We start from the raw sequence: 72,089 nt of genomic DNA, 5'->3' as shown, positions 1-72,089 counted from the left end.
CAGATCGAACTACATCCAGAATGTAGAAAATACACAGCTTTCCTTTGTTTCGGCGTTTGTTATCAGTTTCGGAAACTTCCTTTTGGTTTGAACATTTCTTCAGCAGCATTCATTCGCGGGTTAAATTCCATATTACCTGAGTTCTTAAAACGTCACATCACCTTATATGTGGACGATATTCTAATAGCAGAAGCCTCATGGGAACAACATAACCGCATCCTCAACAGTTTGTTACGTACTTTTGCAGAATCTGGAATTACAGTTAACTTGGAAAAGTCTGAATTCGGTAGGTCAAAGGTGAAGTTTTTAGGACATATTATTTCTTCTGAAGGCATTCAGCCGGATCCTGAAAAGTTAGAAGCAATCAGAGCCATTCCAGTTCCATCCACAAAAAGACAAGTCCGCAGTTTTCTAGGTCTCGTAAATTTTTACCGTCGTTTTCTGAATATGCAAATTCTAGTTACACCAAAACTTTGTTCTCTCACTGGAAAAAATACTATTTGGAACTGGGACGAACAAGCACAGTTGGAATTCAATTCTTTGAAAGAAGCGTTACTTCACGCGCCAATACTAGCTCATCCAGATCTGTCACAAGATTTCTGCCTTAGCACTGATTCTTCCAAAGTTGGTCTTGGTGCCCATTTATTTCAAGAAGCCATAGAAGATGACATTACTGTTCAGAAAACCATTGCTTTTGCTAGCCGAGTGCTAACAAAATCTGAAAAAAATTATTCCGTTACTGAATTAGAAGCTTTAGCTATCGTTTGGGCATTTAACAAATTCCGTTTCTTTCTTTCTGGTAAGCACGTAAAAGTATACAGTGATCACCGTGCATTACAATTTCTTATGTCTTCAAAATTAAATCATGGTAGGTTAAAACGTTGGGCATTGTTTCTGCAAGAATTCCGCTTCACAATAGTCTACATTCCCGGCAAGGAGAACATTGTTGCGGACGCACTGTCACGCGCACCGGCTGGGCTTGAGAAAAGTAACACAGAAGGCAACCTCGAGAAAAATTTCAGTATTCTTTACATTCAGAAAGTCGCCTTTGAAAACTTCATCACCACATCTTTAAAGGACATTGCTCATGAACAAGATAAAGATCCGATTTGGAAAGACATCAAAGGTAAATGGCATGAAAAGACACACACTCAGATTCGGCATTATTACCTGGTTAGAAACAACATACTCTTCAAACGCTGCACTGTTGATGACAAGCTATGGGTACTTTGCATTCCAGACGATTTTGTTAATAAGCTCATTTGGTACATTCATTTCAGCTATGCACATTTTGGCCCACGAAAATGTTTTCATATTCTTCGAACGACTTGTTATTTTAACAATATGGAAAAGCGAATTCGAAGAGTCTTGTCTATTTGTAAACTTTGTCAAAAGGCGAAACCGTCTACTATCTCACATCGTGCTCCGCTGTTTCCTATCATTCCTTCTAAATTAAAAGAATTTGCTGCTGTTGATCTCTTGGGACCGCTTGTCAGAACATCTAATGGATTTGCATACGTTCTAGTCGCTGTTGAACTTACTTCAAAATTTGTTTCTTTCACTCCGTTACGTAAAGCCACTGGACGGTCTGTATCCAACGCCTTTGTTAAAAATTTCTTACGTGAAGTTGGACACGTTAGTAAAGTCATTTCAGATAATGGACCGCAATTCAGATCTGCTGTTTGGTCACGCATGCTTCGGAATCATAAAATCAAACCTGTTTTTATTTCATTGTATTCACCACATTGTAACCCGTCTGAACGGATTATGAAAGAAATCAATAAGCTTTGCAGACTTTATTGTCACAGAAAGCATCAGCATTGGGACAGATATTTACACTTATTTCAAAATGTGCTGAATGAAATGCCTCATGATTCCACTGCTTTACCACCTACTCTTGTACTGAAGAATGTAGAACCACCGAACAGAATCAGAGAGCTTGTACCTTTCCCGAATACACGTAAACTGCGACACAAAGACATAATTGATTTGGCTCTTAAAAATATAAAATCTGCAGCAGAGAAAAGGAGAAAACTACACGGTAAAGCAAATGCAAAGAAATTATATATTGGTCAGAAAGTTCTCATTAAAGCTCATTCATTGTCACATAAGAAGAAACACTTGAGTCACAAATTCTTTCTAGTTTACAATGGACCTTACAGAATCCGACGTATACCACATGATAATTGCGTTGAAGTTGAAACTCTGCGTACTAGGAAGAGTAAAGGTTTACACCACATTTCTCATGTCAAACCATTTATTGACAGATAATCTGCTTTTTAACTTAGTCTTTGCAATTTTCACTTCACGCTACTTGTACAATTTGTCAGACTTAAGAAACTGTTAACATGCAACATTTTGGTTTGCTTACGAGTGGATTCTGGATTTGAGGTGCTTTCTGTGAAATGCCAGATGACACAGTGGTTGGTTTGTGTGACAGCTACACGATTATATCACGACGTTACTAATGAGTGACAATTTACAATGTTGCTTTTGCGGTGTATCTGTTTGATATCTGCACAGTTTTTCTGAATTCTTCTGTAAAGTAAAACATGTTTTAGTGGTGACTTTTGTGCTATTGCTACAAGGAGACAGCCTTTTCCGTAGGACAACAATACGTTACAGCACAGTACTTTCCTCATCACGGCAATAAGCGTAATAAGTATGATATCTATACGCAAAGCATTTCACGTTTGTGTATCATGAGGTAAGTACATTGACTTCTGCAGAACTTAGCTTTCGGAGGACAATAACTACGACACTCCCCAGAGATTATCTTAGAGCAAGACGCACATTTAGCGCTACTGGACACGTATTTGAGTGATTAATTTTGTACTTAAGACATTTATTTTTAGAGATTTTTGAATTACAAAGAAAGTTTTTCGTGACACATTTCATTTCATTGCTGTAAGCTGTAATACCTGAGGATACAATTACAATAAACCTCAGGGGGGTACACGCCTACTTTGTGTACCATGTGTTTGGCAAGCACAAGGAGCCCTAGCTAATATGGTATTTGCTTATACAACTTTACACATCGGTACCATATTTCTCTAACACATAAATTACACAGCTATCTGATCAGTTAACTGAGAGAGACAAACCTTTTTACTACGTCAGTGACAGATGTTTACGCAATTGCACAGTTGGGTAACTTCACACTTACGAAATTGTATTTTGTCTGTACTGTGTGAACTGTTCATATTTTTTGGTACCATTGTGATACTATGAAAGCTTTGAATGATGTATTTGGTGTGAGATCATGATTTTTAAAGTACGTTTGAGGTAGATGACACTACTGAAATGAGCAGAGAATTTTCTTTAGATTTTGAAACAATTGCAGAAAGCTACGACGTTTTTGAGATTTGACTGAGGTGTTATGGTGTTATTTTTACGATGACTATGTGTATTATGCTGTTGCGGTATGTTTATGATCAATAAGCTGATGCTATATGAGTTATTTGAGTATGCTATGTATCTGTTATGATGAAATATTGAAGAAGTGTCGACGAATAAGGTAAGGAATAATGAGTAGTGGTTAGGGACTCTGGTTTGTGAAAAAGGTTGTTGGAAACCAAGAATCGTACTTTAAGAGTTATGAAATGTATGTAAATGCGTGAATGTATTACAATGCCGACGAAAATTTTTTGGACTCTGTTATGTCAATTGGATTTTGTCTCTACAGATTTGTAACGCAAATTCTTGACCTGTGAAATATTTTTATATGAGACTGTCACTGTAGCGGAAACTGCTGTCGTAAATATTTCCGTAAGAAAGTTAAGTGACCACCTGCACATAATGCGACGTGGGCACCCAGGTGTGTCAGACACCTGGAGAACAAGCCTTTTCAGACGCTCAGGTAGAAAAGAAAGCCATTAGGGTGTGCCAGAGGCACAGGTGGTAGAGAAGGACAAAGAGAGGCCTAGACACCTGTTAATGACATTCCTTTGTAGAGGGCATCGCTAATGCGACACGCTCGTTACTTGAAAACATATGATTTTTGTAATGCGTTGTGGGCACACAGCTGTGTCAAACACCTGGAGAATAAGCCATTAGGATGTGCCTTTCATCGCTAATGCGACACCCTCGTTACTTAAAAATTTATGATATTTACTGAAATGCCTAACAAAATGACAAGAAATATTTTTACATCTGCACACCTGATTATGACAAGAGTCTTTGTACGAGAGTTGAGAGCAATTAACTTATGAAATGAAATGTCACATGACTACTGAATGACATTTTTATGCTTTGGTTTGCGTAATTGCTTATTTCATTTGATATCTGGTTTCCAGCTGTGTTGCAGCATTGCTTTTATAAAATGAGATGCATTTGCTAATGTGAACTCTTTCTGTCAACAGATCTATTAAATGATAATTTTGTAATCCACATTCTTTAAAAAAAGGAGCACTTGGAAAGGAAAGAACAATAAGAAGTAACTAGTAACAGTAACACTTAATTTTCTTTTCAGGTACATGGTAATATTTTTTTTACAATAAGTTGTTATGGTGCACCACTTTAATTACATAGACATTAAGATGACCACTTTAATTACATAGACATTAAGATGTGAATATGCATTTCCCTTGTCTGCATTGTTGTTTTTACTGTAATATTTTTTCTGCTTGCGCTATGTCATGTTTAGGTATAAGTTGCTGCTGTTTGCAAGGCATAGTGTTATTGAATTTGACTTTTGCTAATTTATGCTGCTAGCTTTGCCAATTTGCATTTCTTTGTCATTTCTGCTTGTGTTGATTTGTTGTGATGCTGCATTGCCTTGTCCTTTGGTATATATATCTGAGCTCAGTAGATTTAAGTTAGCTTAAGAGGGGGTAGACTATATAAGAAACTGACTATGGAGAATAGGTAAAGAATGCATTGCGAAGAAAGATTTGGGCCCCAATGAGTATTGTACAATCAGAAATAATTATTTTGAAAGAAATATGGATAGAATACAGGAACGAGGTATAGGTAGGATTTTCTTGGAAATAAATGATGAGGTAAGCAATGTGTGAACATATAAATACAGAAAGCATGCTTGGATAGGATTTTTTTGGTGGAAACAAATGTTGAAATAAGACGAAAGATCTATCGAATGAAGTTGTGGGGGTGGACTGCAGTACCAAATGTTTCACTGAAAACAAACCCTGTCCTTTCCTTTTGTGTTATCCCACTATGTGTTTGGGTACCCTTGTGTATTTGTGTTTTTCCTGTCTTTATGTGTTTAGCTGATGAGAGCTCTGTTGTAGACTTTTTCTAATAATATGTTATTTACTTTGTAAAGATGCTTAGACATTATTTATTCTGTGTTGTTTTAATGCTCATGTGTGAAGTTGAATTTTTAAAAGTGATTCTGATCTTTTATGTATGTACTCATGTCATCATTCCTGTAACACTGATGTATATGTTTATTTCTATTGTTTTGTAAAGCCTGCACTACAAATATTATCTGTATTGTTATGTTTTTAATGATGTATTTTGTATCTTTGTAATTGTATTCTTATGTTATATAATTGTAATTGACACCAGTTACTCAAATTAAGTAACTTGTAAGCATTCATTTCACTGCACACATTTCTGTTGGTCATAGTATATGGACAATATGTGAGAAGTAGGGACTGTTAGTGTTTGCACGTGTGTTAATAATTCAGCAAGGGACTGGATAACAGCATTGCTGGTTCTAAGGACAATTCCAAAAACTTTGTGAGTGCACAAGTGGTGGTTATGGACTTGCTCTATTATCCGCAAGACTCTTCAATGGTGATTGTGCACCTGCACAGTCGCAACAGATGGCTGCTGGCCATCTCTACAAGGACAACAGTGGGTCTGCTCCTCTGGTGGCCCACCAATACCATACTCTCTACCAGGACTACAGTGGGTCTGCTCTGTGATGACCTACCTACCAATCTTCTTCAAAACGTCGAATGACTCTGCTGTGGGTTTGCTCTGTTGTGGCCCATTACCTGTCAGCATGTCAAGAGTCAGCACTGTCTTTCCGTTGTAAGGACAACACTACTTCTTCAAGACTGCATGGAAATCCACTACTTCTGTGTGCAATTTTTTTTTACTAATGAGACTTTGTGAACAAACACCTGTAATTACTATTATGATGAACAATCTGGACTGTCTTTATGGACTGTGAGAAAATTTTAGCTTTTGACCAACATTGTATCAATAAGTGTGTGCATTGGATATCTTTGTTAGTGTAATTATGAAAAATTTTATCAAATCATTATTGGCCACCGGCCAAAAACATTTTGTAAAATTTTTTGTGGGGAGCATGGGGGCTATGTAAGTAGGCTGTTTAGGCTTTCTTTATGTAAGTTTGCTGTTTATGTTTTTTATTGGCAACGTTACATAGCACTCTGTATGAAAATCACTGGCTGTGCTGTGTGCAGTAGGTGGCTGGTTTGCATTGTTGCCTGCCATTGTTGTCATGAACTGCTATAGCTGGATGTGAACAGCAGATTGCGTTGGGCAGTTGGAGGTGAGCCGCCAGCAGTGGTGGACGTGGGGAGAGAGATGGCGGAGTTTTGATAATCTGTTAGACTGAATGTCATTTATGAATATTAAGGTAAATACATTGTTTGTTCTCTATTAATATCTTTCATTTGCTAACTATCCCTATCAGTAGTTAGTACCTTCAGTGGTTTGAATCTTTTATTTAGCTGGCAGTAGTGGCGCTCGCTGTTTTGCAGTAGCTTGAGTAGCGAAGATTTTTGTGAGGTAAGTGATTTGTAAAAGGTATAGGTTAAAGTTAGTCAGGGCCATTGTTTTGTAGGGGTTATTGAAAGTCAGATTGCGTTGCGCTAAATAATATTGTGTGTCAGGTTAAGCACAGGCTTGTATAATTGTTCTAAGTGGACGTTTCACATGTAAAATTGTTCAAAGGGGACGTTTCATATGTCGACCCTTAGCCTAGGATACCTCACTGGAATCTTCTGATTTTTTTCTTGTAGTTTGTGTATTTAGTGTAGCTTTTGTTTATTGCTAGCGCGTAATTGTAGAGAGAATCTCCTTTGTAGTTGCAGTCTTTCATTGTTGTACAGTAAAACAGTTGTGGCATGCATGTAGCTTTGCGCCAAGTATTTCGCTGCTGCAATTAACTAGATATTATTTTCAGTGCTATGTTAATGTGTTCTCTTGTTTTTGCTATTCAAGTTGTGCTTTTCTGTGTTGTCGTGTGAAATATTGTGACAATAATGGCGTGTGAAAAACGTAACACTAGGCTCCAAACTAAATTGAGAAATAATAGTGACGACGAGCGTAGCTTATCAGCACCACTGGGTAGTGAATTAACTAATATTCAAAGTAGTAATTTGGTAACTGTGCATAGGGAAATGGAGCGGGCGTCAGACAATGGCGTAGGCAGTGAAACAGGTAGTGAACAGGGAAGCATTGTCGATCGATCGGTCGGCAACAGCTCGCCTCAGGAATCCGAAATGATAGGACACAATTTTGCAAATACTGTAGATTCAGGTTTTGCGTCCTCACCGTTTTCTCAAATGAGTCAAGACACATTTTCCGCTTGTCAAAATGTGAATGTTGCCGGTGCAAATTCACTGCCGAAAAGCACTGAGGAACATGTTTCAGACACCAGTGCATTGTTATTACAGTTAATGCAACAAATGGGACAAAGGCTACAAAAGTTAGACACAACGCTTGAACAAAATCAGAAACAAATGGGACAGAATCTTCAAAAGTTAGACACAATGGAACAAAATCAGAGACAAACACAGCAAAAGCTTCAAAAGTTAGACACAATGGAACAAAATCAGAGACAAACACAGCAAAAGCTTCAAAAGTTAGACACAATGGAACAAAAGCTTCAAAAGTTAGACTCAGTGGAACATATGCTTGAACAAACACGTGAAGATTTAACTACTGAGTTACATAAAATAGAATCGAAATGTCAGAAAGTCTGTAATGACGTAAAAACACAAATTTGTGAGCATTTCCAACCTATTTTTTCGCGTCATGAGAATGTATTACAGAATCACGAAGCAACCATAAAAGAACTGCAAACCATTGTTCATGAAAATCATGAGACCTTGTGGGCTAAAATTGACTCAGTTGCATCTACCGATTCGGTTACGCAACTGGCAAAAACTCAGGAAAACTTAAAGAACACAGTAGATTCGATTTCAACACAAATGGACACTCTGAAACTTGGTTCAGAAAAACACACTGAGGAAATGTGTTCACTATCGGAGAAAGTAGCTGAACTTTCGGATCAGGTCACTAACTTATCTACAAAGGTAGATGATGATCTGAATGACACAAGACCCGTAGCCTTCACTGACACAGAAGACTATGAACAAATAAGAAAATTCAAACAAAATCAAAATCAAATTAATACACAGTATAAAAGAGAAATCCGGGAAGTACAAGATCAGTTGACACAGGTGATACAAGAATTACGTATCTCAGAGGACACTCGCGCCCCAATACTGGAAGAGGGACATAGAAATACGGAAAAGCCACAATATAATAACACAGAGCATTTCGGTAATTATGAAAGAAATTGGCAAGGTGCACCGAATTTTGAGATGGAACCGCCGACACGACGTAACAATGACCGATATGTGACTCGCCGACATGATGATTTTGACTATAAGCTGTTCATTACTACACGTAAATTCAAAACATTTAAGAATTCTGGCAACGACATTCATCCACAAGCGTGGCTCCATCAATTCTCTCATTGTTTTCCTCCCAACTGGTCATTAGAACACAGATTAGAATTTATGTGTGGCTACTTGGAGAATGAACCAGCTGTAAGAATGCGATCGGTCATTCACGATTGCCACAGTGAAGGAGAATTTTACCATGCCTTCCTCTCAGCATATTGGTCTCAAGCTACACAAGACCGCGTAAAACATAGCATCATGATGATGAAACACTTTGAACAATCTGAATTTTCCAGTCTTGTCAAATATTTTGAAGACATGTTGCACAAGAATCAGTACCTATCAAACCCATACAGCCCCTCAGAACTCATCCGCATTTGCTTAATCAAACTGCCTGAACATTTACGACACATTATTTTGGCAGGACGTTGCAAAGACGACATTGAAGCTTTTCAGGGACTGTTACAAGAACTGGAAATTGACACAGACAGTCGTGGGATGCGAAAACAGGAAATCAATCACTACAGGTCACATCCGTCACAATTCCGTGACGACAGAAATAATAACTGGACACGACAAGTCTATTCTTACAACGCAAATCGTGACCAAAACAGACACCACCCGTATGACAACCGTTGGCAGAGTAGTAATAATTACAGGGAAAGATCACCTCTCCGCAGTAATGACTATCACAGAGACAATCAGAGAAACAGACAATATGGGAACCAAAATAACTATTATCAAGGGAGACAGAATAACTTTAGACGCAACGGTCCAGCGCGTAGTTACGATTCAAGGAGAAATTCTCCACCACGTGACCGACAAGAAAGAAACTATGGAATCTACCGACATGACGACAGACGATATGATCGTAACGACAGACCTGAATTGCATCAGAACTGGCGAGATTTAAACAGAGCAGAGCACTCTCGTCACGATGAATTTGTAGAAGTTAGGTCTCCAAATCCCAATAACGACGCGCGCCAACAAAGAGACAATAGGCGATGACTCACACCACTGGCAGCCACAAGACGTACTTATGAAACTGACGACGCAGCTGCCGTAGCTAGTAATTACGTAAAAATGGAAGACATTAGGGACATCTTACTCCAGGAACACGACGTAAAACATAACAACATTGCATATCCTGTGATTCATATTACTGTAAATGACGTAAAATTTACGGCAGTACTTGACTCTGGCAGTCCCATTTCAGTAATTAGCGAAACAGCTTTTAGCAAATGCAACAAAGCGAACGATTGCCCCACACTTCCGTTACGTAAGATTAAATTACAAGGTGCAATCTTTGGAAAAAGTGTAGATGTACGCCAACAAACCAACTTAGAATTCTTTTGTCAAAGCCACAGCTTCTCTATGAACTTCCTTATTGTTCCATTATTGTCGACGGAAATTATACTGGGAGTAGACTTTTTGAATGAATATAAAGCAATCTTAAGCTTTCACGATGCTGAAATAAGTTTAGAGAAAGAAGGTAAGTCAATAGCTTTGAAATTTGAAGACTGGCTCTCAAACCATGATGAGGAAATTAATCGGCTTTACCTTCTGTTAGATAACAGTTCGGAATTTTCTACGGAACTAGACACTAACAATCACTCTGCAAGTACTGACAGGGATGACATCGACGGCATATTTGAAATTAATGAGTTAATTCAGAATAAAATTCAAACAATTGAGAATTGTAATGACACTGATAGGCAGGACCTTTTTGAGATTTTACAAGCACATTCCACAGTTTTTACTCACAAAACAGGAACAATCAAGGGATTTCAATACCAATTTCGTGTTCGTGAGCATACTAAATTTTGTGTAAGACCATACGTAATTCCAGCACATTATAGGGACCGTGTTAGAACAGAAATACAATCTATGCTTGACGAGGGCATTATTGAGCCTGCAGTAAGCTCATACAACAATCCGTTACATGTTGTTGAGAAGAAAAATGGATCGATCAGACTTGTCTTAGATTCGAGACAAATCAATACTATCATTATTCCTGAAACAGACAGGCCGCAGACGATGGAAGAACTTCTTCAAAATTTTAATGGTGTAAAAGTGTTGTCTTCCATTGATCTCAGATCCAGCTTTTATCAGATCGAACTACATCCAGAATGTAGAAAATACACAGCTTTCCTTTGTTTCGGCGTTTGTTATCAGTTTCGGAAACTTCCTTTTGGTTTGAACATTTCTTCAGCAGCATTCATTCGCGGGTTAAATTCCATATTACCTGAGTTCTTAAAACGTCACATCACCTTATATGTGGACGATATTCTAATAGCAGAAGCCTCATGGGAACAACATAACCACATCCTCAACAGTTTGTTACGTACTTTTGCAGAATCTGGAATTACAGTTAACTTGGAAAAGTCTGAATTCGGTAGGTCAAAGGTGAAGTTTTTAGGACATATTATTTCTTCTGAAGGCATTCAGCCGGATCCTGAAAAGTTGGAAGCAATCAGAGCCATTCCAGTTCCATCCACAAAAAGACAAGTCCGCAGTTTTCTAGGTCTCGTAAATTTTTACCGTCGTTTTCTGAATATGCAAATTCTAGTTACACCAAAACTTTGTTCTCTCACTGGAAAAAATACTATTTGGAACTGGGACGAACAAGCACAGTTGGAATTCAATTCTTTGAAAGAAGCGTTACTTCACGCGCCAATACTAGCTCATCCAGATCTGTCACAAGATTTCTGCCTTAGCACTGATTCTTCCAAAGTTGGTCTTGGTGCCCATTTATTTCAAGAAGCCATAGAAGATGACATTACTGTTCAGAAAACCATTGCTTTTGCTAGCCGAGTGCTAACAAAATCTGAAAAAAATTATTCCGTTACTGAATTAGAAGCTTTAGCTATCGTTTGGGCATTTAACAAATTCCGTTTCTTTCTTTCTGGTAAGCACGTAAAAGTATACAGTGATCACCGTGCATTACAATTTCTTATGTCTTCAAAATTAAATCATGGTAGGTTAAAACGTTGGGCATTGTTTCTGCAAGAATTCCGCTTCACAATAGTCTACATTCCCGGCAAGGAGAACATTGTTGCGGACGCACTGTCACGCGCACCGGCTGGGCTTGAGAAAAGTAACACAGAAGGCAACCTCGAGAAAAATTTCAGTATTCTTTACATTCAGAAAGTCGCCTTTGAAAACTTCATCACCACATCTTTAAAGGACATTGCTCATGAACAAGATAAAGATCCGATTTGGAAAGACATCAAAGGTAAATGGCATGAAAAGACACACACTCAGATTCGGCATTATTACCTGGTTAGAAACAACATACTCTTCAAACGCTGCACTGTTGATGACAAGCTATGGGTACTTTGCATTCCAGACGATTTTGTTAATAAGCTCATTTGGTACATTCATTTCAGCTATGCACATTTTGGCCCACGAAAATGTTTTCATATTCTTCGAACGACTTGTTATTTTAACAATATGGAAAAGCGAATTCGAAGAGTCTTGTCTATTTGTAAACTTTGTCAAAAGGCGAAACCGTCTACTATCTCACATCGTGCTCCGCTGTTTCCTATCATTCCTTCTAAATTAAAAGAATTTGCTGCTGTTGATCTCTTGGGACCGCTTGTCAGAACATCTAATGGATTTGCATACGTTCTAGTCGCTGTTGAACTTACTTCAAAATTTGTTTCTTTCACTCCGTTACGTAAAGCCACTGGACGGTCTGTATCCAACGCCTTTGTTAAAAATTTCTTACGTGAAGTTGGACACGTTAGTAAAGTCATTTCAGATAATGGACCGCAATTCAGATCTGCTGTTTGGTCACGCATGCTTCGGAATCATAAAATCAAACCTGTTTTTATTTCATTGTATTCACCACATTGTAACCCGTCTGAACGGATTATGAAAGAAATCAATAAGCTTTGCAGACTTTATTGTCACAGAAAGCATCAGCATTGGGACAGATATTTACACTTATTTCAAAATGTGCTGAATGAAATGCCTCATGATTCCACTGCTTTACCACCTACTCTTGTACTGAAGAATGTAGAACCACCGAACAGAATCAGAGAGCTTGTACCTTTCCCGAATACACGTAAACTGCGACACAAAGACATAATTGATTTGGCTCTTAAAAATATAAAATCTGCAGCAGAGAAAAGGAGAAAACTACACGGTAAAGCAAATGCAAAGAAATTATATATTGGTCAGAAAGTTCTCATTAAAGCTCATTCATTGTCACATAAGAAGAAACACTTGAGTCACAAATTCTTTCTAGTTTACAATGGACCTTACAGAATCCGACGTATACCACATGATAATTGCGTTGAAGTTGAAACTCTGCGTACTAGGAAGAGTAAAGGTTTACACCACATTTCTCATGTCAAACCATTTATTGACAGATAATTTGCTTTTTAACTTAGTCTTTGCAATTTTCACTTCACGCTACTTGTACAATTTGTCAGAGTTAAGAAACTGTTAACATGCAACATTTTGGTTTGCTTACGAGTGGATTCTGGATTTGAGGTGCTTTCTGTGAAATGCCAGATGACAGTGGTTGGTTTGTGTGACAGCTACACGATTATATCACGACGTTACTAATGAGTGACAATTTACAATGTTGCTTTTGCGGTGTATCTGTTTGATATCTGCACAGTTTTTCTGAATTCTTCTGTAAAGTAAAACATGTTTTAGTGGTGACTTTTGTGCTATTGCTACAAGGAGACAGCCTTTTCCGTAGGACAACAATACGTTACAGCACAGTACTTTCCTCATCATGGCAATAAGCGTAATAAGTATGATATCTATACGCAAAGCATTTCACTTTTGTGTATCATGAGGTAAGTACATTGACTTCTGCAGAACTTAGCTTTCGGAGGACAATAACTACGACACTCCCCAGAGATTATCTTAGAGCAAGACGCACATTTAGCGCTACTGGACACGTATTTGAGTGATTAATTTTGTACTTAAGACATTTATTTTTAGAGATTTTTGAATTACAAAGAAAGTTTTTCGTGACACATTTCATTTCATTGCTGTAAGCTGTAATACCTGAGGATACAATTACAATAAACCTCAGGGGGGTACACGCCTACTTTGTGTACCATGTGTTTGGCAAGCACAAGGAGCCCTAGCTAATATGGTATTTGCTTATACAACTTTACACATCGGTACCATATTTCTCTAACACATAAATTACACAGCTATCTGATCAGTTAACTGAGAGAGACAAACCTTTTTACTACGTCAGTGACAGATGTTTACGCAATTGCACAGTTGGGTAACTTCACACTTACGAAATTGTATTTTGTCTGTACTGTGTGAACTGTTCATATTTTTTGGTACCATTGTGATACTATGAAAGCTTTGAATGATGTATTTGGTGTGAGATCATGATTTTTAAAGTACGTTTGAGGTAGATGACACTACTGAAATGAGCAGAGAATTTTCTTTAGATTTTGAAACAATTGCAGAAAGCTACGACGTTTTTGAGATTTGACTGAGGTGTTATGGTGTTATTTTTACGATGACTATGTGTATTATGCTGTTGCGGTATGTTTATGATCAATAAGCTGATGCTATATGAGTTATTTGAGTATGCTATGTATCTGTTATGATGAAATATTGAAGAAGTGTCGACGAATAAGGTAAGGAATAATGAGTAGTGGTTAGGGACTCTGGTTTGTGAAAAAGGTTGTTGGAAACCAAGAATCGTACTTTAAGAGTTATGAAATGTATGTAAATGCGTGAATGTATTACAATGCCGACGAAAATTTTTTGGACTCTGTTATGTCAATTGGATTTTGTCTCTACAGATTTGTAACGCAAATTCTTGACCTGTGAAATATTTTTATATGAGACTGTCACTGTAGCGGAAACTGCTGTCGTAAATATTTCCGTAAGAAAGTTAAGTGACCACCTGCACATAATGCGACGTGGGCACCCAGGTGTGTCAGACACCTGGAGAACAAGCCTTTTCAGACGCTCAGGTAGAAAAGAAAGCCATTAGGGTGTGCCAGAGGCACAGGTGGTAGAGAAGGACAAAGAGAGGCCTAGACACCTGTTAATGACATTCCTTTGTAGAGGGCATCGCTAATGCGACACGCTCGTTACTTGAAAACATATGATTTTTGTAATGCGTTGTGGGCACACAGCTGTGTCAAACACCTGGAGAATAAGCCATTAGGATGTGCCTTTCATCGCTAATGCGACACCCTCGTTACTTAAAAATTTATGATATTTACTGAAATGCCTAACAAAATGACAAGAAATATTTTTACATCTGCACACCTGATTATGACAAGAGTCTTTGTACGAGAGTTGAGAGCAATTAACTTATGAAATGAAATGTCACATGACTACTGAATGACATTTTTATGCTTTGGTTTGCGTAATTGCTTATTTCATTTGATATCTGGTTTCCAGCTGTGTTGCAGCATTGCTTTTATAAAATGAGATGCATTTGCTAATGTGAACTCTTTCTGTCAACAGATCTATTAAATGATAATTTTGTAATCCACATTCTTTAAAAAAAGGAGCACTTGGAAAGGAAAGAACAATAAGAAGTAACTAGTAACAGTAACACTTAATTTTCTTTTCAGGTACATGGTAATATTTTTTTTACAATAAGTTGTTATGGTGCACCACTTTAATTACATAGACATTAAGATGACCACTTTAATTACATAGACATTAAGATGTGAATATGCATTTCCCTTGTCTGCATTGTTGTTTTTACTGTAATATTTTTTCTGCTTGCGCTATGTCATGTTTAGGTATAAGTTGCTGCTGTTTGCAAGGCATAGTGTTATTGAATTTGACTTTTGCTAATTTATGCTGCTAGCTTTGCCAATTTGCATTTCTTTGTCATTTCTGCTTGTGTTGATTTGTTGTGATGCTGCATTGCCTCGTCCTTTGGTATATATATCTGAGCTCAGTAGATTTAAGTTAGCTTAAGAGGGGGTAGACTATATAAGAAACTGACTATGGAGAATAGGTAAAGAATGCATTGCGAAGAAAGATTTGGGCCCCAATGAGTATTGTACAATCAGAAATAATTATTTTGAAAGAAATATGGATAGAATACAGGAACGAGGTATAGGTAGGATTTTCTTGGAAATAAATGATGAGGTAAGCAATGTGTGAACATATAAATACAGAAAGCATGCTTGGATAGGATTTTTTTTGGTGGAAACAAATGTTGAAATAAGACGAAAGATCTATCAAATGAAGTTGTGGGGTGGACTGCAGTACCAAATGTTACACTGAAAACAAACCCTGTCCTTTCCTTTTGTGTTATCCCACTATGTGTTTGGGTACCCTTGTGTATTTGTGTTTTTCCTGTCTTTATGTGTTTAGCTGATGAGAGCTCTGTTGTAGACTTTTTCTAATAATATGTTATTTACTTTGTAAAGATGCTTAGACATTATTTATTCTGTGTTGTTTTAATGCTCATGTGTGAAGTTGAATTTTTAAAAGTGATTCTGATCTTTTATGTATGTACTCATGTCATCATTCCTGTAACACTGATGTATATGTTTATTTCTATTGTTTTGTAAAGCCTGCACTACAAATATTATCTGTATTGTTATGTTTTTAATGATGTATTTTGTATCTTTGTAATTGTATTCTTATGTTATATAATTGTAATTGACACCAGTTACTCAAATTAAGTAACTTGTAAGCATTCATTTCACTGCACACATTTCTGTTGGTCATAGTATATGGACAATATGTGAGAAGTAGGGACTGTTAGTGTTTGCACGTGTGTTAATAATTCAGCAAGGGACTGGATAACAGCATTGCTGGTTCTAAGGACAATTCCAAAAACTTTGTGAGTGCACAAGTGGTGGTTATGGACTTGCTCTATTATCCGCAAGACTCTTCAATGGTGATTGTGCACCTGCACAGTCGCAACAGATGGCTGCTGGCCATCTCTACAAGGACAACAGTGGGTCTGCTCCTCTGGTGGCCCACCAATACCATACTCTCTACCAGGACTACAGTGGGTCTGCTCTGTGATGACCTACCTACCAATCTTCTTCAAAACGTCGAATGACTCTGCTGTGGGTTTGCTCTGTTGTGGCCCATTACCTGTCAGCATGTCAAGAGTCAGCACTGTCTTTCCGTTGTAAGGACAACACTACTTCTTCAAGACTGCATGGAAATCCACTACTTCTGTGTGCAATTTTTTTTACTAATGAGACTTTGTGAACAAACACCTGTAATTACTATTATGATGAACAATCTGGACTGTCTTTATGGACTGTGAGAAAATTTTAGCTTTTGACCAACATTGTATCAATAAGTGTGTGCATTGGATATCTTTGTTAGTGTAATTATGAAAAATTTTATCAAATCATTATTGGCCACCGGCCAAAAACATTTTGTAAAATTTTTTGTGGGGAGCATGGGGGCTATGTAAGTAGGCTGTTTAGGCTTTCTTTATGTAAGTTTGCTGTTTATGTTTTTTATTGGCAACGTTACATAGCACTCTGTATGAAAATCACTGGCTGTGCTGTGTGCAGTAGGTGGCTGGTTTGCATTGTTGCCTGCCATTGTTGTCATGAACTGCTATAGCTGGATGTGAACAGCAGATTGCGTTGGGCAGTTGGAGGTGAGCCGCCAGCAGTGGTGGACGTGGGGAGAGAGATGGCGGAGTTTTGATAATCTGTAAGACTGAATGTCAATTATGAATATTAAGGTAAATACATTGTTTGTTCTCTATTAATATCTTTCATTTGCTAACTATCCCTATCAGTAGTTAGTACCTTCAGTGGTTTGAATCTTTTATTTAGCTGGCAGTAGTGGCGCTCGCTGTTTTGCAGTAGCTTGAGTAGCGAAGATTTTTGTGAGGTAAGTGATTTGTAAAAGGTATAGGTTAAAGTTAGTCAGGGCCATTGTTTTGTAGGGGTTATTGAAAGTCAGATTGCGTTGCGCTAAATAATATTGTGTGTCAGGTTAAGCACAGGCTTGTATAATTGTTCTAAGTGGACGTTTCACATGTAAAATTGTTCAAAGGGGACGTTTCACCCTGAACGTTACAATTAACTATCAGTTTTGCGTCCGATTCGATAATCTAGACTCACAGGAGAACGACCATAAGGTGCCCGAGGCAGCAATATACCCATGGAGACAAGTCGGCTGGTGGACGATGTATTGAATCGGGACGCTATTTGAGCGTTCCATCGTCATTAGGAGGCCCTGAACATTACAATTAACTATCAATTTTGCGTCCGATTCGATAATCTAGACTCACAGGAGAACGACCATAAGGTGCCCGAGGCAGCAATATACCCATGGAGACAAGTCGGCTGGAGGACGATGCATTGAATCGGGACGCAATTTGAGTGTTCCATTGTCATTAGGAGGCCCTGAACGTTACAATTAACTATCAGTTTTGCATCCGATTCGATAATCTAGACTCACAGGAGAACGAACATAAGGTGCCCGAGGCAGCAATATACCCATGGAGACAAGTCGGCTGGTGGACGATGTATTGAATCGGGACGCTATTTGAGCGTTCCATCGTCATTAGGAGGCCCTGAACATTACAATTAACTATCAGTTTTGCGTCCGATTCGATAATCCAGACTCACAGGAGAACGACCATATGGTGCCCGAGGCAGCGATATACCCATGGAGACAAGTCGGCTGGTGGACGATGTATTGAATCGGGACGCAATTTGAGTGTTCCATCGTCATTAGGAGGCCCTGAACATTACAATTAACTATCAGTTTTGCGTCCGATTCGATAATCTAGACTCACAGGAGAACGACCATAAGGTGCCCGAGGCAGCAATATACCCATGGAGACAAGTCGGCTGGTGGACGATGTATTCAATCGGGACGCTATTTGAGCGTTCCATCGTCATTAGGAGGCCCTGAACATTACAATTAACTATCAGTTTTGCGTCCGATTCGATTATCTAGACTCACAGGAGAACGACCATAAGGTGCCCGAGGCAGCAATATACCCATGGAGACAAGTCGGCTGGAGGACGATGCATTGAATCGGGACGCAATTTGAGTGTTCCATTGTCATTAGGAGGCCCTGAACGTTACAATTAACTATCAGTTTTGCGTCCGATTCGATAATCTAGACTCACAGGAGAACGACCATAAGGTGCCCGAGGCAGCAATATACCCATGGAGAAAAGTCGGCTGGTGGACGATGTATTGAATCGGGACGCTATTTGAGCGGTCCGTCGTCATTAGGAGGCCCTGAAAATTATAATTAACTATCAGTTTTGCGTCCGATTCGATAATCTAGACTCACAGGAGAACGACCATAAGGTGCCCGAGGCAGCAATATACCCATGGAGACAAGTCGGCTGGTGGACGATGTGTTGAATCGGGACGCAATTTGAGTGTTCCTTCGTCATTAGGAGGCCCTGAACATTACAATTAGCTATCAGTTTTGCGTCCGATTCGATAATCTAGACTCACAGGAGAACGACCAAAAGGTGCCCGAGGCAGCAATATACCCATGGAGACAAGTCGGCTGGAGGACGATGCAATGAATCGGGACGCAATTTGAGTGTTCCATCGTAATTAGGAGGCCCTGAACATTACAATTAACTATCAGTTTTGCGTCCGATTCGATAATCTAGACTCACAGGATAAGCTGCCCGAGGCAGCAATATACCCATGGAGACAAGTCGGCTGGAGGACGATGCATTGAATCGGGACGCATTTTGAGTGTTCCATTGTCATTAGGAGGCCCTGAACATTACAATTAACTATCAGTTTTGCGTCCGATTCGATAATCTAGACTCACGGGAGAACGACCATAAGGTGCCCGAGGCAGCAATATACCCATGGAGACAAGTCGGCTGGTGGACGATGTATTGAATCGGGACGCTATTTGAACGTTCCATCGTCATTAGGAGGCCCTGAACATTACAATTAACTATCAGTTTTGCGTCCGATTCGATAATCCAGACTCACAGGAGAACGACCATAAGGTGCCCGACGCAGCAATATACCCATGGAGACAGTTCGGCTGGAGGACGATGCATTGAATCGGGACGCAATTTGAGTGTTCCATCGTCATTAGGAGGCCCTGAACATTACAATTAACTATCAGTTTTGCGTCCGATTCGATAATCTAGACTCAAAGGAGAACGACCATAAGGTGCCCGAGGCAGCAATATACCCATGGAGACAAGTCGGCTGGAGGACGATGCATTGAATCGGGACGCAATTTGAGTGTTCCATTGTCATTAGGAGGCCCTGAACGTTACAATTATCTATCAGTTTTGCGTCCGATTCGATAATCTAGACTCACAGGGGAACGACCATAAGGTACCCGAGGCAGCAATATACCCATGGAGACAAGTCGGCTGGTGGACGATGTATTGAATCGGAACGCTATTTCAGCGGTCCGTCGTCATTAGGAGGCCCTGAGAATTACAATTAACTATAAGTTTTGCGTCCGATTCGTTAATCTAGACTCACAGGAGAACGACCATAAGGTGCCCGAGGCAGCAATATAACCATGGAGACAAGTCGGCTGGTGGACGATGTGTTGAATCGGGACGCAATTTGAGTGTTCCATCGTCATTAGGAGGCCCTGAACATTACAATTAACTATCAGTTTTGCGTCCGATTCGATAATCTAGACTCACAGGAGAACGACCATAAGGTGCCCGAGGCAGCAATATACCCATGGAGACAAGTCGGCTGGAGGACGATGCATTGAATCGGGACACTATTTGAGTGTTCCATCGTAATTAGGAGGCCCTGAACATTACAATTAACTATCAGTTTTGCGTCCGATTCGATAATCTAGACTCACAGGTGAACGACCATAAGGTGCCCGAGGCAGCAATATACCCATGGAGACAAGTCGGCTGGAGGACGATGCATTGAATCCGGACGCAATTTGAGTGTTCCATCGTAATTAGGAGGCCCTGAACATTACAATTAACTATCAGTTTTGCGTTCGATTCGATAATCTAGACTCACAGGAGAACGACCATAAGGTGCCCGAGGCAGCAATATACCCATGGAGACAAGTCGGCTGGTGGACGATGTATTGAATCGGGACGCTATTTGAGCGTTCCATCGTCATTAGGAGGCCCTGAACATTACAATTAACTATCAGTTTTGCGTTCGATTCGATAATCTAGACTCACAGGAGAACGACCATAAGGTTCCCGAGGCAGCAATAGACCCATTGAGACAAGTCGGCTGGTGGACGATGTATTGAATCGGGACGCTATTTGAGCGTTCCATCGTCATTAGGAGGCCCTGAACATTACAATTAACTATCAGTTTTGCGTCCGATTCGATAATCTAGACTCACAGGAGAACGACCATAAGGTTCCCGAGGCAGCAATAGACCCATGGAGACAAGTCGGCTGGTGGACGATGTATTGAATCGGGACGCTATTTGAGCGTTCCATCGTCATTAGGAGGCCCTGAACATTACAATTATCTATCAGTTTTGCGTTCGATTCGATAATCTAGATTCACAGGAGAACGACCATAAGGTGCCCGAGGCAGCAATATACCCATGGAGACAAGTCGGCTGGTGGACGATATATTGAATCGGGACGCTATTTGAGCGTTCCATCGTCATTAGGAGGCCCTGAACGTTACAATTAACTATCAGTTTTGCGTCCGATTCGTAAATCTAGACTCACAGGAGAACAACCATAAGGTGCCCGAGGCAGCAATAGACCCATGGAGACAAGTCGGCTGGAGGACGATGCATTGAATCGGGACGCAATTTGAGTGTTCCATCGTCATTAGGAGGCCCTGAACGTTACAATTAACTATCAGTTTTGCGTCCGATTCGATAATCTAGACTCACAGGAGAACGACCATAAGGTTCCCGTGGCAGCAATAGACCCATGGAGGCAAGTCGGCTGGAGGACGATGTATTGAATTGGGACGCAGTTTGAGTGTTCCATCGTCATTAGGAGGCCTTGAACGTTACAATTAACTATCAGTTTTGCGTCCGATTCGATAATCTAGACTCACAGGAGAACGACCTTAAGGTGCCCGAGGCAGCAATATACCCATGGAGACAAGTCGGCTGGTGGACGATGTATTGAATCGGGACGCAATTTGAGCGTTCCATCGTCATTAGGATGCCCTGAACATTACAATTAACTATCAGTTTTGCGTCCGATTCGATAATCTAGACTCACAGGAGAACGACCATAAGGTGCCCGAGGCAGCAATATACCCATGGAGACAAGTCGGCTGGTGGACGATGTATTGAATCGGGACGCAATTTGAGTGTTCCATCGTCCACAGGAGGCCCTGAACATTACGATTAACTATCAGTTTTGCGTCCGATTCGATAATCTAGACTCACAGGAGAACGACCATAAGGTGCCCGAGGCAGCAATATACCCATGGAGACAAGTCGGCTGGTGGACGATGTACTGAATCGGGACGCTATTTGAGCGTTCCATCGTCATTAGGAGGCCCTCAACGTTACAATTAACTATCAGTTTTGCTCCCGATTCGTTAATCTAGACTCACAGGAGAACAACCATAAGGTGCCCCGAGGCAGCAATATACCCATGGAGACAAGTTGGCTGGAGGACGATGCATTGAATCGGGAAGCAATTTGAGTGTTCCATCGTCATTCGGAGGCCCTGAACGTTACAATTAACTATCAGTTTTGCGTCCGATTCGATAATCTAGACTCACAGGAGAACGACCATAAGGTTCCCGAGGCAGCAATAGACCCATGGAGGCAAGTCGGCTGGAGGACGATGTATTGAATTGGGACGCAATTTGAGTGTTCCATCGTCATTAGGAGGTCTTGAACGTTACAATTAACTATCAGTTTTGCGTCCGACTCGATAATCTAGACTCTCAGGAGAACGACCATAAGGTGTCCGAGGCAGCAATAGAACGATGGAGGCAAGTCGGCTAGAGGACGATGTATTGAATCGGGACGCAATATGAGTGTTCCATCGTCATTAGGAGGCCCTGAACGTTACAATTAACTATCAGTTTTGCGTCCGATTCGAAATCTAGACTCACAGGAGAATGACCATAAGGTGCCCGAGGCAGCAATAGACCCTTGGAGACAAGTCGGCTAGAGGACGATATATTGAATCTCGACGCAATTTGAGTTTTCCATCGTCATTATGAGGCCCTGAACGTTACAATTACCTATCGGTTTTGCGTCTGATTCGAAAATCAAGACTCACAGGAGAACGACCAATAGGTGCCCGAGGCAGCAATAGACCCATGGAGACAAGTCGGATGGCGGACGATGTATTGAATCGGGACGCAATTTGAGTGTTCCATCGTCATTAGAGGCCCAGAACGTTACAAATAATTATCAGTTTTGCCTCCGATTCGATAATCTAAGCTCACAGGAGAACGACCATAAGGTGCCCGAGGCAGCAATAGACGCTTGAAAACAAGTCGGCTGGAGGACGATGTATTGAATCTCGCTGCAATTTGAGTGTTCCATCGTAATTAGGAGGCCCTGAACGTTACAATTAACTATCAGTTTTGCGTCCGATTCGATAGTCTACACTCACAGGAGAACGACCATAAGGTGCCCGAGGCAGCAATAGACCCATGGAGACAAGTTGGCTGGAGGACGATGTATTGAATCGGGACGCAATTTGAGTGTTCCATCGTCATTAGGAGGCCCTGAACGTTACAATTAACTATCAGTTTTGCGTCCGATTCGATTAACTAGACTCACAGGAGAACGACCATAAGGTGCCAGAGGCAAGAATAGACCAATGGAGACAAGTCGGCTGGAGGACGATGTATTGAATCTCGACGCAATTTGAGTGTTCCATCGTCATTAGGAGGCACTGAACATTCGAATTAACTATCAGTTATGAGTCCGATTCGTAAACCAAGACTCACAGGAGAACGACCATAAGGTGCCCGGAGCAACAATAGACCCTTGGAGAGAAGTCGGCTAGAGGACGATGTATTGAATCTCGACGCAATTTGAGTGTTCCATCGTCATTAGGAGGCCCTGAACGTTACAATTAACTATCAGTTTAGCGTCCGATTCGAAAATCCAGACTCACAGAAGAACGACCATATGGTGCCCGAGGCAAGAAGAGACCAATGGAGAGAAGTCGGCTGGAGGATGATGTATTGAATCTCGACGCAATTTGAGTGTTCCATCGTCATTAGCAGGACCTGAACGTTACAATTACCTACAGTTATTAACTATCTAGACTCACAGGAGAACGACTAAAAGTTGCCCGAGGCAGCAATATACCCATGGAGACAAGTCGGCTGGAGGACGATGTATTGAATCGGGACAGAATATCAGTGTTCCATCGTCATTAGGAGGCCCTGAACGTTACAATTAACTATCAGTTTTGCGTCCGATTCGATAATGTAGACTCAAAGGAGAACGACCATAAGGTGCACGAGGCAGCAATAGACCCATGGAGACAAGTCGGCTGGAGGACGATGTATTGAATCGGGACGCAATTTGAGCATTCCATCGTCATTAGGAGGCTCTGAACGTTACAATTAACTATCAGATTTGCGTCCGATTAGAAAATCCAGACTCACAGGAGGACGACCATAAGCTGCACGAGGCAGCAATATACCCATGGAGACAAGTCAGCTGGAGGACGATGTATTGAAACGGGACACAATTTGAGTGTTTTATCGCCATTAGGAGGCCCTGAACATTACAATTAACTATCAGTTTTGCGTCCGATTCGATTATCTAGACTCACAGGAGAACGACCATAAGGTGCCCGAGGCAGCAATAGACCCATGGAGAGAAGTCGGCTGGTGGACGATGTATTGAATCGGGACGAAATTTGAGCGTTCCATCGTCATTAGGAGGACCTGAACGTTACAATTAACTATCAGTTTTGCGTCCGATTCGAAAATCTAGACTCACAGGAGAACGACCATAAGGTGCCCGAGGCAGCAATGGACCCATGGAGACATGTCGGCTGGAGGACGATGTATTGAATCGGGACGCAATTTGAGTGTTCCATCGTCATTAGGAGGCACTGAACGTTACAATTAACTATCAGTTTTGCATCCGATTCGAAAATCTAGACTCACAGGTGAATGACCATAAGTTGCACGAGGAACGAATAGACCAATGGAGACAAGTCGGCTAGAGGACGATGTATTGAATCTCGATGCAATTTGAGTGTTCCATCGTCATTAGGTGGCCCTGAACGTTACAATTACCTATCGGTTTTGCGTCCGATTCGAAAATCTAGACTCACAGGAGAACGACCAATAGGTGCCCGAGGAAGAAATAGACCCATGGAGACAAGTCGGCTGGAGGACGATGTATTGAATCTCGACGCAATTTGAGTGTTCCATCGTCATTAGGAGGCCCTGAACGTTGCAATTAACTATCAGTTATGAGTCCGATTCGTAAACCAAGACTCACAGGAGAACGACCATAAGGTGCCCGAGCCAACACTAGACCCATGGAGAGAAATCGGCTAGAGGGCGATGTATTGAATCTCGACGCAATTTGAGTGTTCCATCGTCATTAGGAGGCCCTGAACGTTACAATTAACTATCAGTTTTGCATCCGATTCGAAAATCTAGACTCACAGGTGAACGACCATAAGGTGCATGAGGAACGAATAGACCAGTGGAGACAAGTCGGCTAGAGGACGATGTATTGAATCTCGATGCAATTTGAGTGTTCCATCGTCATTAGGAGGCCCTGAACGTTACAATTACCTATCGGTTTTGCGTCCGATTCGAAAATCTAGACTCACAGGAGAACGACCAATAGGTGCCCGAGGCTGAAATAGACCCATGGAGACAAGTCGGCAGGACGACGATGTATTGAATCTCGACGCAATTTGAGTGTTCCATCGTCATTTGGAGGCCCTGAACGTTACAATTAACTTTCAGTTATGAGTCTGATTCGTAAACCAAGACTCACAGGAGAACGACCATAAGGTGCCCGAGCCAACACTAGAGCATGGAGAGAAGTCGGCTAGAGGGCGATGTGTTGAATCTCGACGCAATTTGAGTGTTTCATCGTCATTAGGAGGTCCTGAGCGTTACAATTAACTATCAGTTTTGCGTCCAAATCGAAAATCTGGACTCACAGGAGAACGACAAATAGGTGCCCGAGGCAGCAATAGACCCATGGAGACAAGGTTGCTGGAGGACGATGTATTGAATCGGGACGCAATTTGAGTGTTCCATCGTCATTAGGAGGCCCTGAACGTTACAGCTAACTATCAGTTTTGCGTCCGATTCGACAATGTAGACTCACAGGAGAACGACCATAAGGTGCCCGAGGCAGCAATAGACCCATGGAGACAAGTCGGCTGGAGGAAGATGTATTGAATCGGGACGCAATTTGAGTGTTCCATCGTCATTAGGAGGCCCTGATCGTTGCAATTAACTATCAGTTTTGCATCCGATTCGAAAATCTAGACTCACAGGTGAACGACCATAAGGTGCACGAGGAACGAATAGACCAATGGAGACAAGTCGGCTAGAGGACGATGTATTGAATCTCGGTGCAATTTGAGTGTTCCATCGTCATTAGGAGGCCCTGAACGTTACAATTACCTATCGGTTTTGCGTCCGATTCGAAAATCTAGACTCACAGGTGAATGACCATAAGGTGCCCGAGGCTGCAATAGACCCTTGGAGACAAGTCGGCTAGAGGACGATGTATTGAATCTCGACGCAATTTGAGTGTTCCATCGTCATTATCAGGCCCTGAACGTTACAATTACCTATCGGTTTTGCGTCCGATTCGAAAATCTAGACTCACAGGAGAACGACCAATAGGTGCCCGAGGCAGCAATAGACCCATGGAGACAATTCGGATGGAGGACGATGTATTGAATCGGGACGCAATTTGAGTGTTCCATCGTCATTAGAGGCCCAGAACGTTACAAATAACTATCAGTTTTGCCTCCGATTCGATAATCTAAGCTCACAGGAGAACGACCATAAGGTGCCCGAGGCAGCAATAGACGCTTGAAAACAAGTCGGCTGGAGGACGATGTATTGAATCTCGCTGCAATTTGAGTATTCCATCGTAATTAGGAGGTTCTGAACGTTACAATTAACTATCAGTTTTGCGTCCGATTCGATAGTCTAGACTCACAGGAGAACGATTATAAGGTGCCCGAGGCAGCAATAGACCCATGGAGACAAGTTGGCTGGAGGACGATGTATTGAATCGGGACGCAATTTGAGTGTTCCATCGTCATTAGTAGGCCCTGAACGTTACAATTAACTATCAGTTTTGCATCCGATTCGTAAATCTAGTCTCACAGGAGAACGACCATAAGGTGCCCGAGGCAGCAATAGACCCATGGAGGCAAGGTGGCTGGAGGACGATGTATTGAATCGGAACGCTATTTCAGCGGTCCGTCGTCATTAGGAGGCCCTGAGAATTACAATTAACTATAAGTTTTGCGTCCGATTCGTTAATCTAGACTCACAGGAGAACGACCATAAGGTGCCCGAGGCAGCAATATAACCATGGAGACAAGTCGGCTGGTGGACGATGTGTTGAATCGGGACGCAATTTGAGTGTTCCATCGTCATTAGGAGGCCCTGAACATTACAATTAACTATCAGTTTTGCGTCCGATTCGATAATCTAGACTCACAGGAGAACGACCATAAGGTGCCCGAGGCAGCAATATACCCATGGAGACAAGTCGGCTGGAGGACGATGCATTGAATCGGGACACTATTTGAGTGTTCCATCGTAATTAGGAGGCCCTGAACATTACAATTAACTATCAGTTTTGCGTCCGATTCGATAATCTAGACTCACAGGTGAACGACCATAAGGTGCCCGAGGCAGCAATATACCCATGGAGACAAGTCGGCTGGAGGACGATGCATTGAATCCGGACGCAATTTGAGTGTTCCATCGTAATTAGGAGGCCCTGAACATTACAATTAACTATCAGTTTTGCGTTCGATTCGATAATCTAGACTCACAGGAGAACGACCATAAGGTGCCCGAGGCAGCAATATACCCATGGAGACAAGTCGGCTGGTGGACGATGTATTGAATCGGGACGCTATTTGAGCGTTCCATCGTCATTAGGAGGCCCTGAACATTACAATTAACTATCAGTTTTGCGTTCGATTCGATAATCTAGACTCACAGGAGAACGACCATAAGGTTCCCGAGGCAGCAATAGACCCATTGAGACAAGTCGGCTGGTGGACGATGTATTGAATCGGGACGCTATTTGAGCGTTCCATCGTCATTAGGAGGCCCTGAACATTACAATTAACTATCAGTTTTGCGTCCGATTCGATAATCTAGACTCACAGGAGAACGACCATAAGGTTCCCGAGGCAGCAATAGACCCATGGAGACAAGTCGGCTGGTGGACGATGTATTGAATCGGGACGCTATTTGAGCGTTCCATCGTCATTAGGAGGCCCTGAACATTACAATTATCTATCAGTTTTGCGTTCGATTCGATAATCTAGATTCACAGGAGAACGACCATAAGGTGCCCGAGGCAGCAATATACCCATGGAGACAAGTCGGCTGGTGGACGATATATTGAATCGGGACGCTATTTGAGCGTTCCATCGTCATTAGGAGGCCCTGAACGTTACAATTAACTATCAGTTTTGCGTCCGATTCGTAAATCTAGACTCACAGGAGAACAACCATAAGGTGCCCGAGGCAGCAATAGACCCATGGAGACAAGTCGGCTGGAGGACGATGCATTGAATCGGGACGCAATTTGAGTGTTCCATCGTCATTAGGAGGCCCTGAACGTTACAATTAACTATCAGTTTTGCGTCCGATTCGATAATCTAGACTCACAGGAGAACGACCATAAGGTTCCCGTGGCAGCAATAGACCCATGGAGGCAAGTCGGCTGGAGGACGATGTATTGAATTGGGACGCAGTTTGAGTGTTCCATCGTCATTAGGAGGCCTTGAACGTTACAATTAACTATCAGTTTTGCGTCCGATTCGATAATCTAGACTCACAGGAGAACGACCTTAAGGTGCCCGAGGCAGCAATATACCCATGGAGACAAGTCGGCTGGTGGACGATGTATTGAATCGGGACGCAATTTGAGCGTTCCATCGTCATTAGGATGCCCTGAACATTACAATTAACTATCAGTTTTGCGTCCGATTCGATAATCTAGACTCACAGGAGAACGACCATAAGGTGCCCGAGGCAGCAATATACCCATGGAGACAAGTCGGCTGGTGGACGATGTATTGAATCGGGACGCAATTTGAGTGTTCCATCGTCCACAGGAGGCCCTGAACATTACGATTAACTATCAGTTTTGCGTCCGATTCGATAATCTAGACTCACAGGAGAACGACCATAAGGTGCCCGAGGCAGCAATATACCCATGGAGACAAGTCGGCTGGTGGACGATGTACTGAATCGGGACGCTATTTGAGCGTTCCATCGTCATTAGGAGGCCCTCAACGTTACAATTAACTATCAGTTTTGCTCCCGATTCGTTAATCTAGACTCACAGGAGAACAACCATAAGGTGCCCGAGGCAGCAATATACCCATGGAGACAAGTTGGCTGGAGGACGATGCATTGAATCGGGAAGCAATTTGAGTGTTCCATCGTCATTCGGAGGCCCTGAACGTTACAATTAACTATCAGTTTTGCGTCCGATTCGATAATCTAGACTCACAGGAGAACGACCATAAGGTTCCCGAGGCAGCAATAGACCCATGGAGGCAAGTCGGCTGGAGGACGATGTATTGAATTGGGACGCAATTTGAGTGTTCCATCGTCATTAGGAGGTCTTGAACGTTACAATTAACTATCAGTTTTGCGTCCGACTCGATAATCTAGACTCTCAGGAGAACGACCATAAGGTGTCCGAGGCAGCAATAGAACGATGGAGGCAAGTCGGCTAGAGGACGATGTATTGAATCGGGACGCAATATGAGTGTTCCATCGTCATTAGGAGGCCCTGAACGTTACAATTAACTATCAGTTTTGCGTCCGATTCGAAAATCTAGACTCACAGGCGAATGACCATAAGGTGCCCGAGGCAGCAATAGACCCTTGGAGACAAGTCGGCTAGAGGACGATATATTGAATCTCGACGCAATTTGAGTTTTCCATCGTCATTATGAGGCCCTGAACGTTACAATTACCTATCGGTTTTGCGTCTGATTCGAAAATCAAGACTCACAGGAGAACGACCAATAGGTGCCCGAGGCAGCAATAGACCCATGGAGACAAGTCGGATGGCGGACGATGTATTGAATCGGGACGCAATTTGAGTGTTCCATCGTCATTAGAGGCCCAGAACGTTACAAATAATTATCAGTTTTGCCTCCGATTCGATAATCTAAGCTCACAGGAGAACGACCATAAGGTGCCCGAGGCAGCAATAGACGCTTGAAAACAAGTCGGCTGGAGGACGATGTATTGAATCTCGCTGCAATTTGAGTGTTCCATCGTAATTAGGAGGCCCTGAACGTTACAATTAACTATCAGTTTTGCGTCCGATTCGATAGTCTACACTCACAGGAGAACGACCATAAGGTGCCCGAGGCAGCAATAGACCCATGGAGACAAGTTGGCTGGAGGACGATGTATTGAATCGGGACGCAATTTGAGTGTTCCATCGTCATTAGGAGGCCCTGAACGTTACAATTAACTATCAGTTTTGCGTCCGATTCGATTATCTAGACTCACAGGAGAACGACCATAAGGTGCCAGAGGCAAGAATAGACCAATGGAGACAAGTCGGCTGGAGGACGATGTATTGAATCTCGACGCAATTTGAGTGTTCCATCGTCATTAGGAGGCACTGAACATTCGAATTAACTATCAGTTATGAGTCCGATTCGTAAACCAAGACTCACAGGAGAACGACCATAAGGTGCCCGGAGCAACAATAGACCCTTGGAGAGAAGTCGGCTAGAGGACGATGTATTGAATCTCGACGCAATTTGAGTGTTCCATCGTCATTAGGAGGCCCTGAACGTTACAATTAACTATCAGTTTAGCGTCCGATTCGAAAATCCAGACTCACAGAAGAACGACCATATGGTGCCCGAGGCAAGAAGAGACCAATGGAGAGAAGTCGGCTGGAGGATGATGTATTGAATCTCGACGCAATTTGAGTGTTCCATCGTCATTAGCAGGACCTGAACGTTACAATTACCTACAGTTATTAACTATCTAGACTCACAGGAGAACGACTAAAAGTTGCCCGAGGCAGCAATATACCCATGGAGACAAGTCGGCTGGAGGACGATGTATTGAATCGGGACAGAATATCAGTGTTCCATCGTCATTAGGAGGCCCTGAACGTTACAATTAACTATCAGTTTTGCGTCCGATTCGATAATGTAGACTCAAAGGAGAACGACCATAAGGTGCACTAGGCAGCAATAGACCCATGGAGACAAGTCGGCTGGAGGACGATGTATTGAATCGGGACGCAATTTGAGCATTCCATCGTCATTAGGAGGCTCTGAACGTTACAATTAACTATCAGATTTGCGTCCGATTAGAAAATCCAGACTCACAGGAGGACGACCATAAGCTGCACGAGGCAGCAATATACCCATGGAGACAAGTCAGCTGGAGGACGATGTATTGAAACGGGACACAATTTGAGTGTTTTATCGCCATTAGGAGGCCCTGAACATTACAATTAACTATCAGTTTTGCGTCCGATTCGATTATCTAGACTCACAGGAGAACGACCATAAGGTGCCCGAGGCAGCAATAGACCCATGGAGAGAAGTCGGCTGGTGGACGATGTATTGAATCGGGACGAAATTTGAGCGTTCCATCGTCATTAGGAGGACCTGAACGTTACAATTAACTATCAGTTTTGCGTCCGATTCGAAAATCTAGACTCACAGGAGAACGACCATAAGGTGCCCGAGGCAGCAATGGACCCATGGAGACATGTCGGCTGGAGGACGATGTATTGAATCGGGACGCAATTTGAGTGTTCCATCGTCATTAGGAGGCACTGAACGTTACAATTAACTATCAGTTTTGCATCCGATTCGAAAATCTAGACTCACAGGTGAATGACCATAAGTTGCACGAGGAACGAATAGACCAATGGAGACAAGTCGGCTAGAGGACGATGTATTGAATCTCGATGCAATTTGAGTGTTCCATCGTCATTAGGTGGCCCTGAACGTTACAATTACCTATCGGTTTTGCGTCCGATTCGAAAATCTAGACTCACAGGAGAACGACCAATAGGTGCCCGAGGAAGAAATAGACCCATGGAGACAAGTCGGCTGGAGGACGATGTATTGAATCTCGACGCAATTTGAGTGTTCCATCGTCATTAGGAGGCCCTGAACGTTGCAATTAACTATCAGTTATGAGTCCGATTCGTAAACCAAGACTCACAGGAGAACGACCATAAGGTGCCCGAGCCAACACTAGACCCATGGAGAGAAATCGGCTAGAGGGCGATGTATTGAATCTCGACGCAATTTGAGTGTTCCATCGTCATTAGGAGGCCCTGAACGTTACAATTAACTATCAGTTTTGCATCCGATTCGAAAATCTAGACTCACAGGTGAACGACCATAAGGTGCATGAGGAACGAATAGACCAGTGGAGACAAGTCGGCTAGAGGACGATGTATTGAATCTCGATGCAATTTGAGTGTTCCATCGTCATTAGGAGGCCCTGAACGTTACAATTACCTATCGGTTTTGCGTCCGATTCGAAAATCTAGACTCACAGGAGAACGACCAATAGGTGCCCGAGGCTGAAATAGACCCATGGAGACAAGTCGGCAGGACGACGATGTATTGAATCTCGACGCAATTTGAGTGTTCCATCGTCATTTGGAGGCCCTGAACGTTACAATTAACTTTCAGTTATGAGTCTGATTCGTAAACCAAGACTCACAGGAGAACGACCATAAGGTGCCCGAGCCAACACTAGAGCATGGAGAGAAGTCGGCTAGAGGGCGATGTGTTGAATCTCGACGCAATTTGAGTGTTTCATCGTCATTAGGAGGTCCTGAGCGTTACAATTAACTATCAGTTTTGCGTCCAAATCGAAAATCTGGACTCACAGGAGAACGACAAATAGGTGCCCGAGGCAGCAATAGACCCATGGAGACAAGGTTGCTGGAGGACGATGTATTGAATCGGGACGCAATTTGAGTGTTCCATCGTCATTAGGAGGCCCTGAACGTTACAGCTAACTATCAGTTTTGCGTCCGATTCGACAATGTAGACTCACAGGAGAACGACCATAAGGTGCCCGAGGCAGCAATAGACCCATGGAGACAAGTCGGCTGGAGGAAGATGTATTGAATCGGGACGCAATTTGAGTGTTCCATCGTCATTAGGAGGCCCTGATCGTTGCAATTAACTATCAGTTTTGCATCCGATTCGAAAATCTAGACTCACAGGTGAACGACCATAAGGTGCACGAGGAACGAATAGACCAATGGAGACAAGTCGGCTAGAGGACGATGTATTGAATCTCGGTGCAATTTGAGTGTTCCATCGTCATTAGGAGGCCCTGAACGTTACAATTACCTATCGGTTTTGCGTCCGATTCGAAAATCTAGACTCACAGGTGAATGACCATAAGGTGCCCGAGGCTGCAATAGACCCTTGGAGACAAGTCGGCTAGAGGACGATGTATTGAATCTCGACGCAATTTGAGTGTTCCATCGTCATTATCAGGCCCTGAACGTTACAATTACCTATCGGTTTTGCGTCCGATTCGAAAATCTAGACTCACAGGAGAACGACCAATAGGTGCCCGAGGCAGCAATAGACCCATGGAGACAATTCGGATGGAGGACGATGTATTGAATCGGGACGCAATTTGAGTGTTCCATCGTCATTAGAGGCCCAGAACGTTACAAATAACTATCAGTTTTGCCTCCGATTCGATAATCTAAGCTCACAGGAGAACGACCATAAGGTGCCCGAGGCAGCAATAGACGCTTGAAAACAAGTCGGCTGGAGGACGATGTATTGAATCTCGCTGCAATTTGAGTATTCCATCGTAATTAGGAGGTTCTGAACGTTACAATTAACTATCAGTTTTGCGTCCGATTCGATAGTCTAGACTCACAGGAGAACGATTATAAGGTGCCCGAGGCAGCAATAGACCCATGGAGACAAGTTGGCTGGAGGACGATGTATTGAATCGGGACGCAATTTGAGTGTTCCATCGTCATTAGTAGGCCCTGAACGTTACAATTAACTATCAGTTTTGCATCCGATTCGTAAATCTAGTCTCACAGGAGAACGACCATAAGGTGCCCGAGGCAGCAATAGACCCATGGAGGCAAGGTGGCTGGAGGACGATGTGTTGAATCGGGACGCAATTTGAGTGTTCCATCGTCATTAGGAGGCCCTGAACGTTACAATTAACTATCAGTTTTGCGTCCGATTCGATAATCTAGACTCACAGGAGGACGACCATAAGCTGCCCGACGCAGCAATAGACCCATGGAGACAAGTCGGCTGGAGGACGATGTATTGAATTGGGACGCAATTTGAGTGTTCCATCGTCAAGAGGAGGCCTTGAACGTTACAATTAACTATCAGTTTTGCGTCCGATTCGATAATCTAGACTCACAGGAGAACGACCATAAGGTGTCCGAGGCAGCAATAGAAACATGGAGACAAGTCGGCTGGAGGACGATGTATTGAATCGGGACGCAATTTGAGCGTTCCATCGTCATTAGGAGGCCCTGAACGTTACAATTAACTATCAGTTTTGCGTCCGATTCGAAAATCTAGACTCACAGGAGAACGACCATAAGGTGCCCGAGGCAGCAATGGACCCATGGAGACATGTCGGCTGGAGGACGATGTATTGAATCGGGACGCAATTTGAGTGTTCCATCGTCATTAGGAGGCACTGAACGTTACAATTAACTATCAGTTTTGCATCCGATTCGAAAATCTAGACTCACAGGTGAATGACCATAAGTTGCACGAGGAACGAATAGACCAATGGAGACAAGTCGGCTAGAGGACGATGTATTGAATCTCGATGCAATTTGAGTGTTCCATCGTCATTAGGAGGCCCTGAACGTTACAATTACCTATCGGTTTTGCGTCCGATTCGAAAATCTAGACTCACAGGAGAACGACCAATAGGTGCCCGAGGCAGAAATAGACCCATGGAGACAAGTCGGCTGGAGGACGATGTATTGAATCTCGACGCAATTTGAGTGTTCCATCGTCATTAGGAGGCCCTGAACGTTGCAATTAACTATCAGTTATGAGTCCGATTCGTAAACCAAGACTCACAGGAGAACGACCATAAGGTGCCCGAGCCAACACTAGACCCATGGAGAGAAATCGGCTAGAGGGCGATGTATTGAATCTCGACGCAATTTGAGTGTTCCATCGTCATTAGGAGGCCCTGAACGTTACAATTAACTATCAGTTTTGCATCCGATTCGAAAATCTAGACTCACAGGTGAACGACCATAAGGTGCATGAGGAACGAATAGACCAGTGGAGACAAGTCGGCTAGAGGACGATGTATTGAATCTCGATGCAATTTGAGTGTTCCATCGTCATTAGGAGGCCCTGAACGTTACAATTACCTATCGGTTTTGCGTCCGATTCGAAAATCTAGACTCACAGGAGAACGACCAATAGGTGCCCGAGGCTGAAATAGACCCATGGAGACAAGTCGGCAGGACGACGATGTATTGAATCTCGACGCAATTTGAGTGTTCCATCGTCATTTGGAGGCCCTGAACGTTACAATTAACTTTCAGTTATGAGTCTGATTCGTAAACCAAGACTCACAGGAGAACGACCATAAGGTGCCCGAGCCAACACTAGAGCATGGAGAGAAGTCGGCTAGAGGGCGATGTGTTGAATCTCGACGCAATTTGAGTGTTTCATCGTCATTAGGAGGTCCTGAGCGTTACAATTAACTATCAGTTTTGCGTCCAAATCGAAAATCTGGACTCACAGGAGAACGACAAATAGGTGCCCGAGGCAGCAATAGACCCATGGAGACAAGGTTGCTGGAGGACGATGTATTGAATCGGGACGCAATTTGAGTGTTCCATCGTCATTAGGAGGCCCTGAACGTTACAGCTAACTATCAGTTTTGCGTCCGATTCGACAATGTAGACTCACAGGAGAACGACCATAAGGTGCCCGAGGCAGCAATAGACCCATGGAGACAAGTCGGCTGGAGGAAGATGTATTGAATCGGGACGCAATTTGAGTGTTCCATCGTCATTAGGAGGCCCTGATCGTTGCAATTAACTATCAGTTTTGCATCCGATTCGAAAATCTAGACTCACAGGTGAACGACCATAAGGTGCACGAGGAACGAATAGACCAATGGAGACAAGTCGGCTAGAGGACGATGTATTGAATCTCGGTGCAATTTGAGTGTTCCATCGTCATTAGGAGGCCCTGAACGTTACAATTACCTATCGGTTTTGCGTCCGATTCGAAAATCTAGACTCACAGGTGAATGACCATAAGGTGCCCGAGGCTGCAATAGACCCTTGGAGACAAGTCGGCTAGAGGACGATGTATTGAATCTCGACGCAATTTGAGTGTTCCATCGTCATTATCAGGCCCTGAACGTTACAATTACCTATCGGTTTTGCGTCCGATTCGAAAATCTAGACTCACAGGAGAACGACCAATAGGTGCCCGAGGCAGCAATAGACCCATGGAGACAATTCGGATGGAGGACGATGTATTGAATCGGGACGCAATTTGAGTGTTCCATCGTCATTAGAGGCCCAGAACGTTACAAATAACTATCAGTTTTGCCTCCGATTCGATAATCTAAGCTCACAGGAGAACGACCATAAGGTGCCCGAGGCAGCAATAGACGCTTGAAAACAAGTCGGCTGGAGGACGATGTATTGAATCTCGCTGCAATTTGAGTATTCCATCGTAATTAGGAGGTTCTGAACGTTACAATTAACTATCAGTTTTGCGTCCGATTCGATAGTCTAGACTCACAGGAGAACGATTATAAGGTGCCCGAGGCAGCAATAGACCCATGGAGACAAGTTGGCTGGAGGACGATGTATTGAATCGGGACGCAATTTGAGTGTTCCATCGTCATTAGTAGGCCCTGAACGTTACAATTAACTATCAGTTTTGCATCCGATTCGTAAATCTAGTCTCACAGGAGAACGACCATAAGGTGCCCGAGGCAGCAATAGACCCATGGAGGCAAGGTGGCTGGAGGACGATGTGTTGAATCGGGACGCAATTTGAGTGTTCCATCGTCATTAGGAGGCCCTGAACGTTACAATTAACTATCAGTTTTGCGTCCGATTCGATAATCTAGACTCACAGGAGGACGACCATAAGCTGCCCGACGCAGCAATAGACCCATGGAGACAAGTCGGCTGGAGGACGATGTATTGAATTGGGACGCAATTTGAGTGTTCCATCGTCAAGAGGAGGCCTTGAACGTTACAATTAACTATCAGTTTTGCGTCCGATTCGATAATCTAGACTCACAGGAGAACGACCATAAGGTGTCCGAGGCAGCAATAGAAACATGGAGACAAGTCGGTTGGAGGACGATGTATTGAATCGGGACGCAATTTGAGCGTTCCATCGTCATTAGGAGGCCCTGAACGTTACAATTAACTATCAGTTTTGCGTCCGATTCGAAAATCTAGACTCACAGGAGAACGACCATAAGGTGCTCGAGGCAGCAATGGACCCATGAAGACAAGTCGGATGGAGGACGATGTATTGAATCGGGACGCAATTTGAGTGTTCCATCGTCATTAGGAGGCCCTGAACGTTACAAATAACTATCAGTTTTGCGTCCGATTCGATAATCTCGACTCACAGGAGAACGACCATACGGTGCCCGACGCAGCAATAGACCCATGGAGACAATTCGGCTGGAGGACGATGTATTGAATCGGGACGCAATTTTGAGTGTTCCATCGTCATTAGGAGGCCCTGAACGTTACAATTTACTATCAGTTTTTCGTCCAATTCGATAATCTAAGCTCACAGGAGAACGACCATAAGGTGCCCGAGGCAGCAATAGACCCTTGGAGACAAGTCGGCAAGAGGACGATGTATTGAATCTCGACGCAATTTGAGTGTTCCATCGTCATTAGGAGGCCCTGAACGTTACAATTACCTATCGGTTTTGCGTCCGATTCCAAAATCTAGACTCACAGGAGAACGACCAATAGGTGCCCGAGGCAGCAATAGACCCATGGAGACAAGTCGGCTGGAGGACGATGTATTGAATCGGGTCGCAATTTGAGTGTCCCATCGTCATCAGGAGGCCCTGAACGTTACAATTAACTATCAGTTTTGCGTCCGAATCGATAATCTATGCTCACAGGAGAACGACCATTAGGTGCCCGAGGCAGCAATAGACCCTTGAAGACAAGTCGGCTGGAGGACGATGTATTGAATCTCGACGCAATTTGAATGTTCCATCGTAATTAGGAGGACCTGAACGTTACAATTAACTATCAGTTTTGCGTCCGATCGATAATCTAGACTCACAGGAGAACGACCATAAGGTGCCTGAGGCAGTAATATATCGATGGAGACAAGTTGGCTGGAGGACATTGTATTGAATCATGACGCAATTTGAGTGTTTCATCGTAATTAGGAGGCCCTGAACGTTAAAATTAACTATCAGTTTTGCGTCCTATTCGATAATCTAGACTCACAGGAGGACGACCATAAGGTGCGCGAGGCAGCAATAGACACTTGGATACAAGTCGGCTAGAGGACGATGTATTGAATCTCGACGCAATTTGAGTGTTCCATCGTCATTAGGAGGCCCTGAACGTTACAAATAATAATCAGTTTTGCGTCCGATTCTAAAATCTAGACTCACAGAGAGCGACAAATAGGTGCCCGAGGCAGCAATAGACCCATAGAGACAAATCGGATGGAGGACGATGTATTGAATCTCGACGCAATTTGAGTGTTCCAACGTCATTAGGAGGCCCTGAACGTTACAATTAATTATCAGTTTTGCGTCCGATTCGATAATCTAGACTCAGAGGAGAACGACCATAAGGTGCCCGAGGCAGCAATAGACCCATGGAGACAAGTCGGCTGGTGGACGATGTATTGAATCGGGACGCAATTTGAGCGTTCCATCGGCATTAGGAGGCCCTGAACGTTACAATTAACTATCAGTTTTGCGTCCGATTCGTAAATCTCGTTTCACAGGAGAACGACCATAAGGTGCCCGAGGCAGCAATAGACCCATGGAGACAAGGTGGCTGGAGGACGATGTATTGAATCGGGACGCAATTTGAGTGTTCCATCGTCATTAGGAGGCCCTGAACGTTACAGCTAACTATCAGTTTTGCGTCCGATTCGACAATCTAGACTCACAGGAGAACGACCATAAGGCGCCCGAGGCAGCAATAGACCCATGGAGACACGTCGGCTGGAGGACGATGTATTGAATCGGGACGCAATTTGAGTGTTCCATCGTCATTAGGAGGCCCTGAACGTTACAATTAACTATCAGTTTTGCATCCGATTCGAAAATCTAGACTCACAGGTGAACGACCATAAGGTGCACGAGGAACGAATAGACCAATGGAGACAAGTCGCCTAGAGGACGATGTATTGAATCTCGATGCAATTTGAGTGTTCCATCGTCTTTAGGAGGCCTTGAACGTTACAATTACCTATCGGTTTTGCGTCCGATTCGAAAATCTAGACTCACAGGAGAACGACCATTGGGTGCCCTAGGCTGAAATAGACCCATGGAGACAAGTCGGCTGGAGGACGACGTATTGAATCTCGACGCAATTTGAGTGTTCCTTCGTCATTAGGAGGCCTGAACGTTACAATTAACTATCAGTTATTAACTATCTAGACTCACAGGAGAACGACTATAAGGTGCCTGAGGCAGCAATATACCCATGGAGACAAGTCGGCTGGAGGACGATGTATTGTATCGGGACACAATATCAGTGTTCCATCGTCATTAGGAGGCCCTGAACGTTACAATTAACTATCAGTTTTGCGTCCGATTCGATAATCTAGACTCACAGGAGAAAGACCATAAGGTGCCCGAGGCAGCAATGGACCCATGAAGACAAGTCGGCTGGAGGACGATGTATTGAATCGGGACGCAATTTGAGTGTTCCATCGTCATTAGGAGGCCCTGAACGTTACAATTAACTATCAGTTTTGCGTCCGATTCGAAAATCTAGACTCACAGGAGAAAGACCATAAGGTGCCCGAGGCAGCAATGGACCCATGAAGACAAGTCGGCTGGAGGACGATGTATTGAATCGGGACGCAATTTGAATGTTCCATCGTCATTAGGAGGCCCTGAACGTTACAATTTACTATCAGTTTTTCGTCCAATTCGATAATCTAAGCTCACAGGAGAACGACCATAAGGTGCCCGAGGCAGCAAGAGACCCTTGGAGACAAGTCTGCAAGAGGACGGTTATTGAATCTCGACGCAATTTGAGTGTTCCATCGTCATTAGGAGGCCCTGAACGTTACAATTAACTATCAGTTTTGCGTCCGATTCGATAATCTAGACTCACAGGAGAATGACCATAAGGTGCCCGAGGCAGCAATAGACCCATGGAGACAAGTCGGTTGGAGGACGATGTATTTAATCGGGACGCAATTTGAGTGTACCATCGTCATTAGGAGGCCCTGTACGTTACAATTAACTATCAGTTTTGCGTTCGATTCGATAATCTAGACTCACAGGAGGACGACCATAAGGTGCGCGAGGCAGCAATAGACACTTGGATACAAGTCGGCTAGAGGACGATGTATTGAATCTCGACGCAATGTGAGTGTTCCATCGTCATTAGGAGGCCCTGAACGTTACAATTAATAATCAGTTTAGCGTCCGATTCTAAAATCTAGACTCACAGAGAGCGACAAATAGGTGCCCGAGGCAGCAATAGACCCATGGAGACAAGTCGGATGGAGGACGATGTATTGAATCTCGACGCAATTTGAGTGTTCCATCGTCATTAGGAGGCCCTGAACGTTATAATTCATTATCAGTTTTGCGTCCGATTCGATATTCTAGACTCACAGGAGAACGACCATAAGGTGCCCGAGGCAGCAATAGACCCATGGAGACAAGTCGGCTGGAGGACGATGTATTGAATCGGGACGCAATTTGAGTGTTCCATCGTCATTAGGAGGCCCTGAACGTTACAATTAACTATCAGTTTTGCATCCGATTCGAAAATCTAGACTCACAGGTGAACGACCATAAGGTGCACGAGGAACGAATAGACCAATGGAGACAAGTCGGCTAGAGGACGATGTATTGAATCTCGATGCAATTTGAGTGTTCCATCGTCATTAGGAGGCCTTGAACTTTACAATTACCTATCGGTTTTGCGTCCGATTCGAAAATCTAGACTCACAGGAGAACGACCATTGGGTGCCCGAGGCTGAAATAGACCCATGGAGACAAGTCGGCTGGAGGACGATGTATTGAATCTCGACGCAATTTGAGTGTTCCATCGTCATTAGGAGGCCCTGAACGTTGCAATTAACTATCAGTTATGAGTCCGATTCGTAAACCAAGACTCACAGGAGAACGACCATAAGGTGCCCGAGCCAACACTAGACCCATGGAGAGAAATCGGCTAGAGGGCGATGTATTGAATCTCGACGCAATTTGAGTGTTCCATCGTCTTTAGGAGGCCCTGAAAATTACAATTAACTATCAGTTTAGCGTCCAATTCGAAAATCTAGACTCACAGGAGAACGACCATAAGGTGCCCGATGCAGCAATGGACCCATGGAGACATGTCGGCTGGAGGACGATGTATTGAATCGGGACGCAATTTGAGTGTTCCATCGTCATTAGGAGGCCCTGAACGTTACAATTAACTATCAGTTTTGCGTCCGATTCGATAATCTAGACTCACAGGAAAACGACCATAAGCTGCCCGATGCAGCAATATACCCATGGAAACAAGTCGGCTGGAGGACGATGTATTGAATCGGGATACAATTTGAGTGTTCCATCGGCATTAGGAGGCCCTGAACATTACAATTAACTATCAGTTTTGCGTCCGATTCGATAATCTAGACTCACAGGAGAACGACCATAAGGTGCCCGAGGCAGCAATAGACCCATGGAGACAAGTCGGCTGGTGGACGATGTATTGAATCGGGACGCAATTTGAGCGTTCCATCGTCATTAGGAGGTCCTCAACGTTACAATTAACTATCAGTTTTGCGTCCGATTCGTAAATCTAGACCCACAGGAGAAAGACCATAAGGTGCCCGAGGCAGCAATGGACCCATGAAGACAAGTCGGCTGGAGGACGATGTATTGAATCGGGACGCAATTTGAGTGTTCCATCGTCATTAGGAGGTCCTGAACGTTACAATTAACTATCAGTTTTGCGTCCGATTCGAAAATCTAGACTCACAGGAGAAAGACCATAAGGTGCCCGAGGCAGCAATGGACCCATGAAGACAAGTCGGCTGGAGGACGATGTATTGAATCGGGACGCAATTTGAGTGTTCCATCGTCATTAGGAGGCCCTGAACGTTACAATTTACTATCAGTTTTTCGTCCAATTCGATAATCTAAGCTCACAGGAGAACGACCATAAGGTGCCCGAGGCAGCAAGAGACCCTTGGAGACAAGTCTGCAAGAGGACGGTTATTGAATCTCGACGCAATTTGAGTGTTCCATCGTCATTAGGAGGCCCTGAACGTTACAATTAACTATCAGTTTTGCGTCCGATTCGATAATCTAGACTCACAGGAGAATGACCATAAGGTGCCCGAGGCAGCAATAGACCCATGGAGACAAGTCGGTTGGAGGACGATGTATTTAATCGGGACGCAATTTGAGTGTACCATCGTCATTAGGAGGCCCTGTACGTTACAATTAACTATCAGTTTTGCGTCTGATTCGATAATCTAGACTCACAGGAGGACGACCATAAGGTGCGCGAGGCAGCAATAGACACTTGGATACAAGTCGGCTAGAGGACGATGTATTGAATCTCGACGCAATTTGAGTGTTCCATCGTCATTAGGAGGCCCTGAACGTTACAATTAATAATCAGTTTTGCGTCCGATTCTAAAATCTAGACTCACAGAGAGCGACAAATAGGTGCCCGAGGCAGCAATAGACCCATGGAGACAAGTCGGATGGAGGACGATGTATTGAATCTCGACGCAATTTGAGTGTTCCATCGTCATTAGGAGGCCCTGAACGTTACAATTAATTATCAGTTTTGCGTCCGATTCGATAATCTAGACTCACAGGAGAACGACCATAAGGTGCCCGAGGCAGCAATAGACCCATGGAGACAAGTCGGCTGGTGGACGATGTATTGAATCGGGACGCAATTTGAGCGTTCCATCGTCATTAGGAGGCCCTGAACGTTACAATTAACTATCAGTTTTGCGTCCGATTCGTAAATCTCGTTTCACAGGAGAACGACCATAAGGTGCCCGAGGCAGCAATAGACCCAGGGAGACAAGGTGGCTGGAGGACGATGTATTGATTCGGGACGCAATTTGAGTGTTCCATCGTCATTAGGAGGCCCTGAACGTTACAGCTAACTATCAGTTTTGCGTCCGATTCGACAATCTAGACTCACAGGAGAACGACCATAAGGTGCCCGAGGCAGCAATAGACCCATGGAAACAAGTCGGCTGGAGGACGATGTATTGAATCGGGACGCAATTTGAGTGTTCCATCGTCATTAGGAGGCCCTGAACGTTACAATTAACTATCAGTTTTGCATCCGATTCGAAAATCTAGACTCACAGGTGAACGACCATAAGGTGCACGAGGAACGAGTAGACCAATGGAGACAAGTCGGCTAGAGGACGATGTATTGAATCTCGATGCAATTTGAGTGTTCCATCGTCATTAGGAGGCCTTGAACGTTACAATTACCTATCGGTTTTTCGTCCGATTCGAAAATCTAGACTCACAGGAGAACGACCATTGGGTGCCCGAGGCTGAAATAGACCCATGGAGACAAGTCGGCTGGAGGACGATGTATTGAATCTCGACGCAATTTGAGTGTTCCATCGTCATTAGGAGGCCCTGAACGTTGCAATTAACTATCAGTTATGAGTCCGATTCGTAAACCAAGACTCACAGGAGAACGACCATAAGGTGCCCGAGCCAACACTAGACCCATGGAGAGAAGTCGGCTAGAGGGCGATGTATTGAATCTCGACGCAATTTGAGTGTTCCATCGTCATTAGGAGGCCCTGAAAATTACAATTAACTATCAGTTTAGCGTCCAATTCGAAAATCTAGACTCACAGGAGAACGACCATAAGGTGCCCGAGGCAGCAATGGACCCATGGAGACATGTCGGCTGGAGGACGATGTATTGAATCGGGACGCAATTTGAGTGTTCCATCGTCATTAGCAGGCCCTGAACGTTACAATTAACTATCAGTTTTGCGTCCGATTCGATAATCTAGACTCACAGGAGGACGACCATAAGCTGCCCGAGGCAACAATATACCCATGGAAACAAGTCGGCTGGAGGACGATGTATTGAATCGGGACACAATTTGAGTGTTCCATCGGCATTAGGAGGCCCTGAACATTACAATTAACTATCAGTTTTGCGTCCGATTCGATAATCTAGACTCACAGGAGAACGACCATAAGGTGCCCGAGGCAGCAATAGACCCATGGAGACAAGTCGGCTGGTGGACGATGTATTGAATCGGGACGCATTTTGAGCGTTCCATCGTCATTAGGAGGCCCTCAACGTTACAAATAAATATCAGTTTTGCGTCCGATTCGTAAATCTAGTCTCACAGGAGAACGACCATAAGTTGCCTGAGGCAGCAATAGACCCATGGAGACAAGGTGGCTGGAGGCAGATGTATTGAATCGGGACGCAATTTGAGTGTTCCATCGTCATTAGGAGGCCCTGAACGTTACAGCCAACTATCAGTTTTGCGTCCGCTTCGACAATCTAGACTCACAGGAGAACGACCATAAGGTGCCCGAGGCAGCAATAGACCCATGGAGACAAGTCGGCTGGAGGACGATGTATTGAATTGGGACGCAATTTGAGTGTTCCATCGTCAAGAGGAGGCCTTGAACGTTACAATTAACTATCAGTTTTGCGTCCGATTCGATATTCTAGACTCACAGGAGAACGACCATAAGTTGTCCGAGGCAGCAATAGAAACATGGAGGCAAGTCGGCTAGAGGGCGATGTATTGAATCGAGTCGCAATTTGAGTGTTCCATCGTCATTAGGAGGCCCTGAACGTTACAATTAACTATCAGTTTTGCGTCCCATTCGATAATCTAGACTCAGAGAAGAACGACTATAAGGTGCCCGAGGCAGCAATAGACCCATGGAGACAAGTAGGCTTGAGGACGATGTATTGAATCGGGACGCAATTTGAGTGTTCCATCGTCATTAGGAGGCCCTGAACGATACAATTAACTATCAGTTTAGCGTCCGATTCGAAAATCTAGACTCACAGAAGAACGACCATAAGGTGCCCGAGGCAAGAATAGACCAATTTAGACAAGTCGGCTGGAGGATGATGTATTGAATCTCGACGCAATTTGAGTGTTCCATCGTCATTAGGAGGCCCTGAACGTTACAATTAACTATCAATTATTAACTATCTAGACTCACAGGAGAACGACCATAAGGTGCCCGAGGCAGCAATATACCCATGGAGACAAGTCGGCTGGAGGACTATGTATTGAATTGGGACGCAATTTGAGTGTTCCATCGTCATTAGGAGGACCTGAAAGTTACAATTTACTATCAGTTTTGCGTCCGATTTGGTAATCTAGACTCACTGGAGAACGACCATAAGGCGTCCGAGGCAGCAATAGAACCATGGAGGAAGTCGGCTAGAGGAAGATGTATTGAATCGGAACGCAATTTGAGTGTTCCATCGTCATTAGGAGGCCCTGAACGTTACATTTAACTATCAGTTTTGCGTCCCATTCGATAATCTAGACTCACAGAACAACGACCATATGGTGCCCGAGGCAGCAATAGACCCATGGAGACAAGTCGGCTTGAGGACGATGTATTGAATCGGGACGCAATTTGAGTGTTCCTTCGTCATTAGGAGGCCTGAACGTTACAATTAACTATCAGTTTAGCGTCCGATTCGAAAATCTAGACTCACAGAAGAACGACCATAAGGTGCCCGAGGCAAGAATAGACCAATGGAGACAAGTCTGCTGGAGGATGATGTATTGAATCTCGACGCAATTTGAGTGTTACATCGTAATTAGGATGCCCTGAACGTTACAATTAACTATCAGTTATTAACTAACTAGACTCACAGGAGAACGACTATAAGGTGCCCGAGGCAGCAATGGACCCATGAAGACAAGTCGGCTGGAGGACGATGTATTGAATCGGGACGCAATTTGAGTGTTCCATCGTCATTAGGAGGCCCTGAACGTTACAATTAACTATCAGTTTTGCGTCCGATTCTAAAATCTAGACCAACAGGAGAAAGACCATAAGGTGCCCGAGGCAGCAATGGACCCATGAAGACAAGTCGGCTGGCGGACGATGTATTGAATCGGGACGCAATTTGAGTGTTCCATCGTCATTAGGAGGCCCTGAACGTTACAATTAACTATCAGTTTTGCGTCCGATTCGAAAATCTAGACTCACAGGAGAAAGACCATAAGGTGCCCGAGGCAGCAATGGACCCATGAAGACAAGTCGGCTGGAGGACGATGTATTGAATCGGGACGCAATTTGAGTGTTCCATCGTCATTAGGAGGCCCTGAACGTTACAATTAACTATCAGTTTTGCGTCCGATTCGAAAATCTAGACTCACAGGAGAAAGACCATAAGGTGCCCGAGGCAGCAATGGACCCATGAAGACAAGTCGGCTGGAGGACGCTGTATTGAATCGGGACGCAATTTGAGTGTTCCATCGTCATTAGGAGGCCCTGAACGTTACAATTAACTATCAGTTTTGCGTCCGATTCGAAAATCTAGACTCACAGGAGAAAGACCATAAGGTGCCCGAGGCAGCAATGGACCCATGGAGACAAGTCGGCTGGAGGACGATGTATTGTATCGGGACACAATATCAGTGTTCCATCGTCATTAGGAGGCCCTGAACGTTGCAATTAACTATCAGTTATGAGTCCGATTCGTAAACCAAGACTCACAGGAGAACGACCATAAGGTGCCCGAGCCAACACTAGACCCATGGAGAGAAATCGGCTAGAGGGCGATGTATTGAATCTCGACGCAATTTGAGTGTTCCATCGTCATTAGGAGGCCCAGAAAGTTACAATTAACTATCAGTTTAGCGTCCAATTCGAAAATCTAGACTCACAGGAGAACGACCATAAGGTGCCCGATGCAGTAATGGACCCATGGAGACATGTCGGCTGGAGGACGATGTATTGAATCGGGACGCAATTTGAGTGTTCCATCGTCATTAGGAGGCCCTGAACGTTGCAATTAACTATCAGTTTTGCGTCCGATTCGATAATCTAGACTCACAGGAAAACGACCATAAGCTGCCCGATGCAGCAATATACCCATGGAAACAAGTCGGCTGGAGGACGATGTATTGAATCGGGACACAATTTGAGTGTTCCATCGGCATTAGGAGGCCCTGAACATTACAATTAACTATCAGTTTTGCGTCCGATTCGATAATCTAGACTCACAGGAGAACGACCATAAGGTGCCCGAGGCAGCAATAGACCCATGGAGACAAGTCGGCTGGTGGACGATGTATTGAATCGGGACGCAATTTGAGCGTTCCATCGTCATTAGGAGGTCCTCAACGTTACAATTAACTATCAGTTTTGCGTCCGATTCGTAAATCTAGACTCACAGGAGAAAGACCATAAGGTGCCCGAGGCAGCAATGGACCCATGAAGACAAGTCGGCTGGAGGACGATGTATTGAATCGGGACGCAATTTGAGTGTTCCATCGTCATTAGGAGGTCCTGAACGTTACAATTAACTATCAGTTTTGCGTCCGATTCGAAAATCTAGACTCACAGGAGAAAGACCATAAGGTGCCCGAGGCAGTAATGGACCCATGAAGACAAGTCGGCTGGAGGACGATGTATTCAATCGGGACGCAATTTGAGTGTTCCATCGTCATTAGGAGGCCCTGAACGTTACAATTTACTATCAGTTTTTCGTCCAATTCGATAATCTAAGCTCACAGGAGAACGACCATAAGGTGCCCGAGGCAGCAAGAGACCCTTGGAGACAAGTCTGCAAGAGGACGGTTATTGAATCTCGACGCAATTTGAGTGTTCCATCGTCATTAGGAGGCACTGAACGTTACAATTAACTATCAGTTTTGCGTCCGATTCGATAATCTAGACTCACAGGAGAATGACCATAAGGTGCCCGAGGCAGCAATAGACCCATGGAGACAAGTCGGTTGGAGGACGATGTATTTAATCGGGACGCAATTTGAGTGTACCATCGTCATTAGGAGGCCCTGTACGTTACAATTAACTATCAGTTTTGCGTCCGATTCGATAATCTAGACTCACAGGAGGACGACCATAAGGTGCGCGAGGCAGCAATAGACACTTGGATACAAGTCGGCTAGAGGACGATGTATTGAATCTCGACGCAATTTGAGTGTTCCATCGTCATTAGGAGGCCCTGAACGTTACAATTAATAATCAGTTTTGCGTCCGATTCTAAAATCTAGACTCACAGAGAGCGACAAATAGGTGCCCGAGGCAGCAATAGACCCATGGAGACAAGTCGGATGGAGGACGATGTATTGAATCTCGACGCAATTTGAGTGTTCCATCGTCATTAGGAGGCCCTGAACGTTACAATTAATTATCAGTTTTGCGTCCGATTCGATAATCTAGACTCACAGGAGAATGACCATAAGGTGCCCGAGGCAGCAATAGACCCATGGAGACAAGTCGGCTGGTGGACGATGTATTGAATCGGGACGCAATTTGAGCGTTCCATCGTCATTAGGAGGCCCTGAACGTTACAATTAACTATCAGTTTTGCGTCCGATTCGTAAATCTCGTTTCACAGGAGAACGACCATAAGGTGCCCGAGGCAGCAATAGACCCATGGAGACAAGGTGGCTGGAGGACGATGTATTGAATCGGGACGCAATTTGAGTGTTCCATCGTCATTAGGAGGCCCTGAACGTTACAGCTAACTATCAGTTTTGCGTCCGATTCGACAATCTAGACTCACAGGAGAACGACCATAAGGTGCCCGAGGCAGCAATAGACCCATGGAGACAAGTCGGCTGGAGGACGATGTATTGAATCGGGACGCAATTTTGTTTGTTCCATCGTCATTAGGAGGCCCTGAACGTTACAATTAACTCTCAGTTTTGCATCCGATTCGAAAATCTAGACTCACAGGTGAACGACCATAAGGTGCACGAGGAACGAGTAGACCAATGGAGACAAGTCGGCTAGAGGACGATGTATTGAATCTCGATGCAATTTGAGTGTTCCATCGTCATTAGGCGGCCTTGAACGTTACAATTACCTATCGGTTTTGCGTCCGAGTCGAAAATCTAGACTCACAGGAGAACGACCATTGGGTGCCCGAGGCTGAAATAGACCCATGGAGACAAGTCGGCTGGAGGACGATGTATTGAATCTCGACGCAATTTGAGTGTTCCATCGTCATTAGGAGGCCCTGAACGTTGCAATTAACTATCAGTTATGAGTCCGATTCGTAAACCAAGACTCACAGGAGAACGACCATAAGGTGCCCGAGCCAACACTAGACCCATGGAGAGAAGTCGGCTAGAGGGCGATGTATTGAATCTCGACGCAATTTGAGTGTTCCATCGTCATTAGGAGGCCCTGAAAATTACAATTAACTATCAGTTTAGCGTCCAATTCGAAAATCTAGACTCACAGGAGAACGACCATAAGGTGCCCGAGGCAGCAATGGACCCATGGAGACATGTCGGCTGGAGGACGATGTATTGAATCGGGACGCAATTTGAGTGTTCCATCGTCATTAGGAGGCCCTGAACGTTACAATTAACTATCAGTTTTGCGTCCGATTCGATAATCTAGACTCACAGGAGGACGACCATAAGCTGCCCGAGGCAACAATATACCCATGGAAACAAGTCGGCTGGAGGACGATGTATTGAATCGGGACACAATTTGAGTGTTCCATCGGCATTAGGAGGCCCTGAACATTACAATTAACTATCAGTTTTGCGTCCGATTCGATAATCTAGACTCACAGGAGAACGACCATAAGGTGCCCGAGGCAGCAATAGACCCATGGAGACAAGTCGGCTGGTGGACGATGTATTGAATCGGGACGCATTTTGAGCGTTCCATCGTCATTAGGAGGCCCTCAACGTTACAAATAAATATCAGTTTTGCGTCCGATTCGTAAATCTAGTCTCACAGGAGAACGACCATAAGTTGCCTGAGGCAGCAATAGACCCATGGAGAGAAGGTGGCTGGAGGCAGATGTATTGAATCGGGACGCAATTTGAGTGTTCCATCGTCATTAGGAGGCCCTGAACGTTACAGCCAACTATCAGTTTTGCGTCCGCTTCGACAATCTAGACTCACAGGAGAACGACCATAAGGTGCCCGAGGCAGCAATAGACCCATGGAGACAAGTCGGCTGGAGGACGATGTATTGAATTGGGACGCAATTTGAGTGTTCCATCGTCAAGAGGAGGCCTTGAACGTTACAATTAACTATCAGTTTTGCGTCCGATTCGATAATCTAGACTCACAGGAGAACGACCATAAGTTGTCCGAGGCAGCAATAGAAACATGGAGGCAAGTCGGCTAGAGGGCGATGTATTGAATCGAGTCGCAATTTGAGTGTTCCATCGTCATTAGGAGGCCCTGAACGTTACAATTAACTATCAGTTTTGCGTCCCATTCGATAATCTAGACTCAGAGAAGAACGACTATAAGGTGCCCGAGGCAGCAATAGACCCATGGAGACAAGTAGGCTTGAGGACGATGTATTGAATCGGGACGCAATTTGAGTGTTCCATCGTCATTAGGAGGCCCTGAACGTTACAATTAACTATCAGTTTAGCGTCCGATTCGAAAATCTAGACTCACAGAAGAACGACCATAAGGTGCCCGAGGCAAGAATAGACCAATTTAGACAAGTCGGCTGGAGGATGATGTATTGAATCTCGACGCAATTTGAGTGTTCCATCGTCATTAGGAGGCCCTGAACGTTACAATTAACTATCAATTATTAACTATCTAGACTCACAGGAGAACGACCATAAGGTGCCCGAGGCAGCAATATACCCATGGAGACAAGTCGGCTGGAGGACTATGTATTGAATTGGGACGCAATTTGAGTGTTCCATCGTCATTAGGAGGCCCTGAAAGTTACAATTTACTATCAGTTTTGCGTCCGATTTGGTAATCTAGACTCACTGGAGAACGACCATAAGGCGTCCGAGGCAGCAATAGAACCATGGAGGAAGTCGGCTAGAGGAAGATGTATTGAATCGGAACGCAATTTGAGTGTTCCATCGTCATTAGGAGGCCCTGAACGTTACAATTAACTATCAGTTTTGCGTCCCATTCGATAATCTAGACTCACAGAACAACGACCATATGGTGCCCGAGGCAGCAATAGACCCATGGAGACAAGTCGGCTTGAGGACGATGTATTGAATCGGGACGCAATTTGAGTGTTCCTTCGTCATTAGGAGGCCTGAACGTTACAATTAACTATCAGTTTAGCGTCCGATTCGAAAATCTAGACTCACAGAAGAACGACCATAAGGTGCCCGAGGCAAGAATAGACCAATGGAGACAAGTCTGCTGGAGGATGATGTATTGAATCTCGACGCAATTTGAGTGTTCCATCGTAATTAGGATGCCCTGAACGTTACAATTAACTATCAGTTATTAACTAACTAGACTCACAGGAGAACGACTATAAGGTGCCCGAGGCAGCAATGGACCCATGAAGACAAGTCGGCTGGAGGACGATGTATAGAATCGGGACGCAATTTGAGTGTTCCATCGTCATTAGGAGGCCCTGAACGTTACAATTAACTATCAGTTTTGCGTCCGATTCTAAAATCTAGACTCACAGGAGAAAGACCATAAGGTGCCCGAGGCAGCAATGGACCCATGAACACAAGTCGGCTGGCGGACGATGTATTGAATCGGGACGCAATTTGAGTGTTCCATCGTCATTAGGAGGCCCTGAACGTTACAATTAACTATCAGTTTTGCGTCCGATTCGAAAATCTAGACTCACAGGAGAAAGACCATAAGGTGCCCGAGGCAGCAATGGACCCATGAAGACAAGTCGGCTGGAGGACGATGTATTGAATCGGGACGCAATTTGAGTGTTCCATCGTCATTAGGAGGCCCTGAACGTTACAATTAACTATCAGTTTTGCGTCCGATTCGAAAATCTAGACTCACAGGAGAAAGACCATAAGGTGCCCGAGGCAGCAATGGACCCATGAAGACAAGTCGGCTGGAGGACGATGTATTGAATCGGGACGCAATTTGAGTGTTCCATCGTCATTAGGAGGCCCTGAACGTTACAATTAACTATCAGTTTTGCGTCCGATTCGAAAATCTAGACTCACAGGAGAAAGACCATAAGGTGCCCGAGGCAGCAATGGACCCATGGAGACAAGTCGGCTGGTGGACGATGTATTGTATCGGGACACAATATCAGTGTTCCATCGTCATTAGGAGGCCCTGAACGTTACAATTAACTATCAGTTTTGCGTCCGATTCGATAATCTAGACTCACAGGAGAAAGACCTGAAACGTCCCCTTTGAACAATTTTACATGTGAAACGTCCACTTAGAACAATTATACAAGCCTGTGCTTAACCTGACACACAATATTATTTAGCGCAACGCAATCTGACTTTCAATAACCCCTACAAAACAATGGCCCTGACTAACTTTAACCTATACCTTTTACAAATCACTTACCTCACAAAAATCTTCGCTGCTCGAACTACTGCAATACAGCGAGTGCCACTACTGCCAGCTAAATAAAAGATTCAAACTACTGAAGGTACTAACAACTGATAGGGATAGTTAGCAAATGAAAGATATTAATAGAGAACAAACAATGTATTTACCTTAATATTCATAATTGACATTCAGTCTTACAGATTATCAAAACTCCGCCATCTCTCTCCCCACGTCCACCACTGCTGGCGGCTCACCTCCAAACTGCCCAGCACTACGCGCTGTTCGCATCCAGCTATAGCAGTTCATGACAACAATGGCAGACAACAATGCATACTAGCCACATACTGCACACAGCACAGCCAGTGATTTTCATACAGAGTGCTACGTAACGTTGCCAATAAAAAAACCTAAACAGCAAACTTACATAAAGAAAACATAAACAGCCTACTTACATAGCCCCCATGCTCCCCACAAAAAAATTTTCCAAAATATTTTTGGGCAGTGGCCAATAAAGATTTGATAAAATTTTTCATAATTACAGTAAGAAAGATATCAAATGCACACACTTATTAATACAATGTTGGTCAACAGCTAAAATTTTCTCACAGTCAATAAAGACAGTCCTGATCATTCACCACAGTGAAACTGCCGTTTCTTTTATCAAAGTCTGAGCAATAAAAGGCAATGCACACGGAAGTAGTGGATGTCCATGCAGTCTTGAAGAAGTAGTGTTGTCCTTCTAACAGAAAGACAGTGCTGACTCTTGACATGCTGACAGGTAATGCGCCACAATGGAGCAAACCCACAGCAGAGTCAGTCGACGTGTTGAAGAAGATTGGTAGGTAGGTCATCACAGAGCAGACCCACTGCAGTCCTGGCAGAGAGTATTGGTATTGGCGGGCCACCAGAGGTGCAGACCCACTGTAGTCCTTGTAGAGATTGTGGTATTGGTGGGCCTCCAGAGATGCAGACCCACTGTAGTCCTTGTAGAGAGTATTGGTGGGCCACCAGAGGTGTAGACCCACTGTAGTCCTTGTAGAAATTGTGGTACTGGTGAGTCAGCAAAGGTGTAGACCCACTGTAGTCCTGGTAGAGATGGCCAGCAGCCATCTGCTGCGACTGTGCAGGTGCACAATCACCATCGAAGAGTCTTGCAGAGAAGATAGCAAGTCCATAAACCACCACTTGTGCACGCACAAAGTTTTTGGGAATTGTCCTTAGAACCAGCAATGCTGTTATCCAGTCCCTTGCTGAATTAGTAACACACGTGCAAACACTATCAGTCCCTACTTCTCACATATTGTCCATATACTATGACCAACAGAAAAGTGTGCAGTGAAATGAATGCTTACAAGTTAATAATAAGATGAACTGGTGTCAATTACAATTTTATGACGTAAGAATACAATTACAAAGGTACAAAATACATCATTAAAAACATAACAATACAGATAATATTTGTAGTAATTGGGGTTTTACAAATGAATAGAAATAAACATATACATCAGTGTTACAGGAATGATGACATGAGTACATACATAAAAGATCAGAATAACTTTTGAAACGTCAACTTCACACATGAGCATTAAAACAAAACAGAATAAATAAAGTCTAAGCATCTTTACAAAGAAAATAACAGAGTATTAGAAAAATTCTACAACATAGCTCTCATCAGCTAAACACATAAAGACAGGAAAAACACAAATACACAAGGGTACCCAAACACATAGTGGGATAACACAAAAGGAAAGGACAGGGTTTGTTTTCAGTGTAACATTTGGTACTGCAGTCCACCCCACAACTTCATTCGATAGATCTTTCGTCTTATTTCAACATTTGTTTCCACCAAAAAAATCCTATCCAAGCATGCTTTCTGTATTTATATGTTCACACATTGCTTACCTCATCATTTATTTCCAAGAAAATCCTACCTATACCTCGTTCGTGTATTCTATTCATATTTCTTTCAAAATAATTATTTCTGATTGTACAATAATCATTGGGGCCCAAATCTTTCTTCGCGATGCATTCTTTACCTATTCTCCATAGTCAGTTTCTTATATAGTCTACCCCCTCTTAAGCTAACTTAAATCTACTGAGCTCAGATATATATATCAAGGGACGAGGCAATGCAGCATCACAACAAATCAACACAAACAGAAATGACAAAAAATGCAAATTGGCAAAGCTAGCAGCATAAATTAGCAAAAGTCAAATTCAATAACACTATGCCTGGCAAACAGCAGCAACATATACCTAGACATGACATAGCTCAAGCAGAAAAAATATTACAGTAAAAACAACAGTGCAGACAAGGGAAATGTCTATTCACATCTTAATGTCTATGTAATTAAAGTGGTGCACCATAACAACTTATTGTAAAAAAAAATATTACCATGTACTTGAAAAGAAAATTAAGTGTTACTGTTACTAGTTACTTCTTATTGTTCTTTCCTTTCCAAGTGCTCCTTTTTTAAAGAATGTGGATTACAAAATTATCATTTAATAGATCTGTTGACAGAAAGAGTTCACATTAGCAAATGCATCTCATTTTATAAAAGCAATGCTGCAACACAGCTGGAAACCAGATATCAAATGAAATAAGCAATTACACAAACCAAAGCATAAAAATATCATTCAGTAGTCATGTGACATTTCATTTCATAAGTTAATGGCTCTCAACTCTCGTAGAAAGACACTTGTCATAATCAGGTGTGCAGATGTAAAAATATTTCTTGTCATTTTGTTAGGCATTTCAGTAAATATCATAAATTTTTAAGTAACGAGGGTGTCGCATTAGCGATGAAAGGCACATCCTAATGGCTTTCTTTTCTACCTGAGCGTCTGAAAAGGCTTGTTCTCCAGGTGTCTGACACACCTGGGTGCCCACGTCGCATTATGTGCAGGTGGTCACTTAACTTTCTTACGGAAATATTTACGACAGCAGTTTCCGCTACAGTGACAGTCTCATATAAAAATATTTCACAGGTCAAGAATTTGCGTTACAAATCTGTAGAGACAAAATCCAATTGACATAACAGAGTCCAAAAAATTTTCGTCGGCATTGTGATACATTCACGCATTTACACACACATTTCATAACTCTTAAAGTACGATTCTTGGTTTCCAACAACCTTTTTCACAAGTCAAGAGTCCCTATCTTCTATTCATTATTCATATACATATAAACAGGTAATCACCTTCCTCATATATGGTAGCATCATCTTATTGACATAAACATACCTCAACAGCATAATACACATCGTCGTCGTAATAATAACATCATAACACCTCAGTCAAATCTCAAAATCGTCGTAGCTTTCTGCAATAATTTCAAAACCTAACAAAATTCTCTGCTCATTTCAGTAGTGTCATCTACCTCAAACGTACTTTAAAATCATACTCCCTTACCAAATATATCATTCAAAGCTCTCATAGTATCACAATGGTACCGAAAAAATATGAAGAGTTCACACAGTACAGACAAAATACAATTTCTTAAGTGTGAAATAATCCAATTCTGTAATTACGTAAACATGTGTCACTGACGTAGTAAAAAGATGTTTGTTTCTCTGTTAAATGATCAGATAGCTGTGTAATTTATGTGTTAGAGAAATATGGTACCGATGTGTTAAATTGTATAAGCAAATACCATATTAGCTAGGGCTCCTTGTGCTTGCCAAACACATGGTACACAAAGTAGGCGTGTACCCCCCTGAGGTTTATTGTAATTATACCCTCAGGTATTACAGATTACAGCAATGGAATGAAATTTATCACGGAAAACTTTCTTTGTAATTCAAAAATCTTAAAAAATAAATGTCTTAAGTACAAAATTAATCACTCAAATACGTGTCCAGTAGCGCTAAATGTGCGTCTTGCTCTAAGATAATCTCTGGGAAGTGTCGTAGTTATTGTCCTCCGAAAGCTAAGTTCTGCAGAAGTCAATGTACTTACCTCATGATACACAAAAGTGAAATGCTTTGCGTATAGATATCATACTTATTACGCTTATTGCCGTGATGAGGAAAGTACTGTGCTGTAACGTATTGTTGTCCTACGGAAAAGGCTGTCTCCTTGTAGCAATAGCACAAAAGTCACCACTAAAACATGTTTTACTTTACAGAAGAATTCAGAAAAACTGTGCAGATATCAAACAGATACACCGCAAAAGCAACATTGTAAATTGTGACTCATTAGTAACGTCGTGATATAATCGTGTAGCTGTCACACAAACCAACCACTGTGTCATCTGGCATTTCACAGAAAGCACCTCAAATCCAGAATCCACTCGTAAGCAAACCAAAATGTTGCATGTTAACAGTTTCTTAAGTCTGACAAATTGTACAAGTAGCGTGAAGTGAAAATTGCAAAGACTAAGTTAAAAAGCAGATTATCTGTCAATAAATGGTTTGACATGAGAAATGTGGTGTAAACCTTTACTCTTCCTAGTACGCAGAGTTTCAACTTCAACGCAATTATCATGTGGTATACGTCGGATTCTGTAAGGTCCATTGTAAACTAGAAAGAATTTGTGACTCAAGTGTTTCTTCTTATGTGACAATGAATGAGCTTTAATGAGAACTTTCTGACCAATATATAATTTCTTTGCATTTGCTTTACCGTGTAGTTTTCTCCTTTTCTCTGCTGCAGATTTTATATTTTTAAGAGCCAAATCAATTATGTCTTTGTGTCGCAGTTTACGTGTATTCGGGAAAGGTACAAGCTCTCTGATTCTGTTCGGAGGTTCTACATTCTTCAGTACAAGAGTAGGTGGTAAAGCAGTGGAATCATGAGGCATTTCATTCAGCACATTTTGAAATAAGTGTAAATATCTGTCCCAATGCTGATGCTTTCTGTGACAATAAAGTCTGCAAAGCTTATTGATTTCTTTCATAATCCGTTCAGACGGGTTACAATGTGGTGAATACAATGAAATAAAAACAGGTTTGATTTTATGATTCCGAAGCATACGTGACCAAACAGCAGATCTGAATTGCGGTCCGTTATCTGAAATGACTTTACTAACGTGTCCAACTTCACGTAAGAAATTTTTAACAAAGGCGTTGGATACAGACCGTCCAGTGGCTTTACGTAACGGAGTGAAAGAAACAAATTTTGAAGTAAGTTCAACAGCGACTAGAACGTACGCAAATCCATTAGATGTTCTGACAAGTGGTCCCAAGAGATCAACAGCCGCAAATTCTTTTAATTTAGAAGGAATGATAGGAAACAGCGGAGCACGATGTGAGATAGTAGACGGTTTCGCCTTTTGACAAAGTTTACAAATAGACAAGACTCTTCGAATTCGCTTTTCCATATTGTTAAAATAACAAGTCGTTCGAAGAATATGAAAACATTTTCGTGGGCCAAAATGTGCATAGCTGAAATGAATGTACCAAATGAGCTTATTAACAAAATCGTCTGGAATGCAAAGTACCCATAGCTTGTCATCAACAGTGCAGCGTTTGAAGAGTATGTTGTTTCTAACCAGGTAATAATGCCGAATCTGAGTGTGTGTCTTTTCATGCCATTTACCTTTGATGTCTTTCCAAATCGGATCTTTATCTTGTTCATGAGCAATGTCCTTTAAAGATGTGGTGATGAAGTTTTCAAAGGCGACTTTCTGAATGTAAAGAATACTGAAATTTTTCTCGAGGTTGCCTTCTGTGTTACTTTTCTCAAGCCCAGCCGGTGCGCGTGACAGCGCGTCCGCAACAATGTTCTCCTTGCCGGGAATGTAGACTATTGTGAAGCGGAATTCTTGCAGAAACAATGCCCAACGTTTTAACCTATCATGATTTGCCATATGAAACGTCCCCTTTGAACAATTTTACATGTGAAACGTCCACTTAGAACAATTATACAAGCCTGTGCTTAACCTGACACACAATATTATTTAGCGCAACGCAATCTGACTTTCAATAACCCCTACAAAACAATGGCCCTGACTAACTTTAACCTATACCTTTTACAAATCACTTACCTCACAAAAATCTTCGCTGCTCGAACTACTGCAATACAGCGAGTGCCACTACTGCCAGCTAAATAAAAGATTCAAACTACTGAAGGTACTAACTACTGATAGGGATAGTTAGCAAATGAAAGATATTAATAGAGAACAAACAATGTATTTACCTTAATATTCATAATTGACATTCAGTCTTACAGATTATCAAAACTCCGCCATCTCTCTCCCCACGTCCACCACTGCTGGCGGCTCACCTCCAAACTGCCAAGCACTACGCGCTGTTCGCATCCAGCTATAGCAGTTCATGACAACAATGGCAGACAACAATGCAAACTAGCCACATACTGCACACAGCACAGCCAGTGATTTTCATACAGAGTGCTACGTAACGTTGCCAATAAAAAAACCTAAACAGCAAACTTACATAAAGAAAACATAAACAGCCTACTTACAGACCATAAGGTGCCCGAGGCAGCAATGGACCCATGAAGACAAGTCGGCTGGAGGACGATGTATTGAATCGGGACGCAATTTGAGTGTTCCATCGTCATTAAGAGCCCCTGAACGTTACAATTAACTATCAGTTTTGCGTCCGATTCGAAAATCTAGACTCACAGGAGAAAGACCATAAGGTGCCCGAGGCAGCAATGGACCCATGAAGACAAGTCGGCTGGAGGACGATGTATTGAATCGGGACGCAATTTGAGTGTTCCATCGTCATTAGGAGGCCCTGAACGTTACAATTTACTATCAGTTTTTCGTCCAATTCGATAATCTAAGCTCACAGGAGAACGACCATATGGTGCCCGAGGCAGCAAGAGACCCTTGGAGACAAGTCTGCAAGAGGACGGTTATTGAATCTCGACGCAATTTGAGTGTTCCATCGTCATTAGGAGGCCCTGAACGTTACAATTACCTATCGGTTTTGCGTCCGATTCCAAAATCTAGACTCACAGGAGAACGACCAATAGGTGCCCGAGGCTGCAATAGACCCTTGAAGACAAGTCGGCTGGAGGACGATGTATTGAATCTCGACGCAATTTGAATGTTCCATCGTAATTAGGAAGACCTGAACGTTACAATTAACTATCAGTTTTGCGTCCGATTCGATAATCTAGACTCACAGGAGAACGACCATAAGGTGCCCGAGGCAAGAATAGACCAATGGAGACAAGTCGGCTGGAGGACGATGTATTGAATCTCGACGCAATTTGAGTGTTCCATCGTCATTAGGAGGCCCTGAACGTTCGAATTAACTATCAGTTATGAGTCCGAGTCGAAAACCAAGACTCACAGGAGAACGACCATAAGGTGCCCGAGGCAACAATAGACCCATGGAGACAAGTCGGCTGGAGGCCGATGTATTGAATCTCGACGCAATTTGAGTGTTCCATCGTCATTAGGAGGCCCTGAACGTTACAATTAACTATCAGTTTTGCGTCCGATTCGATAATCTAGACTCACAGGAGAATGACCATAAGGTGCCCGAGGCAGCAATAGACCCATGGAGACAAGTCGGTTGGAGGACGATGTATTTAATCGGGACGCAATTTGAGTGTACCATCGTCATTAGGAGGCTCTGTACGTTACAATTAACTATCTGTTTTGCGTCCGATTCGATAATCTAGTCTCACAGGAGGACGACCATAAGGTGCGCGAGGCAGCAATAGACACTTGGATACAAGTCGGCTAGAGGACGATGTATTGAATCGGGACGCAATTTGAGTGTACCATCGTCATTAGGAGGCCCTGAACGTTACAATTAACTATCAGTTTTGCGTCCGATTCGATAATCTAGACTCACAGGAGAATGACCATAAGGTGCCCGAGGCAGCAATAGACCCATGGAGACCAGTCGGATGGAGGACGATGTATTGAATCTCGACGCAATTTGAGTGTTCCATCGTCTTTAGGAGGTCCTGAACGTTACAATTAACTATCAGTTTTGCGTCCGATTCGAAAATGTAGACTCACAGGAGAACGACCATAAGGTGCCCGAGGCAGCAATAGACCCATGGAGACAAGTCGGCTGGAGGACGATGTATTGAATCGGGACGCAATTTGAGTGTTCCATCGTCATTAGGAGGCCCTGAACGTTACAATTAACTATCAGTTTTGCGTCCGATTCGATAATCTAGACTCACAGGAGAAAGACCATAAGGTGCCCGAGGCAGCAATGGACCCATGAAGACAAGTCGGCTGGAGGACGATGTATTGAATCGGGACGCAATTTGAGTGTTCCATCGTCATTAGGAGGCCCTGAACGTTACAATTTACTATCAGTTTTTCGTCCAATTCGATAATCTAAGCTCACAGGAGAACGACCATAAGGTGCACGAGGCAGCAATAGACCCTTGGAGACAAGTCTGCAAGAGGACGGTTATTGAATCTCGACGCAATTTGAGTGTTCCATCGTCATTAGGAGGCCCTGAACGTTACAATTACCTATCGGTTTTGCGTCCGATTCCAAAATCTAGACTCACAGGAGAACGACCATAAGGTGCCCGAGGCAGCAATGGACCCATGAAGACAAGTCGGCTGGAGGACGATGTATTGAATCGGGACGCAATTTGAGTGTTCCATCGTCATTAGGAGGCCCTGAACTTTACAATTACCTATCGGTTTTGCGTCCGATTCCAAAATCTAGACTCACAGGAGAACGACCAATAGGTACCCGAGGCTGCAATAGACCCTTGAAGAAAAGTCGGCTGGAGGACGATGTATTGAATCGGGACGCAATTTGAGCCTTCCATCGTCATTAGGAGGCCCTGAACGTTACAATTAACTATCAGTTTTGCGTCCGATTCGAAAATCTAGACTCACAGGAGAACGACCATAAGGTGCCCGAGGCAGCAATGGACCCATGAAGACAAGTTGGCTGGAGGACGATGTATTGAATCGGGACGCAATTTGAGTGTTCCATCGTCATTAGGAGGCCCTGAACGTTACAATTAACTATCAGTTTTGCGTCCGATTCGATAATCTATGCTCACAGGAGAACGACCATTAGGTGCCCGAGGCAGCAATTGACCCTTGAAGACAAGTCGGCTGGAGGACGATGTATTGAATCTCGACGCAATTTGAATGTTCCATCGTCATTAGGAGGTCCTGAACGTTACAATTAACTATCAGTTTTGCGTCCGATTCGATAATCTAGACTCACAGGAGAACGACCATAAGGTGCCCGAGGCAGCAATAGACCCATGGAGACAAGTCGGCTGGAGGACGATGTATTGAATTGGGACGCAATTTGAGTGTTCCATCGTCATTAGGAGGCCCTGAACGTTACAATTAACTATCAGTTATTAACTATCTAGACTCACAGGAGAACGACTATAAGGGGCCCGAGGTCACAATAAACCCATGGAGACAAGTCGACTGGAGGACGATGTATTGAATCGGGACACAATATCAGTGTTCCATCGTCATTAGGAGGCCCTGAACGTTACAATTAACTATCAGTTTTGCATCCGATTCGTTAATCTAGACTCACAGGAGAACGACCATAAGGTGCCCGAGGCAAGATTAGACCAATGGAGACAAGTCGGCTGGAGGACGATGTATTGAATCTCGACGCAATTTCAGTGTTCCATCGTCATTAGGAGGCCCTGAACGTTCGAATTAACTATCAGTTATGAGTCCGAGTCGAAAACCAAGACTCACAGGAGAACGACCATAAGGTGCCCGAGGCAACTATAGACCCATGGAGACAAGTCGGCTGGAGGCCGATGTATTTAATCTCGACGCAATTTGAGTGTTCCATTGTCATTAGGAGGCCCTGAACGTTACAATTAACTATCAGTATTGCGTCCGATTCGATAACCTAGACTCACAGGAGAACGACCATAAGGTGCCCGAGGACGCAATAGACCCATGGAGACAATTCGGCTGGAGGACGATGTATTGAATCTCGACGCAATTTGAGTGTTCCATCGTCATTAGGAGGCCCTGAACGTTACAATTAACTAACAGTTTAGCGTCCGATTCGAAAATCTAGACTCACAGAAGAACGACCATAAGGTGCCGGAGGCAAGAATAGACCAATGGAGACAAGTCGGCTGGAGGATGATGTATTGAATCTCGACGCAATTTGAGTGTTCCATCGTCATTAGGAGGCCCTGGACGTTACAATTAACTATCAGTTTTGCGTCCGATTCAAAATATCTAGACTCACAGGAGAATGACCATAAGGTGCCCGAGGCAGGAATAGACCCATGGAGACAAGTCGGCTGGAGTAGATGTATTGTATCTCGACGCAATTTGAGTGTTCCATCGTAATTAGGAGGCCCTGAACGTTACAATTAACTATCAGTTTTGCGTCCAATTCGAAAATCTAGACTCACAGGAGAACGACAATAAGGTGCTGGAGGCAGCAATAGACCCATGAACACAAGTCGGCTGGAGGACGATGTATTGAATCTCGACGCAATTTGAGTGTTCCATCGTCATTAGGGGGCCCTGAACGTTACAATTAACTATCAGTTTCGCTTCCGATTCGATAATCTAGACTCACAGGAGAACGAACAGAAGGTGCCCGAGGCAGCAATAGACCCATGGAGAGATGTCGGATGGACGACAATGTATTGAATCTCGACGCAATCTGAGTGTTCCATCGTCTTTAGGAGGCCCTGAACATTACAATTAACTATCAGTTATGCGTCCGATTCGATAATCTAGACTCACAGGAGAACGACCAATATGTGCCCGAGGCTGAAATAGACACATGGAGACAAGTCGGCTGGAGGACGATGTATTGAGTCTCGACGCAATTTGAGTGTTCCATCGTCATTAGGAGGCCCTGAACGTTAGAATTAACTATCAGTTATGAGTCCGATTCGTAAACCAAGACTCACAGGAGAACAACAAATAGGTGCCCGAAGCAGCAATGGACCCATGGAGACATATCGGCTAAAGGACGATGTATTGAATCGGGACGCAATTTGAAAGTTCCATCGTCGTTGAGAGGCCCTGAACGTTACAATTAACTATCAGTTTTTTGTCCGATTCGATAATCTAGACTCACAGGAGGACGACCATAAGCTGCCCGAGGCAGCAATATACCCATGGAGACAAGTCGGCTGGAGGACGATGTATTGAATCGGGACACAATTTGAGTGTTCCATCGTCATTAGGAGGCCCTGAATATTACAATTAACTATCAGTTTTGCGTCCGATTCGATAATCTAGACTCACAGGAGAACGACCATAAGGTGCCCGAGGCAGCAATAGACACATGGAGACAAGTCGGCTGGTGGACGATGTATTGAATTGGGACGCAATTTGAGTGTTCCATCGTCAAGAGGAGGCCTTGAACGTTACAATTAACTATCAGTTTTGCGTCCGATTCGATAATCTAGACTCACAGGAGAACGACCATAAGGTGTCCGTGGCAGCAATAGAAACATGGAGGCAAGTCGGCTAGAGGACGATGTATTGAATCGGGACGCAATTTGAGTGTTCCATCGTCATTAGGAGGCCCTGAACGTTACAATTAACTATCAGTTTAGCGTCCCATTCGATAATCTAGACTCACAGAAGAACGACCATAAGGTAACAGAGGCAGCAATAGACCCATGGAGACAAGTCGGCTTGAGGACGATGTATTGAATCGGGACGCAATTTGAGTGTTCCATCGTCATTAGGAGGCCCTGAAAGTTACAATTAACTATCAGTTTAGCGTCCGATTCGAAAATCTAGACTCACAGTAGAACGACCATAAGGTGCCGGAGGCAAGAATAGACCAATGGAGACAAGTCGGCTGGAGGATGAGGTATTGAATCTCAACGCAATTTGAGTGTTCCATCGTCATTAGGAGGCCCTGAACGTTACAATTAACTATCAGTTATTAACTATATAGACTCACAGGAAAACGACTATAAGGTGCCCGAGGCAGCAATATACCCATGGAGACAAGTCGTCTGGAGGACTATGTATTGAATTGGGACGCAATTTGAGTGTTCCATCGTCATTAGGAGGCCTTGAACGTTACAATTAACTATCAGTATTGCGTCCAATTTGGTACTCTAGACTCACAGGAGAACGACCATAAGGTGTCCGAGGCAGCAATAGAACCGTGGAGGCAAGTCGGCTAGAGGAAGATGTATTGAATCGGGACGCAATTTGAGTATTCCATCGTCATTAGGAGGCCCTGAACGTTACAATTAACTATCAGTTTTGCGTCCCATTCGATAATCTAGACTCACAGAAGAACGACCATAAGGTGCCCGAGGCAGCAATAGACCCATGGAGACAAGTCGGCTTGAGGACGATGTATTGAATCGGGACGCAATTTGAGTGTTCCATCGTCATTAGGAGGCCCTGAACGTTACAATTAACTATCAGTTTAGCGTCCGATTCCAAAATCTAGACTCACAGAAGAACGACCATAAGGTGCCCGAGCTAAGAATAGACCAATGGAGACAAGTCGGCTGGAGGATGATGTATTGAATCTCGACGCAATTTGAGTGTTCCATCGTCATTAGGAGGCCCTGAACGTTACAATTAACTATCAGTTATTAACTACCTAGACTCACAGGAGAACGACTATAAGGTGCCCGAGGTAGCAATATACCCATGGAGACAAGTCGACTAGAGGACGATGTATTGAATCGGGACACAATATCAGTGTTCCATCGTCATGACGAGGCCCTGAACGTTACAATTAACTATCAGTTTTGCGTCCGATTCGATAATCTATGCTCACAGGAGAACGACCTTTAGGTGCCCGAGGCAGCAATAGACCCTTGAAGACAAGTCGGCTGGAGGACTATGTATTGAATCTCGACGCAATTTGAATGTTCCATCGTAATTAGGAGGACCTGAACGTTACAATTAACTATCAGTTTTGCGTCCGATTCGATAATCTAGACTCACAGGAGAACGACCATAAGGTGCCCGAGGCAAGATTAGACCAATGGAGACAAGTCGGCTGGAGGACGATGTATTGAATCTCGACGCAATTTCAGTGTTCCATCGTCATTAGGAGGCCCTGAACGTTCGAATTAACTATCAGTTATGAGTCCGAGTCGAAAACCAAGACTCACAGGAGAACGACCATAAGGTGCCCGAGGCAACAATAGACCCATGGAGACAAATCGGCTGGAGGGGGATGTATTGAATCTCGACGCAATTTGAGTGTTCCATCGTCATTAGGAGGCCCTGAACGTTACAATTAACTATCAGTTTAGCGTCCGATTCGATAATGTAGACTCACAGGAGAACGACCATAAGGTGTCCGCGGCAGCAATAAATACATGGAGGCAAGTCGGCTAGAGGACGATGTATTGAATCGGGACGCAATTTGAGTGTTCCATCGTCATTAGGAGGCCCTGAACGTTACAATTAACTATCAGTTTTGCGTGCCATTCGATAATCTAGACTCACAGAAGAACGACCATAAGGTGCCCGAGGCAGCAAGAGACCCATGGAGACAAGTCGGCTTGAGGACGATGTATTGTATCGGGACGCAATTTGAGTGTTCCATCGTCATTAAGAGGCCCTGAACGTTACAATTAACTATCAGTTTAGCGTCCGATTCGAAAATCTAGACTCACAGAAGAACGACCATAAGGTGCCCGAGGCAAGAATAGACCAATGGAGACAAGTCGGATGGAGGATGATGTATTGAATCTCGACGCAATTTGAGTGTTCCATCGTCATTAGGAGGCCCTGAACGTTACAATTAACTATCAGTTATTAACTACCTAGACTCACAGGAGAACGACTATAAGGTGCCCGAGGTAGCAATATACCCATGGAGACAAGTCGACTGGAGGACGATGTATTGAATCGGGACACAATATCAGTGTTCCATCGTCATTAGGATGCCCTGAAAGTTACAATTAACTATCAGTTTTGCGTCCGATTCGATAATCTAGACTCAAAGGAGAACGACCATAAGGTGCACGAGGCAGCAATAGACCCATGGAGACAAGTCGGCTGGAGGACGATGTATTGAATCGGGACGCAATTTGAGCGTTCCATCGTCATTAGGAGGCCCTGAACGTTACAATTAACTATCAGTTTTGCGTCCGATTCGATAATCTAGACTCACAGGAGAACGACCATAAGGTGCCCGAGGCAAGATTAGACCAATGGAGACAAGTCGGCTGGAGGACGATGTATTGAATCTCGACGCAATTTCAGTGTTCCATCGTCATTAGGAGGCCCTGAACGTTCGAATTAACTATCAGTTATGAGTCCGAGTCGAAAACCAAGACTCACAGGAGAACGACCATAAGGTGCCCGAGGCAACAATAGACCCATGGAGACAAATCGGCTGGAGGGCGATGTATTGAATCTCGACGCAATTTGAGTGTTCCATCGTCATTAGGAGGCCCTGAACGTTACAATTAACTATCAGTTTTGCGTCCGATTCGATAATCTAGACTCACAGGAGAACGACCATAAGGTGTCCGCGGCAGCGATAGAAACATGGAGGCAAGTCGGCTAGAGGACGATGTATTGAATCGGGACGCAATTTGAGTGTTCCATCGTCATTAGGAGGCCCTGAACGTTACAATTAACTATCAGTTTTGCGTGCCATTCGTAAATCTAGACTCACAGAAGAACGACCATAAGGTGCCCGAGGCAGCAATAGACCCATGAAGACAAGTCGGCTGGAGGACGATGTATTGAATCGGGACGCAATTTGAGTGTTCCATCGTCATTAGGAGGCCCTGAACGTTCGAATTAACTATCAGTTATGAGTCCGAGTCGAAAACCAAGACTCACAGGAGAACGACCATAAGGTGCCCGAGGCAACAATAGACCCATGGAGACAAATCGGCTGGAGGGCGATGTATTGAATCTCGACGCAATTTGAGTGTTCCATCGTCATTAGGAGGCCCTGAACGTTACAATTAACTATCAGTTTTGCGTCCGATTCGATAATCTAGACTCACAGGAGAACGACCATAAGGTGTCCGCGGCAGCAATAGAAACATGGAGACAAGTCGGCTTGAGGACGATGTATTGTATCGGGACGCAATTTGAGTGTTCCATCGTCATTAAGAGGCCCTGAACGTTACAATTAACTATCAGTTTAGCGTCCGATTCGAAAATCTAGACTCACAGAAGAACGACCATAAGGTGCCCGAGGCAAGAATAGACCAATGGAGACAAGTCGGATGGAGGATGATGTATTGAACCTCGACGCAATTTGAGTGTTCCATCGTCATTAGGAGGCCCTGAACGTTACAATTAACTATCAGTTACTAACTACCTAGACTCACAGGAGAACGACTATAAGGTGCCCGAGGTAGCAATATACCCATGGAGACAAGTCGACTGGAGGACGTTGTATTGAATCGGGACACAATATCAGTGTTCCATCGTCATTAGGATGCCCTGAACGTTACAATTAACTATCAGTTTTGCGTCCGATTCGATAATCTAGACTCAAAGGAGAACGACCATAAGGTGCACGAGGCAGCAATAGACCCATGGAGAAAGTCGGCTGGAGGACGATGTATTGATTCGGGACGCAATTTGAGCGTTCCATCGTCATTAGGAGGCCCTGAACGTTACAATTAACTATCAGTTTTGCGTCCGATTCGAAAATCTAGACTCACAGGAGAACGACCATAAGGTGCCCGAGGCAGCAATGGACCCATGAAGACAAGTCGGCTGGAGGACGATGTATTGAATCGGGACGCAATTTGAGTGTTCCATCGTCATTAGGAGGCCCTGAACGTTTCAATTAACTATCAGTTTTGCGTCCGATTCGATAATCTAGACTCAGAGGAAAACGACCATAAGGTGCTCGAGGCCTCAATAGACCCATGGAGACAAGTCGGCTGGAGGACGATGTATTGAATGGGGACGCAATTTGAGTGTTCCATCGTCATTAGGAGGCCCTGAACGTTACAATTAACTATCAGTTTTGCGTCCGATTCGATAATCTAGACTCACAGGAGAACGACCATAAGGTGTCCGCGGCAGCAATAGAAACATGGAGACAAGTCGGCTTGAGGACGATGTATTGTATCGGGACGCAATTTGAGTGTTCCATCGTCATTAAGAGGCCCTGAACGTTACAATTAACTATCAGGTTAGCGTCCGATTCGAAAATCTAGACTCACAGAAGAACGACCATAAGGTGCCCGAGGCAAGAATAGACCAATGGAGACAAGTCGGATGGAGGATGATGTATTGAACCTCGACGCAATTTGAGTGTTCCATCGTCATTAGGAGGCCCTGAACGTTACAATTAACTATCAGTTATTAACTACCTAGACTCACAGGAAAACGACTATAAGGTGCCCGAGGTAGCAATATACCCATGGAGACAAGTCGACTGGAGGACGATGTATTGAATCGGGACACAATATCAGTGTTCCATCGTCATTAGGATGCCCTGAACGTTACAATTAACTATCAGTTTTGCGTCCGATTCGATAATCTAGACTCAAAGGAGAACGACCATAAGGTGCACGAGGCAGCAATAGACCCATGGAGACAAGTCGGCTGGAGGACGATGTATTGAATCGGGACGCAATTTGAGCGTTCCATCGTCATTAGGAGGCCCTGAACGTTACAATTAACTATCAGTTTTGCGTCCGATTCGAAAATCTAGACTCACAGGAGAACGACCATAAGGTGCCCGAGGCAGCAATGGACCCATGAAGACAAGTCGGCTGGAGGACGATGTATTGAATCGGGACGCAATTTGAGTGTTCCATCGTCATTAGGAGGCCCTGAACGTTACAATTAACTATCAGTTTTGCGTCCGATTCGATAATCTAGACTCACAGGAAAACCACCATAAGGTGCTCGAGGCCTCAATAGACCCATGGAGACAAGTCGGCTGGAGGACGATGTATTGAATGGGGACGCAATTTGAGTGTTCCATCGTCATTAGGAGGCCCTGAACGTTACAATTAACTATCAGTTTTGCGTCCGATTCGATAATCTAGACTCACAGGAGAACGACCATAAGGTGCCCGAGGCAAGATTAGACCAATGGAGACAAGTCGGCTGTATGACGATGTATTGAATCTCGACGCAATTTGAGTGTTCCATCGTCATTAGGAGGCTCTGAACGTTCGAATTAACTATCAGTTATGAGTCCGAGTCGAAAACCAAGATTCACAGGAGAACGACCATAAGGTGCCCGAGGCAACAACAGACCCATGGAGACAAGTCGGCTGGAGGCCGATGTATTGAATCTCGACGCAATTTGAGTGTTCCATCGTCATTAGGAGGCCCTGAACGTTACAATTAACTATCAGTTTTGCGTCCGATTCGATAATCTAGACTCACAGGAGAATGACCATAAGGTGCCCGAGGCAGCAATAGACCCATGGAGACAAGTCGGTTGGAGGACGATGTATTTAATCGGGACGCAATTTGAGTGTACCATCGTCATTACGAGGCCCTGAACGTTACAATTAACTATCAGTTTTGCGTTCGATTCGATAATCTAGACTCACAGGAGGACGACCGTAAGGTGCGCGAGGCAGCAATAGACACTTGGATACAAGTCGGCTAGAGGACGATGTATTGAATCTCGACGCAATTTGAGTGTTCCATCGACATTAGGAGGCCCTGAACGTTTTAATTAATTATCAGTTTTGCGTCCGATTCTAAAATCTAGACTCACAGGAGAACGACCAATAGGTGCCCGAGGCAGCAATAGACCCATGGAGACAAGTCGGATGGAGGACGATGTATTGAATCTCGACGCAATTTGAGTGTTCCATCGTCATTAGGAGGCCCTGAACGTTCGAATTAACTATCAGTTATGAGTCCGAGTCGAAAACCAAGACTCACAGAAGAACGACCATAAGGTGCCCGAGGCAGCAATAGACCCATGGAGACAAGTCGGCTGGAGGACGATGTATTGAGTCGGGACGCAATTTGAGTGTTCCATTGTCATTAGGAGGCCCTAAACGTTACAATTAACTATCAGTTTTGCGTCCGATTCGATAATCTAGACTCACAGGAGAACGACCATAAGGTGCCCGAGGCAGCAATAGACCCCTCGAAGACAAGTCGGCTGGAGGACGATGTATTGAATCTCGACGCAATTTCAGTGTTCCATCGTCATTAGGAGGCCCTGAACGTTACAATTAACTATAAGTTTTGCGTCCGATTCGAAAATCTAGACTCACAGGAGAACGACCATAAGGTGCCCGAGGCAGCAATAGACCCATGGAGACAAGTCGGATGGAGGACGATGTATTGAATCTCGACGCAATTTGAGTGTTCCATCGTCTTTAGGAGGCCCTGAACGTTACAATTAACTATCAGTTTTGCGTCCGATTCGAAAATGTAGACTCACAGGAGAACGACCATAAGGTGCCCGAGGCAGCAATTGACCAATGGAGACAAGTCGGCTGGAGGACGATGTATTGAATCGGGACGCCATTTGAGTGTTTCATCGTAATTAGGAGGCCCTGAACGTTACAATTAACTATCAGTTTTGCGTCCGATTCAATAATCTAGACTCACAGGAGAACGACCATAAGGTGCCCGAGGAAGCAATAGACCCATAGAGACAGGTCGGCTAGAGGACGATGTATTGAATCGGGACGCAATTAGAGTGTTCCATCGTCATTAGGAGGTCCTGAGCGTTTCAATTAACTATCAGTTTTGCGTCCGATTCGATAATCTAGACTCACAGGAGAACGACAATAAAGTGCCCGAGGCAGCAATAGACCCATGGAGACAAGTCGGCTGGAGGACGATGTATTGAACCAGGACGCAATTTGAGTGTTCCATCGTCATTAGGAGGCACTGAACGTTAAAATTAGCATTCTGTTTTGCGTCCGATTCGATAATCTAGACTCACAGGAGAAAGACCATAAGGTGCCCCGAGGCAGCAATAGACCCATGAAGAGAAGTCGGCTCGAGGACGATGTATTGAATCGGGACGCTGTTTGAGTGTTCCATCGTCATTAGGAGGTCCTGATCGTTACAATTAACTATCAGTTTTGCGTCCGATTCGATAATCTAGACTCACAGGGCAACGACCATAAGGTGCCCGACGCCGCAATAGACCCATGGAGACAAGTCGGCTGGAGGACGATGTATTGAATCTCGACGCAATTTGAGTGTTCCATTGTCATTAGGAGGCCCTCAACGTTACAATTAACTACCAGTTTTGAGTCCGATTCGATAAACTAGACTCACAGGAGAACGACCATAAGGTGCCCGAGGCAGCGATAGACCCTTGGAGACAATTCGGCTGGAGGACGGTGTATTGAATCAGGACGCAATATGAGTGTTCCATCGTCATTAGGAGGCCCTGAACGTTACAATTAACTATCAGTTTTGCGTCCGATTCGATAATCTAGACTCACAGGAAAACGACCATAAGGTGCACGAGGCAGCAATAGACACATGGAGACAAGTCGGCTGGAGGACGATGTATCGAATCGGGACGCAATTTGAGCGTTCCATCGTCATTAGGAGGCCCTGAACGTTACAATTAACTACCAGTTTTGCGTCCGATTCGAAAAGCTAGACTCACAGGAGAGCGACCATAAGGTGCCCGAGGCAGCAATGGACCCATGAAGACAAGTAGGCTGGAGGACGATGTATTGAATCGGGACGCAATTTGAGTGCTCCATCGTCATTAGGAGGCCCTGAACGTTACAATTAACTATCAGTTTTGCGTCCGATTCGATAATCTATGCTCACAGGAGAACGACCATTAGGTGCCCGAG

The sequence above is a fragment of the Schistocerca cancellata genome, chromosome 9 (genome assembly GCF_023864275.1).
Source record: "Schistocerca cancellata isolate TAMUIC-IGC-003103 chromosome 9, iqSchCanc2.1, whole genome shotgun sequence".
NCBI lineage: Eukaryota > Metazoa > Arthropoda > Insecta > Orthoptera > Acrididae > Schistocerca > Schistocerca cancellata.
The sequence above is the reverse complement of the archived record's forward strand: the minus strand, read 5'-3'. Positions refer to the sequence as shown.